General features: G+C 44.4%; 3 pseudogenes; 2 read left to right on the forward strand and 1 right to left on the reverse strand.

Annotated features, from left to right (window-relative positions):
• Nucleotides 1-19,684: 19,684 nt before the first annotated feature.
• On the reverse strand, nucleotides 19,685-19,804 carry LOC134971075 (5S ribosomal RNA; annotated as a pseudogene).
• Nucleotides 19,805-20,815: 1,011 nt separating this feature from the next.
• On the forward strand, nucleotides 20,816-20,935 carry LOC134971225 (5S ribosomal RNA; annotated as a pseudogene).
• A 160-nt stretch (nucleotides 20,936-21,095) lies between these two features.
• Nucleotides 21,096-21,215, forward strand: LOC134970442 (5S ribosomal RNA; annotated as a pseudogene).
• The last annotated feature ends 50,874 nt before the right edge of the window (nucleotides 21,216-72,089 follow it).

Below are 72,089 nucleotides of genomic sequence, written 5' to 3' on the forward strand. Positions count from 1 at the left end.
ACCCCTGAATTTTTACAGCATACAAGACAGGCCCAGTGTACATTTATTTTCACTGCATACAGGAGGACAGTGCCCCCTGTACAACACAGTGACAGCCAGGAAAGCAACACCCATGTACAGCTGCAGCAAACCTAACAGCACATGAAACACCAATGACAGCTAGGACAGCTACCCTAACATCACAGGGACACCATAGTGACAGGAACAGCACCCCTACAAAGCACACACTGACCCCACCCGATGCCATCACCCACAGAGAGAGACAGAGGTCTATCTCCCTCACTCTCCAAGTCTAGATTGTAAGTAGCGGTGATTCACGGCTGTTTATATGGAATCCAAAACCCGCGAGAATCTGACAGCGGGATGATGATGTTTTGCCTCGTTCTTAGATCCGAGACTGGTGGGAAGTCCTGAGACAGACTTGGATTCTGGCCCGGAACATGAAGTTTGGGGTAGAAATGAGCGGGTTCGGTTCCTCTGAATCCGAACCCGCCCAAACTTCAGGTTTTTTACACGGGTCCGAGCAGGCTCGGATCTTCCCGCCTTGCTCGGCTAACCCGAGCGCGCCCGAACGTCATCATCACGCTGTCGGATTCTCGCGAGGCTCGGATTCTATCGCGAGACTCGGATTCTATATAAGGAGCCGCGCGTCGCCGCCATTTTCACACGTGCATTGAGAGTCATAGGGAGAGGACGTGGCTGGCGTCCTCTCCGTTTAGAGAAGAGAGAGACACAGTATTTTCGGGGAGCATTATTAGGAGGAGTACTACTGTATACTACTATACTACTTGCTGAAGTGATATTTATAGATTAGATAGTGTGACTGTAAGTGTATTATCTGACTTGTGGGGGAGACACTGACAGTGGGGAGCAGTTAGAGTCTGAGAGCAGGACTCAGGAGTACATATAACATACAGTGCACACTTTTGCTGCCAGAGTCAGTGCCACACTGCCATTGTTGTGACCACACTGACCACCAGTATAATAATATATTTTGTGATTGTCTGCTTAGGCCTCGGAGTACTCGTTGCAAGTTGCAATGTGACCTGTCCTGAAGTGACCACCAGTTTAATAATCAATCACCACCAGTTTAATATATATATATATATATATATATATATATATATATAATTGTATATAATATATATATATATATATATATATATATATATATATATATATATATATATATATATATATAATATTGTATACCACCTACCCGTGGTTTTTTTTTTTCATTCTTCTTTATACATACTACTATAGTAGCTTACTGTAGCAGTCTGCGGTGCTGTGCTGACCTGACAGTGTCCAGCAGGTCCGTCATCAGTCATTACATAATAAATATATATAGTACCTGTCCGGCTGCAGTACTAGTGATATTATATTGATTTCATCTCATTATCAATAATTTATCATCCAGTCTAGACTCTATATTAGCAGCAGACACAGTACGTTAGTCCACGGCTGTAGCTACCTCTGTGTCGGCACTCGGCAGTCCATCCATAATTGTATACCACCTACCCGTGGTTTTTTTTTTTCTTTCTTCTTTGTACATACTACTATAGAGTATAGTAGCTTACTGTAGCAGTCTGCGGTGCTGCTGAGCTGACAGTGTCCAGCAGGTCCGTCATCAGTCATCATTACCTAATAAATATATTATCTGCTTGTCCGGCTGCAGTACTAGTGATATTATATATACATACATATATATATTGATTTCATCTCATTATCAATCATCCAGTCTATATTAGCAGCAGACACAGTACGTTAGTCCACGGCTGTAGCTACCTCTGTGTCGGCACTCAGCAGTCCATCCATAATTGTATACCACCTACCCGTGGTTTTTTTTTTCTTTCTTCTTTATACATACTACTATAGTATAGTAGCTTACTGTAGCAGTCTGCGGTGCTGCTGAGCTGACAGTGTCCAGCAGGTCCGTCATCAGTCATCATTACCTAATAAATATATTATCTACCTGTCCGGCTGCAGTACTAGTGATATTATATATACATACATACATATATATATTGATTTCATCTCATTATCAATCATCCAGTCTATATTAGCAGCAGACACAGTACGTTAGTCCACGGCTGTAGCTACCTCTGTGTCGGCACTCGGCAGTCCATCCATAATTGTATACCACCTACCCGTGGTTTTTTTTTTCCTTTCTTCTTTGTACATACTACTATAGAGTATAGTAGCTTACTGTAGCAGTCTGCGGTGCTGCTGAGCTGACAGTGTCCAGCAGGTCTGTCATCAGTCATCATTACCTAATAAATATATTATCTACCTGTCCGGCTGCAGTACTAGTGATATTATATATACATACATATATATATTGATTTCATCTCATTATCAATCATCCAGTCTATATTAGCAGCAGACACAGTACGTTAGTCCACGGCTGTAGCTACCTCTGTGTCGGCACTCAGCAGTCCATCCATAATTGTATACCACCTACCCGTGGTTTTTTTTTTTCCGTTCTTCTTTGTACATACTACTATAGAGTATAGTAGCTTACTGTAGCAGTCTGCGGTGCTGCTGAGCTGACAGTGTCCAGCAGGTCCGTCATCAGTCATCATTACCTAATAAATATATTATCTACCTGTCCGGCTGCAGTACTAGTGATATTATATATACATACATATATATATTGATTTCATCTCATTATCAATCATCCAGTCTATATTAGCAGCAGACACAGTACGTTAGTCCACGGCTGTAGCTACCTCTGTGTCGGCACTCAGCAGTCCATCCATAATTGTATACCACCTACCCGTGGTTTTTTTTTTCTTTCTTCTTTGTACATACTACTATAGTATAGTAGCTTACTGTAGCAGTCTGCGGTGCTGCTGAGCTGACAGTGTCCAGCAGGTCCGTCATCAGTCATCATTACCTAATAAATATATTATCTACCTGTCCGGCTGCAGTACTAGTGATATTATATATACATACATATATATATTGATTTCATCTCATTATCAATCATCCAGTCTATATTAGCAGCAGACACAGTACGTTAGTCCACGGCTGTAGCTACCTCTGTGTCGGCACTCGGCAGTCCATCCATAATTGTATACCACCTACCCGTGGTTTTTTTCTTTTCTTTCTTCTTTGTACATACTACTATAGAGTATAGTAGCTTACTGTAGCAGTCTGCGGTGCTGCTGAGCTGACAGTGTCCAGCAGGTCCGTCATCAGTCATCATTACCTAATAAATATATTATCTACCTCTCCGGCTGCAGTACTAGTGATATTATATATACATACATATATATATTGATTTCATCTCATTATCAATCATCCAGTCTATATTAGCAGCAGACACAGTACGTTAGTCCACGGCTGTAGCTACCTCTGTGTCGGCACTCGGCAGTCCATCCATAAGTATACTAGTATCCATCCATCTCCATTGTTTACCTGAGGTGCCTTTTAGTTGTGCCTATTAAAATATGGAGAACAAAAATGTTGAGGTTCCAAAATTAGGGAAAGATCAAGATCCACTTCCACCTCGTGCTGAAGCTGCTGCCACTAGTCATGGCCGAGACGATGAAATGCCAGCAACGTCGTCTGCCAAGGCCGATGCCCAATGTCATAGTACAGAGCATGTCAAATCCAAAACACCAAATATCAGTAAAAAAAGGACTCCAAAACCTAAAATAAAATTGTCGGAGGAGAAGCGTAAACTTGCCAATATGCCATTTACCACACGGAGTGGCAAGGAACGGCTGAGGCCTATGTTCATGGCTAGTGGTTCAGCTTCACATGAGGATGGAAGCACTCAGCCTCTCGCTAGAAAACTGAAAAGACTCAAGCTGGCAAAAGCACCGCAAAGAACTGTGCGTTCTTCGAAATCCCAAATCCACAAGGAGAGTCCAATTGTGTCGGTTGCGATGCCTGACCTTCCCAACACTGGACGTGAAGAGCATGCGCCTTCCACCATTTGCACGCCCCCTGCAAGTGCTGGAAGGAGCACCCGCAGTCCAGTTCCTGATAGTCAGATTGAAGATGTCAGTGTTGAAGTACACCAGGATGAGGAGGATATGGGTGTTGCTGGCGCTGGGGAGGAAATTGACCAGGAGGATTCTGATGGTGAGGTGGTTTGTTTAAGTCAGGCACCCGGGGAGACACCTGTTGTCCGTGGGAGGAATATGGCCACTGACATGCCTGGTGAAAATACCAAAAAAATCAGCTCTTCGGTGTGGAAGTATTTCAACAGAAATGCGGACAACAGGTGTCAAGCCGTGTGTTGCCTTTGTCAAGCTGTAATAAGTAGGGGTAAGGACGTTAACCACCTCGGAACATCCTCCCTTATACGTCACCTGCAGCGCATTCATAATAAGTCAGTGACAAGTTCAAAAACTTTGGGTGACAGCGGAAGCAGTCCACTGACCAGTAAATCCCTTCCTCTTGTAACCAAGCACACGCAAACCACCCCACCAACTCCCTCAGTGTCAATTTCCTCCTTCCCCAGGAATGCCAATAGTCCTGCAGGCCATGTCACTGGCAATTCTGACGATTCCTCTCCTGCCTGGGATTCCTCCGATGCATCCTTGCGTGTAACGCCTACTGCTGCTGGCGCTGCTGTTGTTGCTGCTGGGAGTCGATGGTCATCCCAGAGGGGAAGTCGTAAGACCACTTTTACTACTTCCACCAAGCAATTGACTGTCCAACAGTCCTTTGCGAGGAAGATGAAATATCACAGCAGTCATCCTACTGCAAAGCGGATAACTGAGGCCTTGGCATCCTGGGTGGTGAGAAACGTGGTTCCGGTATCCATCATTACTGCAGAGCCAACTAGAGACTTGTTGGAGGTACTGTGTCCCCGGTACCAAATACCATCTTGGTTCCATTTCTCTAGGCAGGCGATACCGAAAATGTACACAGACCTCAGAAAAAGAGTCACCAGTGTCCTAAAAAATGCAGCTGTACCCAATGTCCACTTAACCACGGACATGTGGACAAGTGGAGCAGGGCAGGGTCAGGACTATATGACTGTGACAGCCCACTGGGTAGATGTATGGACTCCCGCCGCAAGAACAGCAGCGGCGGCACCAGTAGCAGCATCTCGCAAACGCCAACTCTTTCCTAGGCAGGCTACGCTTTGTATCACCGGTTTCCAGAATACGCACACAGCTGAAAACCTCTTACGGCAACTGAGGAAGATCATCGCGGAATGGCTAACCCCAATTGGACTCTCCTGTGGATTTGTGGCATCGGACAACGCCAGCAATATTGTGTGTGCATTAAATATGGGCAAATTCCAGCACGTCCCATGTTTTGCACATACCTTGAATTTGGTGGTGCAGAATTATTTAAAAAACGACAGGGGCGTGCAAGAGATGCTGTCGGTGGCCAGAAGAATTGCGGGACACTTTCGGTGTACAGGCACCACGTACAGAAGACTGGAGCACCACCAAAAACTACTGAACCTGCCCTGCCATCATCTGAAGCAAGAAGTGGTAACGAGGTGGAATTCAACCCTCTATATGCTTCAGAGGTTGGAGGAGCAGCAAAAGGCCATTCAAGCCTATACAATTGAGCACGATATAGGAGGTGGAATGCACCTGTCTCAAGCGCAGTGGAGAATGATTTCAACGTTGTGCAAGGTTCTGATGCCCTTTGAACTTGCCACACGTGAAGTCAGTTCAGACACTGCCAGCCTGAGTCAGGTCATTCCCCTCATCAGGCTTTTGCAGATGAAGCTGGAGACATTGAAGGAGGAGCTAACACGGAGCGATTCCGCTAGGCATGTGGGACTTGTGGATGGAGCCCTTAATTCGATTAACAAGGATTCACGGGTGGTCAATCTGTTGAAATCAGAGCACTACATTTTGGCCACCGTGCTCGATCCTAGATTTAAAGCCTACCTTGGATCTCTCTTTCCGGCAGACACAAGTCTGCTGGGGTTGAAAGACCTGCTGGTGAGAAAATTGTCAAGTCAAGCGGAACGCGACCTGTCAACATCTCCTCCTTCACATTCTCCCGCAACTGGGGGTGCGAGGAAAAGGCTCAGAATTCCGAGCCCACCCGCTGGCGGTGATGCAGGGCAGTCTGGAGCGACTGCTGATGCTGACATCTGGTCCGGACTGAAGGACCTGACAACGATTACGGACATGTCGTCTACTGTCACTGCATATGATTCTCTCAACATTGAAAGAATGGTGGAGGATTATATGAGTGACCGCATCCAAGTAGGCACGTCACACAGTCCGTACTTATACTGGCAGGAAAAAGAGGCAATTTGGAGGCCCTTGCACAAACTGGCTTTATTCTACCTAAGTTGCCCTCCCACAAGTGTGTACTCCGAAAGAGTGTTTAGTGCCGCCGCTCACCTTGTCAGCAATCGGCGTACGAGGTTACATCCAGAAAATGTGGAGAAGATGATGTTCATTAAAATGAATTATAATCAATTCCTCCGTGGAGACATTGACCAGCAGCAATTGCCTCCACAAAGTACACAGGGAGCTGAGATGGTGGATTCCAGTGGGGACGAATTGATAATCTGTGAGGAGGGGGATGTACACGGTGATATATCGGAGGATGATGATGAGGTGGACATCTTGCCTCTGTAGAGCCAGTTTGTGCAAGGAGAGATTAATTGCTTCTTTTTTGGTGGGGGTCCAAACCAACCCGTCATTTCAGTCACAGTCGTGTGGCAGACCCTGTCACTGAAATGATGGGTTGGTTAAAGTGTGCATGTCCTGTTTATACAACATAAGGGTGGGTGGGAGGGCCCAAGGACAATTCCATCTTGCACCTCTTTTTTCTTTAATTTTTCTTTGCGTCATGTGCTGTTTGGGGAGGGTTTTTTGGAAGGGACATCCTGCGTGACACTGCAGTGCCACTCCTAGATGGGCCCGGTGTTTGTGTCGGCCACTAGGGTCGCTTATCTTACTCACACAGCTACCTCATTGCGCCTCTTTTTTTCTTTGCGTCATGTGCTGTTTGGGGAGGGTTTTTTGGAAAGGAACATCATGCGTGACACTGCAGTGCCACTCCTAGATGGGCCCGGTGTTTGTGTCGGCCACTAGGGTCGCTTATCTTACTCACACAGCTACCTCATTGCGCCTCTTTTTTTCTTTGCGTCATGTGCTGTTTGGGGAGGGTTTTTTGGAAGGGACATCCTGCGTGACACTGCAGTGACACTCCTAGATGGGCCCGGTGTTTGTGTCGGCCACTAGGGTCGCTTATCTTACTCACACAGCTACCTCATTGCGCCTCTTTTTTTCTTTGCGTCATGTGCTGTTTGGGGATGGTTTTTTGGAAGGGACATCCTGCGTGACACTGCAGTGACACTCCTAGATGGGCCCGGTGTTTGTGTCGGCCACTAGGGTCGCTTATCTTACTCACACAGCTACCTCATTGCGCCTCTTTTTTTCTTTGCGTCATGTGCTGTTTGGGGAGGGTTTTTTGGAAGGGATATCCTGCGTGACACTGCAGTGACACTCCTAGATGGGCCCGGTGTATGTGTCGGCCACTAGGGTCGCTTATCTTACTCACACAGCTACCTCATTGCGCCTCTTTTTTTCTTTGCATCATGTGCTGTTTGGGGAGGGTTTTTTGGAAGGGACATCCTGCGTGACACTGCAGTGACACTCCTAGATGGGCCCGGTGTTTGTGTCGGCCACTAGGGTCGCTTAGCTTAGTCATCCAGCGACCTAGGTGCAAATTTTAGGACTAAAAATAATATTGTGAGGTGTGAGGTATTCAGAATAGACTGAAAATGAGTGTAAATTATGGTTTTTGAGGTTAATAATACTTTGGGATCAAAATGACCCCCAAATTCTATGATTTAAGCTGTTTTTTAGTGTTTTTTGAAAAAAACACCCGAATCCAAAACACACCCGAATCCGACAAAAAAAATTCGGTGAGGTTTTGTCAAAACGCGGTCGAACCCAAAACACGGCCGCGGAACCGAACCCAAAACCAAAACACAAAACCCGAAAAATTTCCGGCGCTCATCTCTAGTTTGGGGGGGGGGGGGGTTCGGTTCTCTGAGAACCGAGCCCAGTCATCTCTAGTTTAAAGGGATAAGCCTGGGTATATAAAACAAGCCTGGGTATATAAAACAAGCCTGGGTATATATAACATGCCACTTATTCAGTAACCAAAGCACTAAGGTACACATTTTAATCCTGCTTCCTTTCTCCACCCCTTAGCTATGTGCAGGGGTGTAGCCAGTACTTTGCATCCCTATAGCAACATTTTGAATGGACCCTGTCCCAATGCTTCTAAAAAGACCTCTCACAGCAGTTGTTAATGTTTTGAACCATAGTAGTTCTCTAGTTCACATTAAGTTACACTGTAGAGCTGCCAGTACACATTATGCAACACAGTCCCTATAATTCACATTATGACATACAGTGTCCCAAGTGCATACTGTATTATGCCACATTACAGTGCCCCAGTTCATATTATGCCACACCATAATGCCTCCACTTCATATTATGCCACATTACTGTGCCCCCAGTTCATTAAATGTCACACCACAGTGCTTCCACTTCATATTATTACACATTACTGTGCCCCAGTTCACATTGTGCCACACCGGTGTGCCTTCACTTCATATTGTGCTAAGGTAACATTATAATGCCCTTCATTTTGTATTATACCACATTCTAATAAACAGATACAGGAGCTGTACTAGATATATTGTATGTACCACACAATGGCGGAAAATATATTGTATATAACACATATATAACTTTGACAGGGAAAGTGGGCCCCTCTCATCTCTGGGCACCATAGCTGCTGTACTCCCTGCACCTATGGTAGCTATGCCCTTGGCCATGTGTATATCTTAAGTCCCCAATAGTCCTTGAATCATTAAATTACTTTATAATTACTTTGCTTTTGACTAGAATAGATAAAATAACATCTAATTATCAGCCCTAACAGTGCCCAGTGGCGTAACTATCGTATGTGTGCAGAGGATGTGGCTGCCGCCTCTCCTGTACCCAGTCACACTGAAGCACTACAAGTGCTTCTCCTGTCCCTCTGCCTCCAGTAAGGGAGCGGAGAGCAGGATACTATCACAGCCTGGGATTCATCCCAGCGGCAGCAGCTGCCTGCTCTCTGAGCTCCTCCCAGTGCAGAGGGGGAACTTTCAATTAATGCACCTCCCTTGGTGTACTCTGGCCCGGTGACAGAAAGGGGGGGGGGGGGGGGAGGGAGACCCAAACCAAGCACTGAGCATCAAGAACACAAAATACAGTGTCAGATCATCTATTGATACTTTTTAAAGGTATCACTTGTCCGCCGATTAACTAAAATACTAACTAAGAAGCCGGCAGCACCAATAATAATAATAATATTAATTATCTATCTATCTATCTATCTATCTATCTATCTATCTATCCAGGGGCGTTTTAAGAGAGGAGAGGACCCGCGTGCAGCCTCCATTGTGCCAGAGTCTACTGCGCATGCGCGGGTCTCCGGGAACATGCCAGCTGCGCCTTGTTCCCGGGGACACCTTCAGAGCGCATGCACAAATCACTCAGAAAGGTATGCGGCGGCCATTTTCCTAGTGATTTGTGGCCGCACAGCGGTATATATATGCACAGTATACATATGTAGAGATAGATAGATAGATAGATAGATAGATAGATAGATAGATAGATAATAGGTCATTCCATGTGACTCGTTACATTTAATTTCTAGAAGTTTACATGAACTATACACAAAATTGAAGCTGAAATCTAACATTTTAAAATAGGACAATAATTGGGGTAGTTAGTCATAATTAATGCTTAGAAGTAGAAAAAAAATTACACTTTTAGTAGTTACATTTTATTGTTTATTAATATGTGTGACTCATGTAACAACAGAATGGAAATAGAAACTGAGGGGATTTATATATTTATTTAAACCAGCTCTCCTAATTATTTTTAAATGATTGTAAAGGCCCATACACACTTGACGATGCACACGTTGTTAACGACCGTCGTTAACGACTTCCCTTGAACTTCCCTTGAACAGCTGAGCAAACTACATGAGCATACACACTACCAACGACCAAAGACCAAAGACCATTCATCGTTGAAGCATCCAAGCTGAACAGTTTATTAAAATAATGAGCTGGGAACAGGGCTGGTGAACAATGGCTTGGTCGTTGGTCTTTCGTCGTTCACACCATACACATTCAACGACGTCTCTGGTCGGTAACGACCATAGTGGAAATTGAGCATACATGCTCCACAGATAAGCGAGGGTCGTTAACGTCCCGCGGGGCCGCGCATCGGTGGTCGTCGGATGCATACACACTTGACGATATAATGAGCGACGTCGTTGATGAGGGCTGAAATGAACGACGTCGTTCATTTTATCGTCAAGTGTGTATGGGCCTTTATACTATAAATGTTGACGATACTAAAATTAAGACTAAACACAAACAAAAACTGAGTGTTAACCAAACTATACTTAAAATCAATTTTGACATGTGACTTATGTTACATATGAATGTGACTCATGTTACATTTCTGTCCACAGCTGAAGGGCTTTGATACAAATTACTCAAACCTGTAGAATCCACGTGAATTAATCAATGTAGGCCTTATTAACTGTGAAGTTGTATCAAATATTTTTCTAGTGATGATAGACCTTTCCAGTTCCTGCCAGCCTGCTCCATCGTGCTCACTAAATATTCACCATCTCTGATGTCCTTCATCTCACCTCTTTCTATCATACACAACATACTGTAGAACCAGTTACCAATGCTAACTACATCATCTGAAGGCACTGTGATAGTTACATCAAGTTCACCAGTAGAAAGAAATGAAGTTGAAATTGTCTTGGCATCTGCTGTGATACAAAGCACATTTCATGTATTATATCCCATATTTCAGGGATTGACCTATATATATATATATATATATATATATATATATATATATATATATATTTACATAATAGAGTGATAGATTAAAAAAAACAAAAAAAAACTTTTTCACGCGCTTCAGAAGCTGCACCTCATGGTAGAACCCAAATGCAATTGTCCACACAGAAGTCCATATATAGTTTAGAAGACAAGTATCCGACTGTTCGAATGTATTCCTGCAGGACTTGAATGCATGTTTTTGTGAAGAACAAGTCATGTCTAATTTAATAAGCTTCTATGAGAAGGAGAGCAATAATATTGATCAAGGTAAAGCAGTGGATGTGGTCTTTTTGAACTTTGCTAAGGCCTTTGACAAAGTCCCACATACAGTAAGAGACTAATTTTCAAATTAAGAGAACTTGTGGTAGGAAACACCAAACTGGTTAAGGGGTTAGAGGCACTGAATTATGAGGAAAGACTTAAAAAGTTAGATTTGTTTACACTGGAAAAGAAGCGACTGAGAGGGGTCATTATTAATATTTATTAATACATTAAGGGACAATAAAAGGATTTATCAGAAAATCTGTTTATTAAAAAAAGGCTACACAGGACACGGGGACACCCCCTGAGGTTAGAAGAAAAAAAAGTTCATACACAACGGAGAAAAGGGTTCTTCACAGTAAAAGCAGTAAGGAGTTGGAATTCTCTGCAAGAGGGGTATGGGTCATTAGGTCGACAGTCATTAGGTTGACCACTATTGGTTGATTTGCATTAGGTCGACATGGTCATTAGGTCGACATGGAAAAAGGTTGACATGAGTTTTTTTTACTTTTTTTAGTGTCATTTTCTTCGTAAAGTGACGGGGAACCCCAATTAGTGCACCGTGTCCCCTCGCATGGCTCGCTTCGCTCACCATGCTTTGGGCAAGGTATCTCGCTCTGCTGCCGCTGCATTTGGCACAGGTTACTATTCCCAATCGTAGTCCGCGTGGATAATAAAGTATGAAAAAAATATAAAAAAATGTGAAAAACTTATGTCGACCTAGTGACCATTTCGACCTAATGCTTGTCATGCAATAGTGGTCGACCTAATGACCGTATCTCCTGCCAGAGAAGGTAGTAATGGTAGACAAAATCAATAAGTTTAAAAATGGACTAGATAAATTCCTAATTGAAAGAAATATCCAAGGATACAATATTTAAATGTTACACAATTTTATAGTACAGGTTGAACTCGATGAACATTTTTGTCTTTTTTTTCAACCTCAACAACTATGTAACTATGCAATGGAACCCCAGCCTGGGACTGTTGTTAGATGGAACTTAAGTCACTGCTTGATTATACTTAGCTGAGTATTTTCACTGGTAGATTCCCTCACACCAGAGCAGACACCCAAAACACGGCACCAAAGGCCTTTAATTAATAGAATATCTGACGTGTATTCATAACATTCAGTAAAAAATATATACAATCTTACATCATAAAAAAATAGGATTTTAATTACCTACCGGTAAATCCTTTTCTCGTAGTCCATAGAGGATGCTGGGGTTCACATTAGTACCATGGGGTATAGAGGGGTCCACTAGGAGCCACTGGCACTTTAAGAGTTTGAGAGTGTGGGCTGGCTCCTCCCTCTATGCCCCTCTACCAGACTCAGTCTACAAACTGTGCCCAAGGAGACGGACAACTTCAAAAGAAGGATTTTACACAGATAGTGTCGAGATTCACACCATCTCACAAATACAAGGCAAATCAAGCTAACTAGCTTGAAACATCAGCAATGGCTGAACAATATTACTTAACCAAGTAACAAAACAGTACTAAACCAAGAACTAAGAAGTACTGAACAAAGTAACCACTGCAGGATCATGAAGCGCTGGGCAGCCGCCCAGCATCCTCTACGGACTACGAGAAAAGGATTTACTGGTAGGTAATTAAAATCTATTTTCTCTTACGTCCTAGAGGATGCTGGGGTCCACTTTAGTACCATGTGGATGTACCAAAGCTCCCAGAACGGGAGGGAGAGCGCGGACGCTCCTGCAGAACTGATTGTCCAAACTTCAGGTCCTCAGCGGCTAAGGTATCGAATTTATAGAACCTTGCAAACATGTTCGACCGCTCGGCAAAGCTGTAAAGCCGAGACACCCCGGGCAGCTACCCAGGAAGAACCCACCTTATGAGTAGAGTCGGCCTTAACAGACGTAGGATGCTGCAATCCTGGCGTAGAAAACGTATGCTGGATAGTGAACCTGATCCAGCAAGAGATCATCTGCTTAGAAGCAGGACACCCAAGTTTCTTGGGATCATACAGGACAGAGTCCGATTTTCTGTGACGAGTAGTCCTCTTCACATAGATTTACAGAGCCCTTACAACATCCAAGGACTTTGATGAAATTGAGGATTCAGTAGCAACTGGCACCACAATAGGTTGGTCGATATGAAATGCTGACACAACCTTTGGAAGGAACTGCTGACGTGTCCGGAGCTCAGCTGTAACTTCATGGAAGATCAAGTAGGGGCTCTTACAAGACAAAGCCCCCAGCTCCGACATGTCTAGAAGAAGCTAAGGCCAACAAAGTGACAGCCTTCCCTGTAGAGGCTCGAACCAATCCGATTGGAGAAACTGCAGCACCATGTTAAGATCCCATGGTGCTATAGGCGGCACAAAGGGAGGTTGGATGTGCAGAACCCCTTTCAAAAAGGTCTGAACCTCCGTGAGGGAAGCCAACTGTTTCTAGAAGAAAATGGATAGGGCCAAAATCTGAACCTTTACGGATCCCAACCTCAGCACCATATCCACACCTGCTTACAGGAAGAGGAGAAACCGTCCCAGTTGAAACGCCACAGCTTGTGGGTCCCTCGACCTGGAACAATACCGCCAAAACTTCTTGCTGAGACGAGAGGCCATCATGTCTATTTGCGGTACACCCCAAAGATCTGTTACCTCCGTGAACATCTCCTGTATGGAGTCCCCACTTTCCTGGATGGAGATCATGTCTGCTGAGGAAGACTGCTTCCCAGTTGTTTACTCCCGGAATGAAGATTGCTGACAGTGCCCATGCGTCTTTTTCTGCCCAGAGGATGATTCTTGTTACCTCTGACATTGCAGCTCTGCTCTTCGTTCAGCCCTGTCAGTTTATGTAAGCCACTGTTGTTACATTGTCCGACTGCACTTGAATGGCTTGATTTCGCAGAAGATGGGCTGCTTGGAGAAGACTGTTGTAGGTGGCTCTTAGTTCCCGAATGTTTATTGGTATGCTGGATTCCAGGCTTGACCACCTTCCTTGGAAGGTTTCCCCCTGAGTGACTGCGCCCCAGTCCCGGAGACTTGCACCCGCGGTTAGAAGGATCCAGTCCTGAATCCCGAACATGCGACCCTCCAGAAGTTGAGGTAGTTGTAGCCACCAGAGGAGTGAAATCCTGGCTTTTGTCAACAGACGTATTCTCTGGTGCATGTGTAGATGAGATCCCGACCACTTGTCCAGGAGATCCAGTTGGAAGGGCCGAGCATGAAAACTTCCGTACTGTAGAGCCTCGTAAGAGGCCACCATCTTCCCCAGAAGGCGAATGCACTGAAGAACGAAACCCGGGCTGCCTTCAGGACTTCCCAGACCATTGTTTGTATCATCAACGCTTTTCCCCCCAGGAAGAAACGCCCTCTGCCCTTCTGTGTGGTCAGCTCCAAATGTGATTTTGGAAAATTCAGGAGAAAAATGGCCTGCAACAACCTCTCATTGGACGATGCCTTTATCAGCAGATCACCCAGATATGGGATTATGTTCACCCCCTGTTTGCGGAGGAGAACCATCATCTCTGCCATCACCTTGGTGAACACCCTTGGTGCTGTGGAGAGGCCGAATGGTAGTGCCTGGAATTGATAGTGAGTGCAAATCTGAGATAAGCTTGGTGAGGCAGCCAAATCGGAATGCGGAGGTACGCATCCTTGATATCCAGGGATACCAGAAACTCTCCCTCCTCCAGATATGAAATCACTGCTCTGAGAGACTCCATTTTGAATTTGAACACCCTCAGGTAAGGGTTTAACGAGTTCAAGTTCAAAATTGGTCTGACTGAACCATCCGGTTTCGGTACCATGAAAAGAGTTTGAATAATAACCCTTGTTTGCATATGAGGTTGAACTGGGACAATGACCTCTTATTTTTCCAATTTTAGGATGGCTTCCTGTAGGATAGTCCTGTCTGTCAGCAAAGCTGGCAAGCCTGATTTGAAGAATCGGTGAGGCGGGAGTTCTTAAAACTCCAGTCTGTACCCCTGGGACACAATATCCTGTACCCAGGGATCCAGGCCGGATGACACACAGACGTGGCTGAAACGTCTGAGTCTTGCACCCACCAGCCTTCCTCCAGGCTTTGAGGTCCTCCGTCATGCTGAGTATTTTGAGGAACCAGAAGCAGGTCTCTGGTCCTGGGAGCCTGCGGGTGCAGGCTATTTGGATTTTGCCCGACCACCTCTAAAGAAAGTGGTAGAAGGCTTGGGCTTTTTTGTCTTAGCGGTCCAAAAGGACTGCTGCACAGCTGAAGAAAACGGTTTCTTCGTAGAAGGAGTAGCAGAGGGAAGGAAAGGTGACTTACCCACGGTTGCCGTGGAAATCCACGCATCCAACGCTTCCCCAAATAGAGCCTGACCTGTGTAGGGTAGGGTCTCCACACTTCTAGATTCCGCGTCTGCAGACCATTGGCATAGCCAGAGTCCCCTACGAGCTGATACCGACATGGAGGATATCCGTGCAGTCAGTTTACCCAGTTCTTTCATGGATTCCACCATAAACCCAGCAGAATCCTGTATATTACGTAAAAACAATTCAATGTCACTTCTATCCATTGCATCCAAATCCTCTAGTAATGTGCCCGACTACTTTACTATGGCTTTAGAAATTCATGCACAGGCAATGGTGGGCCTTAAGGCCACTCTTGAAGCAGTGTATATGGATTTGAGCGTAGTGTCAATTTTACGGTCAGCCGGTTCTTTCAACGCGGTAGAACCAGGGACAAGTAAAACAACTTTTTTAGACAGTCTGGAGAGCGTTAACAACTGGTGGGTTTTCCCATTTTTTCCTATCTTCCTCAGGGAAGGGAAAAGCAACCAGAACTCTTTTTGGGATCTGGAATTTTTTCTTTGGGTTTTCAACAGGATTTTTCAAATATAGCGTTTAATTCTTTAAACGCGGGAAAAGTTAGCAGGGCTTTCTTATTATCAGTGAAGTAAGCCTCCTCAACCTGCTCAGGTGTAGTGTCATTAATGTTTAACATCTCTTGGCCTCAATCATGAGCTGCACCCCCTTTGCAAGGGATGCTGCCCCCCCCAGCACATCCCCATCACTGTCTGAAGTAACAGAATCGGTATCCATGTCATCTTGCATAATTTGGGCAAGGGCACGTTTCTGTGGGAACATGCAGGAATAGGGACAGAGCCTACCAAAATGCCATAGACTCTTCAACACATGAGTTTGTCTCAGTATTAGCTTCAACAACCTCCTGAGAAGAAACATCTCCTGCAGCATATGACACAGAGTCCCTAGACATGGCTATGTGAGATAGTAAACACTCCCCCCCCACACACACACAGGGAAATGTCAGACACAGTTTCCCCCCAAGTATGCCACAAAGAGACACAGAGATTGGAGCCAACCCACACACACAGTGCTTTTTAAGGTAGAACTAATAAAACTACCAGGGCTGTCTGTGTACCTTGATAGACTACACAAACTTTACACAGCTTCCCCCTCCCTTCGACAACCCCCTGGTACCATACAAGATAGCTGGAGTTGACTTGGAGGGACAGCTCTTCCTGTCAGTGCTTCCGCAGGCAGGAAGTTGTTGATGAACACTGCTGGGTCTGCTCTGAGGAGAAGCTCTGCCCCCTTTAATGGCACTGCTTCCCGCTCTCCTGTAGTTTATACTGGCCTGAGGAATTGTGCTGGCAGCAATCCTGGGACCCTACCAGGCTTGCTGGACAGTGTAGGGTGTAGGCGCTGGCTAGGGCGCCCCTCACAATGCCTCACCATGTAGTGCAGTTAGTACTGTGCTCCCTACCCTGTTGCCGCCATCTTCACAACTGCTCCCCGCTTGCCAGGGGGGGTGGTGACTGACTCTCCACTGAAGTCTTCTGGCTCAGTAAGGGGGTGGCAGCATGCTGCTGGGGTGAATGATCCACTGTAGCAGCAAACATTCGATCCCCATAGGAGCTCAGTGTCCTGTCAGCTGAGATAGTGGGTCAGACCCCTCAGGGCAGACACTACTACCCCCTTTAGTCCCTCGAAGCAGGGAGGCTGTTGCCAGCAGCCTCCCTGTGCCTAAACTCTAAATAAAAACAAAAAAACTAAGAACGCCTATGGAGCTCCCCTAGCTGTGACCAGCTCCTCCGGGCACATTTTCTAAACTGAGTCTGGGAGGAGGGGCATAGAGGGAGGAGCTTGCCCACACTCTCAAACTCTTAAAGTGCCAGTGGCTCCTAGTGGACACGTCTATACCCCATGGTACTAATCTTGACCCCAGCATCCTCTAGGACGTAAGAGAAAGAGGTGTTTTGCATGAAACCAATGCTACACAAGGTCAGGTGTAATCAAGTGCCACCAACCACCCTAGGATGTGAGCTCAGTGGTAGAAGCTCCCAATGCAGACAATGGGTCCAATCACCTTTAAAACCCTATTCATTTTGTAATCTACATAGGACTTCTTTAGTGGTAAAATCTTTAAAGAAAAATTAGATAAAAGGGTCTCATAAGACTTCAGACATTATGCTGTTATATGGTGGAGGGGAAAATAATTTTGCTCACCATGCTGCGGGCAAGGTTACTAATCCCAATCCTAGTCCACATGGATAGTAAAGTATGAAAAGGTTGATTAAAATGCTTTAAAATACCAAAAAGCTGTTTCGACCATATGTGCGTTGACTATTTATACCTGTTGACCTTTTCTACCTGTCGACCATAAGCACTGTCAACCTTTTACATGTCGACCTAATGACAAACGACATTTTCATGGTCGACCTATAATCCGGATACAGATGATTTTATATAAATATATATATATATATATATATAGAAGATGGAAGGCGGCACTCAGGAGACTTACTTGAAAGTAGAAAACGTTTTCTACTTTCAAGTAAGTCTCCTGAGTGCCGCCTTCCATCTTCTATATGCAGAGCGATTTTGCTTAAGGAGGGCACCGGAGCCAATTCCCTGCGGGACAGAGGAGTGCCAGACCAAGGACAGTGCTATATATATATATATATATATATATATATATAATATAATATATAATATATATTGGTGGTGTGCAGACCGGCACTTCAAACTTCCAGAAGTTAGCTGCTCCGGTGCCTCCAGGCTATAGTTTAGTACAGTGTATAAAGGATACTGCAGCACTCAGAGTCTAGGCAAAACAATTTTGTTTTGCCAAGACTCTGAGTGCCGCAGTATCCTTTATACTATATATATATATATATATATATATATATATATATATATATATAATAGTATCTCTGTGGGTCACACTTATTTCATAAACTAATTTAATTGAAATATTTTTACCGGATACTTATAAAGAGAGGATGACCTTACATATATAAACACCCATATTTAAAACACATACATCTTTTTATTGTTAAAAATTCAAATTCACATTTACATTAAATGGAAATGATAATGAACATTTCTTTTACTTTGAAAATACAATTGTTTGTTTCAACTTTTTAAAAATGATAATAAAGAGCTTTCACCAAACACGTTTCATCTTATAGCGACTGCTTCAGGGGTGTTCTTTGGGGTGTTATCAAAAATAAAAAAATAATAAAAGAGATATATATATATATATATATATATATGCAAAGGTTCCCTGGGTGGACATGTAGCAGTTCCCCCAATAGCAAACAGGAACCAGGCGGCACTCATTGGATTTGAAAAAATGCTAGTGTATTAAAGGTGAACAAAGCATGATATTCCAACCATACACAATTTGAGGAAGGCACCTTGGTTATATTGATTTATTTGGAGTGCCTATTATATTCCTACATATATATATATAAAATAAAAATGAAGTGACAGCACTCTATGTCCTATAACAAAAATTGCTGGTGCAAGGTCCTGGTAATTGATACAAACACTCACTTTTTCCACAGTTGAAAAAAGAATTAGACCAGCACTCACGTTTAGTTGGTGAAAGAAAAAAAGGGTTTTATTCCTGATAAGCCATCTGGATGTACCCTACTGCTACAGTTCGCCCGACAGCCGTTTCAACGCTCAATGGTCTTCATCAGGGGCAGCTGTCACTCAGTCCGGAGTTGCTTAAATAGCAAGGAAGGCGCCAGAAATTTTGAACAGGAAGCCTGGAGGCAGCGCGTCATAGCTACTGTCCGATTCGCTCCTTCCTGCACGTGGGCTGTGTTGCTATGATACACAAACCCGGCTCTCTCCTTAGCAACCCGCTCCGGTAGTGTGACAATCGTGTAGTACGGGCTGATCTTTATTAATGTGCAGCGGCAAACAGGTGAAGTTGCTGCTGTCTATGTTCCCCGCCAGGGGCACACATGTAGAGTAGTTGACCCCACAGTGCGCCGACAGCATGGAAACACTGACAGCCCAAATTCATGTAAATCGTGAAACAAAATATAACATATAATGCAAGTGAACCAAACTGTACTTTCATGCACAGCAAGGGTATCCTACCACTCAGGGAAAATTAATATCTAAATGTAGCACATCATCAGATTGGTGTAATATAGCCATAATTAATAACATCATAAATAATAGGTACCAATCAGGAGGGACGTGGAAGGCAGATGCGAGCACCATGTGATGTAAAGGACAGAAGGAGGATGCCAAATCGTCACCTATAGGATCAATTGGTACAATACCCAGTATTCCCATGTCATCACCAAGCATGGTACTAGCTGGGCCCAACACTGCTTAATTGCCAAGATCAGACGGGATTGGATGGTTTCCAGTGTGGTATGATTGTATCAAACAGATGTGTCCATATGTATATACCTCCCGTAGTGTCCATATCTCGTTTCACAGCCAAATCACATCATGGTCCTGTATATTGGTGTGCATGGAAGGCCACCACTGTTGATACCAACAACTAGGCTATAGCAAGAAAAGGAGAAGCACAAACCGACTTATTTGATACAACACCCAGTATTCCCACATTGTCTCCAAGTGTGGTACTAACTAGGCCCATCACTGCTTAATTGCCTGAAAGATTTGCTTGTTGTAACAGATTTCTCCAATAGAAAAAAGATCACACCCTCTCACTGGTTGACCATCAAAACAGGGGTTCATAAATGCACAGGTTGTCCAAACTGTCCATTCTTGCTACTTGGCAATCGGTTTATTAACCCTCAGGACAACAAGACTTATACCATTAAACAGAGACTTGACTGCAACAGTAAATTTGTAGTCTATGTACTGAAATGTCCATGCAATTTGCTTTATGTTGGAAAGACCAGCAGGATGCTGAAGGAGCGCTTAAGCCAGCATCGTTCAACAATCAAAAAGAGCATTACCCAGGGTGAGACTTCAAGTGACTTTTCAAATTTACCTGTGGCAAGACATTTTATGGAGGCAAAACACACCATCAATCAACTTAAGTGTTGCATCTTGGATCAAATCCCACCACTACAAAGGGGCGGTGACCGCAATAAAATCTTACTACAAAGAGAACACCAATGGATTGATAGATTACAAACACTGGCCCCTAATGGGCTCAATGAAGAATTTCGTCTAGGATGCTTCCTTTAACTCTGCACAATATCCCACAGAGTCTGACTTTTTGGTTTACTTTTCTGAGACACCGCCGTGTGTCATGTTTATGGCTTCTGATTGGATATGTCTAACCATATGTCACCTGCTAATGCTTGATTGTTTTGTCCATCTGAGCAATATATGTTTCTCACGTACAGGGCCCATTGGGCTCTTTTAGTTTGCATATTGGACATGCTTAACAGCTCATTGCTTTTGCACACCTTGGAGATTGATACTATCATACCACACTGGATCCCATCCGATCCCGTCTGATCTTGGCAATTAAGCAGTGATGGGCCTAGTTAGTACCACACTTGGAGACAATGTGGGAATACTGGGTGTTGTATCAAATAAGTCGGTGTGTGCTTCTCCTTTTCTTGCTATAGCCTAGTTGTTGGTATCAACAGTGGTGGCCTTCCATGCACACCAATATACAGGACCATGATGTGATTTGGCTGTGAAACGAGATATGGACACTAAGGGAGGTATATACATATGGACACATCTGTTTGATACAATCATACCACACTGGAAACCATCCAATCCCGTCTGATCTTGGCAATTAAGCAGTGTTGGGCCCAGCTAGTACCATGCTTGGTGACGACATGGGAATACTGGGTATTGTACCAATTGATCCTATAGGTGACGATTTGGCATCCTCGTTCTGTCCTTTACATCACATGGTGCTCGCATCTGCCTTCCACGTCCCTCCTGATTGGTACCTATTATTTATGATGTTATTAATTATGGCTATATTACACCAATCTGATGATGTGCTACATTTAGATATTAATTTTCCATGAGTGGTAGGATACCCTTGCTGTGCATGAAAGTACAGTTTGGTTCACTTGCATTATATGTTATATTTTGTTTATAAAGAAGAGTTACGTTTAATAATCTCCTTTGGCACACTAGCACCAAAAGGGTTAAACATTGATAATGAAATAAGGTCTATCATCTGCAAGTAGAACCAATCATTTAGTATACAGATATCCAATACCCAGAAAAAGTACACAGGGAACATAGGATTATAAACCACTCCAAAGTAGGAAAGTTATATATATCCCAAATATTTCATAACAATACCAAAGAATCCACTTTACCATAATTGTTGACACACAAGAAACATCTTGAATTTTTTAAAAGCTCCGTGATCAGATAGCATACTAACAAGCCACATACCATTGCCACATAAAAAAAAAAAGGAACTTCATTTGCATTGCCATGTTTTCAGACTTTCCCTGTTTCTGAAACTCACAAATGGGACAGATTGCAGGAACATGTGATCTGCCCCCTGCAATACTAACAACCTCAACCACCAATCAAAAAACAAAAACACAAAAAACAAAAGGGAACTTCATTTGCATTGCCGTGTTTTCAGACTTTCCCTGTTTCTGAAACTCACAAATGGGACAGATTGCAGGAACATGTGATCTGCCCCCTGCAATACTGACAACCTCAACCACCAATCAAAAAAACAAAACAAAAGGGAACTTCATTTGCATTGCCATGTTTTCATACTTTCCCTACTTCTGAAACTTACAAATGGGACAGATTGCAGGAACATGTGATCTGCCCCCTGCAATACTGACAACCTCAACCACCAATCAAATCAGTGGAACAAAGGAGGAACTGATGCTGGTCCCGCCTGCAAGCCAATTTAACATCCAATACTGACAATCTCAACCACCAATCAAATCAGTGGAACAAAGGAGGAACTGATGCTGGTCCCGCCCGCAAGCCATTTTAACATCCACCACTATCAGAACACTGCAAAGACTCCCAGAGGAAGACCGATCCGGTTGAAACGCGCTGGAGGAGACGACTAAGAGACATCAAACCATTGGAGGACAGGAGAGTGCTGTGAGACCCACGGACCTACGGCGCAGACATAGGTAAGCAGTACAGACGGACGGGCAGCAGGAGGACCACACAGGTGAGTACTCCGTTGTGGGGAGGTGCAATACTGCCACAGGCTCTGTTTAGATCCTGCGGCTGAGCTCCCCCCCACGTGAACACGACCAACCCAGCGAGCGGCGCAGGCACACGGGGAGATCCCTAACAGGACGAACCGGAGAGCGGGTGCGCAAGCTGAGGGACGAGTCTGTCCGGAGCTGCCAGGAGGTTCCCGCTGCCCCCCGCACCTGTACATCTTACAAGTACGGCCGCAACGATAGTGCACGAATACCTGACTTCCACACACAGAGGTACGGGACGCCGTCCTCTGCAACTATATGAATCTAATTACTAAAGACAGATTTTTAAAGCCCACACAGTCCGGTCAGGACTAGAGACATTTCCACTGGAAAATCTATATTTGACTTTTAAAGCAACACAGCCAGATTTAATCATTACATTTATATATTTTTTTCCAGCCCATTGGCCTTTGTGTCAGAACACACACGCCAAGAACCTAAAGGATTTAATCACCAATTTGAGTGAGTAAAGGACTGAGTTAAACAGGTGCTCCCCGTGGAGCACACATTGTGATTACCACCTTTTTCATGTTCAACAATATTTATCTGCACTGTTTCATTATATTGAGTGTCATATTTGATACATGTGAAAGTAAAACACACCTTTATATAAGTATCCATTTGCATAATTTCACGAATACTCAAACTGTAGGGGATGAGCGCAGTCAGGTGAAAACCAGATATCCATATTGAACCAAAGGGCAAGGACACCCTTTTGACTAGCAGCACACCCCATACAGTAAAACCACCCCAGTGCGCAGATTACCTCCCTTTTTGTTAATTGTCTAGCCTGTCCATAATCTGCAGCAAGGGTCACTACATTCACGTTCATGGGCATCATTTACAATCGAACAGATAGGGAAAACAGAGCCAAGGATTTATTTGCACAATTCAGTAGTGCCACCAATGAGGTACCCAACACCACTAACTTCTTTAACAAATTTACCCTATTAGAAAAGCATATTACGAAAGAAAATAAACTATGGTGGGACATACAGACATTAGCATGGTACAAAAGCAACAATATTATACCAAAAGGGCTTAAAATCAAGAAGGCTTCAGCCCTACACAATCCTGGCATCACATTTACTAAACAATGGAACAACATACTTGATGAGTGCTCTCATCAATTAGTTAAATTACTACTAGATACACATACGGAGGAGTTAGCCAAACTAGAACACAACATTCAACAATTAAGTTTGGAACTAGAACCATTTGAACAAAAACAAGAATTCCGCACTTTAACAGAAATCACACTACAAAGGATTAGACAAGGAGAAGAGAAGATCATCACCATTAAAAAGAATAAAATACTCAGAGATAAATTTGGAATACATCAGAAAAACAAATCCAAACAGAAAGCAACTCATGATTCACACAGAAACGCTAATCAGAACAAAAGTCTGCCCAAAGCGAGAACAAAAGCACTACCAGCTATACCTAGAACACCCATATACAAAAGGTTAAAATTAACATACCAACAGTACATGACAAAGTTACATTCGAGAAATTTAGAAACAGGCAAACCCATTACCCAATCAAGCTATCATGACACATCCTTTGAAACATCTACGATAACTGATAACGATACATCCTTTTCTATCTATGACATTAATGACGAATTCTCCCATGATTTAGCCAGAAAATCATTAGAACAGGGCTGGCTTAATTAGCGTTACTCAATACAACACCAGGAGTACTGGGGTCACAGACGGAATATCTCACGGCCACCGGTGAGAGCACCATATTCATTGAAGAAGCCAAAACTGACACCAATCCAACATGTGGAGACTCCAACAGTTTTTTAGAATCAACGACAGACCTCATCCACCAGATAGGGTCTGTCAAGACAAAGAACCAGCAGACAAAGAGAAAACTTTCAGAACCCGACGAGGATGCAGGGGGGGACAAAAAAGCAAAACACTGAACCCTAAAGTGACACAAACCGAAGGACAGGGCATATTCAACTTGAGCAGCCATGTACTTAACAAACATCAAGTTAGTGCCCTAGATAAGGGACTCAAATTTGCACCTACAGCACCGTTAAACAAATTCGAAACTTATCTGGACATACAAAAATTTACACGTAAGCTTACACTAAAGAAATACTTTCAGAAGACCCCGCTACCACAACATAAACCAGACAAAGATGACCCTTTTTCTCACACTTCTCTCAAACCCAAGTCACAGTTTTATCCCAATTACATGATGGGAAACCATATAGCGACATTCACCGATATGGTAGAGAAAGACGTCATGAGACTAGACGAGAGACCTAATAGACTTTGGAAACACAACATGACCAATAAGGAACAAAGAGCACTGACAGAACTCAGCAAAAATACTAACTTGGTAATTAAACCGGCTGACAAAGGGGGAGGGGTAGTACTTCTTAACAAGGATGACTATATGAAGGAAGCCAACAACATACTGAGCGACACGAGCACCTACAGAAAACTACAAGGAGACCCCACCCATACATTCAAACAGCAACTACAGACCCTACTTAGAGAAGGGTTGGACAAAGGGATCCTCTCGACACAGGAACACACATATCTCAACATACAACATCCAATCATACCAGTATTCTACTACCTACCAAAAGTGCACAAAAACCAACAAAACCACCAGGCAGACCGATCATATCCGGAATAGATTCAATCAGCTCAAATCTCTCACAGTATATTGATGTCTTTCTACAGCCATACGTTAAAACTCAGAAATCCTATCTTAGAGACACTACTGACATCCTTAGAAAGTTAGAATCAATCACATGGAAAGAGGACTACTGGTTAGTCACAAGCGATGTCACTTCTTTATATTCCATCATAGATCATGCACAGGGAATAGACAGCACATGTCATTACCTCGAACAAGACCCCAACATGTTATCAGACCAACGAGAATTCATTTTGGGGGGCATAGAGTATATTCTCACCCACAATTACCTATGGTTTAACAACAACTATTACCTACAGACCACCGGGACCGCTATGGGGACGAGGTTCGCGCCAAGTTACGCAAATCTGTTCATGAGCAAGTGGGAAGACGATACAATCTGGTCTGATGTGGAGCTTGGTGCGAACCTCGTCCTCTGGACCAGATTCATAGATGATATATTCTTCATCTGGAAGGGAGATGAAGAATCACTCAAAAGTTTCAATACACACCTCAATCAGAACGATCGGAATCTCAAACTCACCACCACATATAGCAAGGAAAAAGTACAATTTTTAGATCTCAACATTTTCATAGATGAAGATCGAATACACACAAACACTTACAATAAAACTGTCGACGTGAACAGTTATATACTAGCCACCAGTGGGCATCATCCGACATGGCTCAATGGCATACCAATGGGACAATTTAAAAGACTTCGTAGAAACTGTTCCAAAATGAGTGATTATGAAACACAGGGGAAGGTTTTGAGTGACAGATTTAAGGAAAAAAACTACCACACCGAGACAGTACAAGTAGCCTTCGAAACAGCAAAAAAGATAGAGAGGCCCGCACTCCTTAACTACAAAGAGAAGCCAAAACAGATGACACAAATCGAAGAACCACTGTTCATAACACAATATTCAGACCAAGCCCATCAGATCAAAAAGATCATCACAAAACACTGGCAGATATTATTGCAAGATGACAATTTAGCTAAAGTTCTACCCCCTAACCCCAAAGTCATCTATCGAAAGGCTCCTGACATAAAGAAAAAACTAACACACAGCCACATACCGCCACCAAATCAGATACAAACCACAATAGATGGGTCACAGAACAAAGGAGGTTTTTACCATTGTGGGACCTGCTCAGGTTGCCATATGGTAAAAGCAAGAAGCACATTACCCACTATCATGAAACAATCTGCAACTAACTCATACAGTTACAAAATCAAAGACAGAATCACATGCCACAGCAAAGGCATCATATACTTACTAGAATGTCCATGTAAGTTACAGTATATAGGGAGAACCGTCCGACCACTGAAAATCAGAATCAGTGAACACATTCGCAATATTAAACGAAAAACAGAAGATCATCCGCTCTCATTACACTTTAGAGACCATCATGAATCAAATCCCGCATTACTAAAGTTTACGGGGCTGAAAGAAGTCAAGAAGAACTGGAGGGGAGGGGATTACATACAAAAAATAAATAAAGAAGAGTTACGTTTAATAATCTCCTTTGGCACACTAGCACCAAAAGGGTTAAACATTGATAATGAAATAAGGTCTATCATCTGCAAGTAGAACCAATCATTTAGTATACAGATATCCAATACCCAGAAAAAGTACACAGGGAACATAGGATTATAAACCACTCCAAAGTAGGAAAGTTATATATATATCCCAAATATTTCATAACAATACCAAAGAATCCACTTTACCATAATTGTTGACACACAAGAAACATCTTGAATTTTTTAAAAGCTCCGTGATCAGATAGCATACTAACAAGCCACATACCATTGCCACATAAAAAAAAAGGAACTTCATTTGCATTGCCATGTTTTCAGACTTTCCCTGTTTCTGAAACTCACAAATGGGACAGATTGCAGGAACATGTGATCTGCCCCCTGCAATACTAACAACCTCAACCACCAATCAAAAAACAAAAACACAAAAAACAAAAGGGAACTTCATTTGCATTGCCATGTTTTCAGACTTTCCCTGTTTCTGAAACTCACAAATGGGACAGATTGCAGGAACATGTGATCTGCCCCCTGCAACACTAACAACCTCAACCACCAATCAAAAAAACAAAACAAAAGGGAACTTCATTTGCATTGCCATGTTTTCAGACTTTCCCTGTTTCTGAAACTCACAAATGGGACAGATTGCAGGAACATGTGATCTGCCCCCTGCAATACTAACAACCTCAACCACCAATCAAAAAAAAAAAAAAAGAATTTCATTTGCATTGCCATGTTTTCATACTTTCCCTATTTCTGAAACTTACAAATGGGACAGATTGCAGGAACATGTGATCTGCCCCCTGCAATACTGACAACCTCAACCACCAATCAAATCAGTGGAACAAAGGAGGAACTGATGCTGGTCCCGCCTGCAAGCCAATTTAACATCCAATACTGACAATCTCAACCACCAATCAAATCAGTGGAACAAAGGAGGAACTGATGCTGGTCCCGCCCGCAAGCCATTTTAACATCCACCACTATCAGAACACTGCAAAGACTCCCAGAGGAAGACCGATCCGGTTGAAACGCGTTGGAGGAGACGACTAAGAGACATCAAACCATTGGAGGACAGGAGAGTGCTGTGAGACCCACGGACCTACGGCGCAGACATAGGTAAGCAGTACAGACGGACGGGCAGCAGGAGGACCACACAGGTGAGTACTCCGTTGTGGGGAGGTGCAATACTGCCACAGGCTCTGTTTAGATCCTGCGGCTGAGCTCCCCCCCACGTGAACACGACCAACCCAGCGAGCGGCGCAGGCACACGGGGAGATCCCTAACAGGACGAACCGGAGAGCGGGTGCGCAAGCTGAGGGACGAGTCTGTCCGGAGCTGCCAGGAGGTTCCCGCTGCCCCCCGCACCTGTACATCTTACAAGTACGGCCGCAACGATAGTGCACGAATACCTGACTTCCACACGCAGAGGTACGGGACGCCGTCCTCTGCAACTATATGAATCTAATTACTAAAGACAGATTTTTAAAGCCAACACAGTCCGGTCAGGACTAGAGACATTTCCACTGGAAAATCTATATTTGACTTTTAAAGCAACACAGCCAGATTTAATCATTACATCAGAGGTTCTCAAACTCGGTCCTCAGGACCCCACACAGTGCATGTTTTGCAGGTAACCCAGAAGGTGCACAGGTGTATTAATTACTCACTGACACATTGTAAAAGGTCCACAGGTGGAGCTAATTATTTTACTTGCGATTCTGTGAGGAGACCTGCAAAACATGCACTGTGTGGGGTCCTGAGGACCGAGTTTGAGAACCTATGCATTACATTTATATATTTTTTTCCAGCCCATTGGCCTTTGTGTCAGAACACACACGCCAAGAACCTAAAGGATTTAATCACCAATTTGAGTGATTAAAGGACTGAGTTAAACAGGTGCTCCCCGTGGAGCACACATTGTGATTACCACCTTTTTCATGTTCAACAATATTTATCTGCACTGTTTCATTATATTGAGTGTCATATTTGATACATGTGAAAGTAAAACACACCTTTATATAAGTATCCATTTGCATAATTTCACGAATACTCAAACTGTAGGGGATGAGCGCAGTCAGGTGAAAACCAGATATCCATATTGAACCAAAGGGCAAGGACACCCTTTTGACTAGCAGCACACCCCATACAGTAAAACCTCCCCAGTGCGCAGATTACCTCCCTTTTTGTTAATTCCCTATTTGAGACCATCCTACATAAAGATATGAATATATATATATCATTAAGATTTAATTCATATTTTCAATAATATAATCAGCTAATAAAAATTGAAAAATACTTACTGGTAATTCATATTATTCTCCACAGTGAGTATTTATAAGTTGCTTATCAAGCCTCATTACATTTTTTCTAATAGAAACAATGTGTTACTACATATCCCCATTTAAACCACAATAGAATAAGGCTAGATTTTTATCATAGTTTATCCGCAGCAATCCTATATGTCTGTATACATAGGTATCCACATATGGACTGAATGTTAACAAGCCTTTTTTAATCTCCCTAATAAAGACAATATGTTACTAAATAACTTATTTTTAACCATAATAGGGTAAGGTCAAAAATAGCCATCATAGCTTACCAGCAGTAGTCCTATATGTCTGTATGCATAGGGATCCAAAAGTGGAATGAAAGCGGAGCTCACAATCTCCCTATTTAAGCTCCCCAACCGGTTACCTCACTTCCTGTCTCCTTTTGTTAATTGCTTAATTGATGTAATTAATAAATATATTTATTTCATAATTTAAACTAAAATAAAAAAACTTTTGTTTTATAATATCTCTTTATTAGTAGTTTCCAATGCAAACAACAATATTATCAAGCAGAAATAACCAGAAAACCAATCTTAAAACCTAAAAAGGGGTTTAATTGGCATCTCAGGAGCGGAGAACCGCTTCCTGTATGTACTCAAAGCCTCAATGTGATGGGCGTGATGTCATCACGCACGTCCCGTCACCTAGCAACATTTAGAGTACTCATTAGCCTCCTTCTATCCCACGTGTCTCAGGAGCGGAGAACCGCTTCCTGTATGTATTCAGAGCCTCCTTGTGATGGGCTCGACGTCATCACACACATCCCATCACCTAGCAACAATAGTTAGCCTTCAACCCGATCATACAGATTAAGTGCTACTCAGAGCGCTTCCTATATGTGTTCACCGCCTCTCCACAGAGTGCACGACATCATTGCACATGCTCTGGCCATCACTATGAGTAGCCCTATTTCCTTTATTACACACCTCGTTATCAATATGCGCTCCACAGAGCGCATTCCACTTCCTAGTTAAGTCTTAAATATAATGAGTGATCACAGTCACATTGAATTTATCAGGGTCACATTATAATCCATAATAGCTATATTCCACTATAATAATATTCAATATATTAGAGGATTAATATAGTATTTAATAGTGCTCATTATCAAAATACCACAGTCATATATAAATGGGGGCTATAACTAGGAGTACCTAAGCCCCATTTACCTAATTTTTTCTCAATAACTCAATCAAGCATCATAATATATTAATTAAATCATATTAACGTGATGTGGACACCATAGTATATTCAATTACTTACATTAACCCTGTAAATTTTAAACTTGGTATTTTATTAATTTAATACAGATAATAATAATAATAATAATAATAATAATAAATTAATTAACAACTAATTTAGTTGCCATACATTGTTTTATTACTGCTCGTTGTGATCAATTTATTTTATTAATAATATTCTAATTGTGTTTGGTGATAGTGTTTATTATGTAATATACTCCCCTTATGTGTTTAAGGTCTACTAATTATGCTCACTAATAGGGTTTTTCCCCCCTCCTATTTCCTTCTTCCCTAAGGATTTATTACTTAATTTATCAATAATATATCTAATTGGTACTCACCATAAGTATTATGTTTATATAGCAAAACGTGTAATATTAAGATATTTAATTAGGTATCACTTGTACTGTAGTGCTTGCTATCTTATAATATCTTACCCCTCATAGTTTGTAATATATATAAGTATAGATCAATTAACTATTATTGCCCCCTTAAAACCTTAATAGATTTTTACTGGAGCCCTTCAAATGACACAAATTTTCCACTTAAACCAAACTGATATATATTATATTATATTATATTATATATTATATTATATAATATTATATTATTATATTATATTCTAAGGGACAGCTGAGTGCCGGGTCGTTTTGCACTCAGCTGTCCCTTAGAATATAATGCTCACGGTGCCCTCCCACAAGGCCACGGCCCAGCAATAGAAGCAACAAAACGGGCGGCACTCGGAGTCTTATTCTTAATAATCAAAGTGCAGTGACTTTAATTGTCAGCATAAACTTCAACGTTTCGGGGTCGCAGCCCCGTCGTCAGGATAAGTGACATACATATAATACAGTGTTTAAATACCTTAGAGTGTAGGGTGACTCCTCCCGTCAGTGTGCAGCACGCTGCCCGGATCCCGGCCGCATCGCCCAGTCCCTCCGGAAATGACACAACGCGCCGGTCCGCCCAGCTCGGCGCGTTGACACTGTAAACAGGGTTGCCATGGTTACTCACAGCGTGAATAAAGAGGAAGTATTTACACCTTCCATACATAATAACAGAATCAGTAAATGATGTACTGTAGAAAACACTCGTGCTAGCAAATAATCAATACAGAGCAATAAAAAGTGAACTAAAACATACAAGTAAACGAAAAACATAATCATTTAAAGAGACATTAAAATATTTCATAGCAAATCTTGTAACCCAGCTTCCTTCATATAATATAAATTATCCATGGAATCATTATAACCAAATACAACTCAAGGATTATATGGTGCTGTTAATAAAATACCTCCTGTTTATATTATCAACTCTGTAAGATATGTAATGTATAAGAAAAAGGGGGTACTGGCAGTGTTAAGATCATAGCTAAATTCATCATAAGAAGCAACGAAGATTCAGGAACTCATTAAGACCTTTAGGGAAAACAGTATTTAGTCTATGGATCCATCTGGATTCTAATTGCAGCAACTTCTTGGATCTGTCCCCCCCTCTTAAAGATTTGGGAACATGATCTATAATTTTATATCTTAACGTGGCCATGCTATGTTTGGCATTAGCAAAGTGCCTGGCCACGGGTTGCTCACTGTCCCCTTTCTTAATTGCTTCTCGTATGGCATATCTGTGCTGTGCCATTCGTGTTTTGAAGGCACAGTCTGTTGTGCCCACATATGCTAATCCGCATGGACATGTTAACAGGTATATCACAAATTTTGAGTCACACGTTAAAGAATGTAAGATTGTGTATATTTTGCCAGTATGTGGATGTCTAAAATTGTCTCCCTGTGTAAGATAGCTGCATGTCGTGCAGCCACTACACCGGTAACACCCTAGCTTCTTACTTAGGAAATGAGTTTTTGGTTTCTCAAAGTCAGAGATATCGGTTTTAACTACATAATCTCTGATACTCCTATTTCTGGTGTGACTAACTAGTAATTTGGAGTTATGGACCTCACCTAGATCTCTACCGGAAGACACTATAGGCCATAAATTGTTTTACTCTTTTAGATAGGTGTGTACTACTGGAGTTATATTGTGTAACCCATGGGAATCTGCCATCCAGAGTTTTCTTCTCTTTGGGCTTAAGCAATTCTTCCCGTGATAATCTGAGGGCTCTATCTTGTGCTTTTTGAGCTCCCATAATGGGTAACCCCTATCTAGAAATTTTTTTGTCATGTTGGTCAATTCCGCATCCCTACCTACCGGGTCATTGTTTATACGTATATACTGTCACGAACCGGTCTCTTACCTCTGCGGGTTCTGGGGTTCATCCGTTGCCAGTGCGGTTGCTCGCGGTGCTGTGCGCCCGTGTGGGGACACGGCGTGATCAATGGCACAGGTAATGCAGAGTCTGGGAACTGTGAGTGCGGGGACCAAATGGCCTAAGGCACTGCGGTGTGTCTGCTGTATAGGAGGTGGCCATGTTGGAGACCAAATAGCTAATACAGAGCACTTGTGAAAACACCTGTGGGCAGGTGTAAGCCAATCCCGTGCTTGTGCTGCCTTTAAGTAGGCTGGGATTATGTTACTCTGGGCCAGTGCTTTGTTGTATCAAAGCTGTGCTCTAGCTCTGAGCTCTCTCCGTGCATTCCTGTGTGATTCCCGTGGTCCAGATATCGCCTCCGTTCCCAGAGGTCCGTCTGCAGCCTTCACTGCTGAAAGATCCACCGGCTCTCTGCTGTGCTGTCAGTTAATTGCACTCCTATTGGAAATAGTTGGATTCCCAGTGTCCTGCATGAGGTTACCTTGTCAGTCTGCCTATCCTTCAAAGTCTGGAGGATTCTGTTTCTCTCAGCTGTTCGTTTGTTCAACTCTGCATTTAACCCATTCATCACCTTGTCTTCTACTACAGTTTCACAGTGATCTCCGGAACCCGCAAGTAACCCAATTCAGTACTTTTATTTGCTATGTTGTCATTACAAGGATAATTCATCACAATCTCTCAGTTAACTCTCAAAGCTCCATTGCCAATTCTTACAGTTAATTCTCCATGTCTGCATTAACCAGTTAAACACAATCTGCAGTTCAGCATCAAAGCTTGCTTATATTTGCTATGTTGTCATAACAAGGATAATTCTTCAGTCTCTCAGTTAACTCTCAAAACTCCATTGCAAATCCTTACAGTTATCTCTTCATGTCTGCATTATCCAGTTAATAACATTCTGCAGTTCAGCATCAAAGCTTGTTTATATTTGCTATGTTGTCATAACAAGGATAATTCTTCACAGTCTCTCAGTTAACTCTCAAAACTCCATTGCAAATCCTTACAGTTATCTCTTCATGTCTGCATTATCCAGTTAATCATATTCTGCAGTTCAGCATCAAAGCTCGTTTATATTTGGACAATCCAACATTTATTCATCAGCTTGTTTTGCATATGTTTCCATGAACATTTCTTTTATGTATTTTTGAGTTTTCTCTTGCATATTATTCCTGCAATACTTCAGTATAATATGATGATTAACAACTTGTCAGTTAACTCTTTACTGAATTGTTATTTTGAATAAATATATGAATCGGAACTTTCTTCGTCCTCCCTGCTTTCTTCATAGCCCAGCACCTACACCTGTGGTTGGTCCCGGGTTAACGGATTCACAAAAACACCCGGACCTGACAGTAAGCACTGGCCACATGGATCCGTCAAGTGACCAATTCGCAGGAGGCGGTGCTACGTCAGATATCCTTTCCCGTCTGGAAAACCAGGAGTCTATACAGACACAAATAGTGCAGTTTATGCAAACTATGGCAGACCGTTTAGAGACTCTTCATACGGCTATTAAAACGTTCCAAGTCCAGATTCCAACCCCAGATGTCCCAGTTACCACTACAGCTTCTCCTGTGACGCTGCCTACGTCCCGCTTGCAATTACCCTCTCCGAGTAAGTTTGACGGAACTCCAAAACTTTGCAGAGGATTCCTGAATCAATGCGAGATCCAGTTTGAACTGATGTCTGCCAGTTTCCCATCAGCTCGTTCTAAGGTTGCATATATTATTGCCCTCCTCTCCGGTCAGGCTCTGGAGTGGGCATCACCATTATGGGAGAGAGGTGATCCTATCCTCTCTAATTACAAAGAGTTCGTATCTTCGTTCCGGAGAATCTTTGACGAACCAGGCAGGACCACCTCAGCATCCTTGGAGATTCTCCGTCTACGTCAAGGTTTACGTCCTGTCAGTCAATATATTATTCAGTTTCGCACGTTGTCTTCAGAGTTAAACTGGAATGAGGAGGCCCTGATCGCCGCGTTTTGGAATGGACTTTCAGAAAGAATCAAGGATGAATTAACTATCCGGGATGTGCCAATTAAACTGGATGAATTGATTTCTCTCTGTAACAAACTTGATCTACGTTACAGGGAGCGATGTTTAGAGAAATCCAGGGCAGAGCGATCCAGTCCACGTGATCATCCTAGACCTCGACAAGATTCTTCATCACAGTCTCCAGTAATGACTGAAGAACCTATGCAGATTGGGCACTCTCGCCTCACAGAGGAGGAACGACTTCGTCGTCGACAGGGTAACCTCTGCATGTACTGTGGGTCCTCCGAACATTTAGTTAAATTCTGCAAACTCCAACCGGGAAACTCTCGCCTCCTAGCTTATTCAAGAGAGGTTAAGCTAGGAGTTACTTTAGAATCACGTTCTGGGAAAGAGCCAACCTTGTCTATTCAATTAGAAGTTCCAAGTTCTACAGTGAAAGTTTCAGCCCTCCTAGATTCCGGGGCAGCCAAGAACTTCATCTCCTCAGCCTTTGTCATACGGTCTAAAGTTCAAACCATGCCCCTGGAAGCAGCAGTTGCTGTTACAGCAGTGGATGGAAGTCGAATTCCAGATGGTATAATTACTCATCGAACCGTATGTCTCAAGATGAAAGTTGGTGAGCTCCATTCCGAATACCTCTCCTTCTACGTGATTCCCAAAGCCTCTCAAGATGTGATACTTGGTTTACCTTGGCTGCAGAAACATAATCCTCAACTTAATTGGCAAACCATGGAAGTCCTTTCATGGGGTAAATCTTGTACCAAGGACTGTGTAGCTACAATTGTACCTCTTCGGTCAATTAGCCTTTCCGATCTACCTCCGGTGTATCAATCCCTTGCGGATGTTTCCAGTAAGCAAGCAGCAGACTCTCTACCTCCTTATCGTGAATGGGACTGCCCAGTCGTCCTGGTTCCGGGCAAGACCCCTCCTAGGGGACAAATTCATCCGCTATCCATCCCAGAGACGCGAGCTATCCGGGATTGGTCCACTCCTACAACTCTCAAGGGGATTCAGCGATTTCTTGGCTTTGCTAATTTCTATAGGAGATTCATTAAGAATTATTCTACGTTAGCTGCTCCTATCACAGCCCTAACTCGCAAGGGAGCAAATCCTACGAACTGGTCTTCTGAAGCAATCAAAGCCTTCTCTGATTTAAAGCAAGCCTTTGTGTCAGCCCCCATTCTTCGACAGCCTGATTTGAATCGTCCCTTTCTACTAGAGGTGCATGCATCTACAGAAGCAGTAGGAGCTGTGTTGTCACAAGTCTTTGAAGATAAAAAGGTCCATCCCTGCGGATATTTCTCCCGTAAGTTCCTCCCGGCAGAACGTAATTATGCAATCGGTGAGCAAGAGTTACTTGCCATCAAGTTGGCATTTGAGGAGTGGAGATACCTTCTAGAAGGAGCTCAACATTGCATTACAGTTTATACTGATCATAAGAATCTTCTGTATCTGCAGTCAGCTCAGTGTTTGAATCCACGACAAGCTCGATGGGCGCTTTTCTTCTCACGATTTGATTTCAAACTCACCTATCGTCCAGGGTCTCAGAACAAAAAGGCAGATGCCCTTTCCCGGTCCTTTGCTTCTTCTGAATTAAATGATGCAACCACGAATCAAGCCATTGTGAATCCTACGTCCTTCTTAATGACTCGAACCTCTCCAGTTCCTCCGCCTGGCAAGACCTTTGTCGCCACAAGTCTTCGAAAACGGCTGCTTACCTGGGCTCACTCGTCTTCCTTCATGGGTCATCCTGGGGTTCTAAAGACTCTCAAATTTATTCAACAGTCTTATTGGTGGCCACGTCTCAAAGCCGATGTCCAAGAGTTTATAGCAGCATGTCCTAAATGTGCCCAACATAAGAGTCCAAGAAGTTCTCCACCAGAGTTTCATCCATTGCCAGCCCTAGAGGTTCCAGCAGCAGATCAAGAGCTTCAACGTCTATCTAGCATCTGGAGTTGTGTACGTAAGTCCTTGGTCAAAACTTCCGCTCGTTATAAATCTTTTGCAGATAGAAAACGTAAAGCTGTACCGAGTTACAAAGTGGGAGACCAAGTTTGGATTTCTACGCGCAATCTCAAGTTCAAAGTTCCTTCTAAGAAATTTGCTCCCAAGTTTATTGGTCCATTTCCCATTGTTAAGGTACTCAACCCTGTGTCATACAAAGTCAAGTTGCCACCGTCTTTGAGAATTCCTAACGCCTTTCATACATCTTTACTGAAGCCTTTGATTCTCAATAAGTTCCGTACTACCCAGTCCAAATCTCCTAAAGTTCACTCTTTGCAGAATGAGGAATTTGAAGTTAAAGAGATTGTGGACTCACGTTCCCGATATGGACGTTTACAGTTTCTGGTCGACTGGAAGGGTTACGGTCCAGAGGAAAGATCCTGGGTTTTCTCTGAAGATGTTCATGCTCCAAGACTGGTACAGAAATACTTCTCCAAAAACCCTGATAAGGTTCAAAGGTGTTCGGAGACCACCCTTAGAGGAGGGGGTACTGTCACGAACCGGTCTCTTACCTCTGCGGGTTCTGGGGTTCATCCGTTGCCAGTGCGGTTGCTCGCGGTGCTGTGCGCCCGTGTGGGGACACGGCGTGATCAATGGCACAGGTAATGCAGAGTCTGGGAACTGTGAGTGCGGGGACCAAATGGCCTAAGGCACTGCGGTGTGTCTGCTGTATAGGAGGTGGCCATGTTGGAGACCAAATAGCTAATACAGAGCACTTGTGAAAACACCTGTGGGCAGGTGTAAGCCAATCCCGTGCTTGTGCTGCCTTTAAGTAGGCTGGGATTATGTTACTCTGGGCCAGTGCTTTGTTGTATCAAAGCTGTGCTCTAGCTCTGAGCTCTCTCCGTGCATTCCTGTGTGATTCCCGTGGTCCAGATATCGCCTCCGTTCCCAGAGGTCCGTCTGCAGCCTTCACTGCTGAAAGATCCACCGGCTCTCTGCTGTGCTGTCAGTTAATTGCACTCCTATTGGAAATAGTTGGATTCCCAGTGTCCTGCATGAGGTTACCTTGTCAGTCTGCCTATCCTTCAAAGTCTGGAGGATTCTGTTTCTCTCAGCTGTTCGTTTGTTCAACTCTGCATTTAACCCATTCATCACCTTGTCTTCTACTACAGTTTCACAGTGATCTCCGGAACCCGCAAGTAACCCAATTCAGTACTTTTATTTGCTATGTTGTCATTACAAGGATAATTCATCACAATCTCTCAGTTAACTCTCAAAGCTCCATTGCCAATTCTTACAGTTAATTCTCCATGTCTGCATTAACCAGTTAAACACAATCTGCAGTTCAGCATCAAAGCTTGTTTATATTTGCTATGTTGTCATAACAAGGATAATTCTTCAGTCTCTCAGTTAACTCTCAAAACTCCATTGCAAATCCTTACAGTTATCTCTTCATGTCTGCATTATCCAGTTAATAACATTCTGCAGTTCAGCATCAAAGCTTGTTTATATTTGCTATGTTGTCATAACAAGGATAATTCTTCACAGTCTCTCAGTTAACTCTCAAAACTCCATTGCAAATCCTTACAGTTATCTCTTCATGTCTGCATTATCCAGTTAATCATATTCTGCAGTTCAGCATCAAAGCTCGTTTATATTTGGACAATCCAACATTTATTCATCAGCTTGTTTTGCATATGTTTCCATGAACATTTCTTTTATGTATTTTTGAGTTTTCTCTTGCATATTATTCCTGCAATACTTCAGTATAATATGATGATTAACAACTTGTCAGTTAACTCTTTACTGAATTGTTATTTTGAATAAATATATGAATCGGAACTTTCTTCGTCCTCCCTGCTTTCTTCATAGCCCAGCACCTACACCTGTGGTTGGTCCCGGGTTAACGGATTCACAAAAACACCCGGACCTGACATATACGTATTATATGTATGTCACTTATCCTGACGACGGGGCTGCGACCCCGAAACGTTGAAGTTTATGCTGACAATTAAAGTCACTGCACTTTGATTATTAAGAATAAGACTCCGAGTGCCGCCCGTTTTGTTGCTTCTTATATATATATATATATATATATATAAAACCAACCAACTGTCTTTATTATAGAAATGAAACAATTTCCACTGAATTATTCAATTAACACCTAATTTGTACTTAAACTACCCAGATACATATAGAACCAATCAGAAACAACAATATATCAATATCACAAAAACGAAACAATATCTATTCCCTCATTCTTTCCAAATGGGATAAATGTATTTAAGGTAAAAATCCAATAAGATTCTCTTTTGGATAATTGTAACTCTCTGTTACCCCCTCTTTCATTTTCTGTGATATGTTCCAATATAGTAAATTTTAGGCTTTTGGTATCGGAATTATGAGCCTCTGAGAAATGTCTGGGTACACTATGTGTACTTACTTTGTTTCTAATGTTTCTCAGGTGCTCTTGAATCTGTACCTTAATCATACGTTTGGTTTTACCTATATAGGCTTTCCCACATCCACAGGTGATTCTGTAGATAACAAAAGTGGAATTGCAGGTATAAACCCCTTTCAAACTAAATTATTTTTTGTTTAGTTCATCGTAAATTACTGGCGATTTTTCTATAAATTTACAACAAATGCATCTGGTACACGGATAACAGCCTGATTGTTTTAAAAAATTCCCTGGTTTGTGGTTGATTCTATCTAACAGTCTTAAATTACTTGGAGCTATCATATCTTTCAAATTTGTTGCTTTTCTAAATATGAGGGTAGGTTTCTGGGTGAGGTGGGGACCCAAGATTGGATCTCTTTGTAAAATAGGCCAATTGTTTTCAATGATTCTTTTGATCTGTATATGTTTTTTATTGAATTGGGTAATGAACGGCTTTTTTTTTGTAATTCCTTGATCTTTATTGATATTTGGTTTCAATAATTCTGTTCTATTTCTTCTAAATGCTTCAATTCTAGCCTCTTCTATTTTTTCTTTACAGTAGCCTCTTTCGAGGAATCTTACTGCTAATTTATCTGATTGTTCCCAGTAGCTCTTATCCTCACTGCAGTTCCTTCTAATGCTGAGGAATTGTCCAAATGGAACATTGTTTCCAGATGGGGAGGTGACAGCTGTCAGTGGGAATGAAACTATTCATATCGGTGTCCTTAAAAAAAGTAGGAGGTTTCTATTTTCCCTGAAATTGAACCCTTCAATATCAAATCTAAATAATCAATTTTTTCAATATCTGTTTTGTAAGTAAACTTTAAATTATAATTATTGGTGTTGATATAATCTATGAATCTATCAATACTAATCTGGTCTCCTATCCAAATAATGATTAAGTCATCAATATATCTTTTGTATAATGCAATATGATTTATCTCCCAATCCATATCATAAATGAAGTTCTGTTCCCAGTCTCCCATGAGTATATTTGCATATGCGGGTGCAAATTTGGTTCACATGGCTGTACCTTGGCATTGTAAATAAAATTCACTTTCAAATTTAATTATGATTTAATATAAATGAAATACTGTCAAGTATGAACTGATGTTCTTTAATTGATATTTCCCTATCCTCTAATAATTTTTTTTCCACTGCTTACAAACCCTTCTGATGTGAGATTGAAGAATATAATGATTGGGCATCTATTGTTAATCATTTATAGTTTGAATTCCATGTGGTTTCATTTAAAATGTTAAGGATATTCATAGAGTCCTTAACATAAGATTTAAGATTCTTTACATATTTTTAGATCGATATAATGTGATAAATTTGCTAAGTAATCCATTCCAGATATAATAGGCCTTCCAGGGGGACAGTTTTTATCTTTGTGTACTTTAGGTGTATGATATAAAGTGGCTATTCGTGGATGTTTCATATATAAATACTCAAATTCTTTTTCATTAATTAAACCATCTGTTTTTGCTGTATTTAGTATTTGAAATTATTCTGTCTGATATTCTATTGTAGGATCTACCTCTAATTTTTATAAGTATTATTATCATTCAGGATTTTGTATGCCTCAATGAGGTATTGATCTCTTTTCTGAATTACAACTGCCCCCCCTTTATCAGCCTGCTTTATCACAATTGTGTTGTCAGTTTTTAATTGTTTTATTGCTTGTTTCTCTACCGGTTCAAGATTGCAATCTTTGTATTTTTTCGTAATTATCTTTAATTTTTTGAACTCTTCCTTAACACAATCATAAAAAATATCTATATGACTCCCTTTGCACTCAATTGGATAGTATTTGGATGGAAGTGAAACTAATGTTTTTTTTGGAGGTTCATAGGCCAATTTTGGCACAGGGTTTTTAAAAAAATGTCTTTGTAAAGTCAAGTTACGGACATATTTGTTTAAATCAATGAACAGATTAAACCAATTTGTATGTAAATCTGGGGCAAATTTTATGCCCTTTTCTAGTATCTTGCTTTGTGGTTCGGATAATTTATTGTTGGATAAATTGACTCCTGTCAGTTTTCCTCTAAGGGGTTGGGCGGGTTTTTCCTTTTTTTTTTGGTGATCCTCCCACTACCCCTCTTTCCTCTTCTCCAATGTTTAGCCTTCTTTTTAAACCCTGTGGAGAATACATTCTGTAGTGGAGTTCTTCCTTCCTTTGGGTATAAGGGAGCTGTGTGCTCCTTTTCCCATCTAAAAAATGTCTCCTAGTAGATGGTGGGGAGGATGAGAGGGGTTCATAATGGTTTCTAATTGGGACAGGATTATAATGTTTCTTGTGATTCTGTTGAAAAGCAAATCTTGCAGGCCCTTTTTTATTTCTATTTACTTCGTGCCATCTTTCATTACTTTGATAGTTACTTTCTGATCTTTTTCTATTTCTTTGATAGACAAAATTATTTCTTGATCTATCTCTATTATATCTTCCTTGATAGTAATGTTCACTTCTTGATCTATCTCTAATATATTCTCTTTGATGCCTAAAATTGTACCTATGATTTAGGTGATTCTGTTGGTCTCTATCTGTTTCCATCCAGTTATGTATTTTATTATTCTCATAGTCTTTTTTATCCCTAAAGAACTTCTTTTGTTTTCTTATAATTAAATCATTTTCTAACTTATCTAGCCTTTCTTGTGCAAATTCAACCTCTTTTTTATAATTATCATTATTTTAAAATTTTAATAAACTTGATTCATAGGTGTGTATATCCTCCTCTATCTTTTTTAGTTCTCTTTTTCATTCTGTAATTAATAAATCTACCAATTTCAAAGAGCCTTCTTCTAAGATTTTGTTCCAATTTGTCATAAAATCAACATTAGAGTTTCCAAAGGTGGGATTCTTTTGGAGTCTCAGTCCCCTATGGACTCTACCGACTTCCAAATATTTTTCTAATGTTACAATATCATACCAGCTTTTTAGTTCACGTGCTGATAGTTTCTCTATACCTCTAATAAGGTCATAAAAGTCATCCTCCTCTTTATTAATATCCATTTCAACTACATTTCCTCTTTAAAGATGCTTTTACTATTTTTTGTCCATTCAGACCTATCTCTAAGTATAGGCATTTTTGGGCAGCAAAAAGGATATATCGACAACAAATGTATACAATAGTAGAGTTCCTTAATGCGCTCTTGATCTAAAACTACTGTTTTGTTTACTTTATATCAATTAGTATGTTCTAAATCAATTTGTTTAACACTGCTTTATTTCAATAGGCAAGTTTCAACACAGAGAAGATCCCTTGTTGATAGAGACCAATATAAAATAGAAATAAAAAAGGTATCTCTGTGGAGCACACTTATTTCATAAACTAATTTAATCGAAATATTTTTACCAGATACTTATAAAGAGAGGATGACCTTACACATATAAACATCCATATTTAAAACACATACATATTTTTATTAAGACAGTATAATTCAAATTCACATTTACATTAAAAAGAAATGATAATGAACATTTCTTTCACATTGAAAATACAATTGTTTGTTTCAACTTTTTAAAAATGATAATAAAGAGCTTTCAGCCAACGCATTTCGTCTTATAGCGACTTCTTCAGGGATGTTCTTTGGGGTGTAATCAAAAATAAAAAAATAATAAAAGATATATATATATATAAGTAAAATGGAACAATAGTATAGAGCGGAATATGCACATTAAAGACAGTCATAATGTCTATGTTTGAACAAGCTAGTATTGTATATATCATCAGTAATTTTATGAGTTACAAAAAACTTCTCTCATATTTACTTCTTTAGACAATTATTCATATTTCACTTAATTATAACATCGCATGAAAAATATTATAATACTGGTTGTCTAATGAATGACTCCATAGTGAATTGATCAGTTGATATAATAGTACTTACTTCTGAATAACAACTCTTTGTTTATTTTGAAAAGCTGTATCATTCATAAAGAATAAGGACCTTAATTGAACCAATTAATGTGCCTATTTAAGAAAGACCAAATTTAAGTAATTATAATAAAACTAATTTTTCCCACTTTTTCATTATAGTAATTCTTTAATCGAATATACTTACTAAAAGTTATTATAGAATAAATTTGAAAACTTGAGGAAAGAAGCTCCCACAATTTGGCAACACTTAGTGGGGTTCCCTATTTGAGACCATCCTACATAAAGATATATATATATATATATATATATATATATATATTTGAGATTTAATTCAGATTTTCAATAATATAATCAGCTAATAAAAAAATGTAAAAATATTTACTGGTAATATATATATATATATATATATATATATATATATATATATATGTTCAATAGAAATAAAGTCTCTGCGCCTTCAGTGCTTTGGTGTGAAAACTTCCATTTGTGTATAACCAAAAAATATATATGCAAACCGGAAGTATGATCAAATTGTGCCTGTAGTGGTATCTTTAATTGGTCATCTTCCCTTGTCCTCTTACTCCATGTATAAACGCCCTCAGCGAGGTGTTAAACCACAATTTACATAGGCAGAGAGGGAAGATGTGTCAGCAAAATGCTCTTATTATTATAAAGTGACTTGTGACATATTTGTGCCAATATATAAAATATTTTTTATATAAAGTGCTCTGTGCCTATAGTGTTTCTATAAACCACTATATTTTATGTGATTTCTAATATAAATAATTAGAATCACACCCAAGTGGCTAAAAAATAAAAATAAAAAAAAAATAATAAAAGGAAGGTAATAACTCACTCCTTTTAAGGATGCTGCTCCTATGAGGTGATCCTTGACAAAGTCTAGTACCTCTATAAAGAAAGTTTTTTTCTCATGGAAAAAAACAAAAAGAAAAAAAGGAGCTAATAGTGTGATATAGTTTTTCACAATTTTAATCACACACATACATAAACAATGGAATCGTACAATTTAAAAATCAATAATAAGCTTATCTGTTGTACAGGTCGTTGGAGAGGTAGTGGAAGCTGGCCCAACGCGTTTCGTCCCTTTAACAGCTTTTCTGGGACTTCCTCAGGGGTTATAGTGCATCTCCCTCACACACAGGCGCCGCTCCGACAGTATAGCGACTCACTTCCGACACCGGTGCGTTTCCTCACAGCTGGTCAGCAGATGCAGAACTAAAACCCGGCAGACAGCTTTGTGTGTGTAATGTATACAAAGTCAGCTTTGTATATATGGTGACCAGCTGGAAACGCTGGAAGGATTGTTTGCACGTGGAGGGGGGTGAGTACTGGGAATGTTATTTAAACACTGGTTTATGCACTGTCACTTTATCCTGAAGAAGGGGAACTGGTCCCCGAAACGTTGATTGCACTTTTTTTCAATACACATTGATTGTACAGCCTCAGAGTGCCGCCTCTTTCTTCAACCGCTATATATATAGTATGCTATGGTGCCCGGCACTCCTGGTCCTATAGGCTTACTAGCCAGGGTGCCCTCCGTACCAATTTTGGTATAGCAGACAAACACGGCGTCACTCCAGGTCTTGTTTTGTGTTAATAACAAAAAATGTATTAAGCAGAATCACATGTACAATGTTTCAGGGCCCGCAGCCCCTTTTCCAATCGCACCTTGACAAAGGGGCTGCGGGCCCCGAAACGTTGGACATGTGATTCTGCTTAATAGATTTTTTGTTATTATCACAAAGCAAGACCTGGAGTGACGCTGTGTTTGTTATATATATATATATATATATATTTATTAATAAAATGTTCCTTAATGCGCTCTTATTATAAGGTCAAATAGCCTTGAAGCCAATTTCTTGTTGAATACCGTTCTCTTTAGGCAGCTTCCACAAAGGAAAGACCCCTTGCCGATAAGGGTCATATAGAGGTAGATACAAAGAGATATCCTTGTGGAGCGCTCTTATTTGAAGGATTATCCAATTTATTTTTGAAATATAAACCGAGGATGACCTTATCAGTACCTCATATATATATATATATATATATATATACACCCGAATGCTAAAAACACATCTTTTTATTAAAATATAAATTATATAATAATTTTTTTTTCTGTAATCGTTTTTTTACAAAACAATATTGGTCACTAAATAAACATTTGTTTGTTCATTTTTTTTGTTCATACAATAAAAACATTAAAATATGTTTGTTTCGTCTTATAGCGACTTCTTCAGGGGTGTTCTCATATATGAAATGTACCTGTGTGAGGTGTGTGCCATGTCATATTCTGTGCATGTAGCGATTGTGTATCTGGTAAGAGGGGAACGAGTTATTTTGCAAGAGGAGAATATGATTGCATTTTTGTTTATATAAAAGGTATGGATTTCTTGCATATTGAGTTGACTGACAGTTGCACGCACTGCAAGAAGTATATTTCCTGCTATAAAATACATAAGTGCTGTTTACTAATGTATATTTGTTCTTATGATAACTTACAAATGACTGTGCTCTTTCGCATGTACTGTATGTGTACAAATTTATTTTTAAGATATGCTGAGGCATCTTATTCCTTATGTGGGAGAAACATATTGTTTAATATACTGCATTCTTATGGGATTTATTTACCTTTGTTCTAAATAGGAAATGCTGATATTAGGTATGGGGAGTGGCGGATCTAGACTTTTTTTAGGGGAGGCAGTTAACTGCTTAGTCCCGACTCCTCCCCTCTCCAGTCCCGACTCCTCCCCTCTCTGTAATCCGCTCACGACTTGGGAACAAACTTGACCTCTGAGTTAAGACCAATTGTTATTACACGCCAGCGTGATATTTATCAGCAAAATGTAGCCCTGGAACCATCAGTGAATGAATGTGCCCACGCTAGGTCACAATCAGTGCAGTAGCTGCATATAAGTAACTACATATCTGTATTACCAGCCTCAGCACTGTGCAGCTAAGGTGCTAACTTAGATTCCCCATGGTTCTGGGTCTATATAGATGCTATTAAGGAAAAAAACTGCTGTATTATTTCTTTGGAATGTGTAACATTTATATGACTACAGCACCTTAGCTGCACTGCTGTAATGTACTGCTAGACCATATTGTACTAAAACTATTAAATACTTAGGACGGGATGTACTAAGCGGAAAATGCGGTAAACTCCCTGTTTACCGCATTTTCCTGATGTACTAACCCCCGGCTGGCAGGACAGCGCCGCGGCGGGGTACGCCAGCTTTAGCTGGCGTACGTCCATAGAAGCCTATGGGCTTATCTCCGCGGCGCTGTATGAGGGATCCGATCGGATTCCTCCCAGCATGCCCTGCGGCCGCCCCCGTCACCCCGCGCATGCGCAGACTGACTCCTGGGGCCGAATCCCGGAAGTTAGGCTGAGGCTGCGTATCGCGGAGGACAGCTCTTATCGAAAGAGCTGTCCTCCGCAATGCTGATCGCATATGTTAGTACATATGCGATCAGCATCGTGGAGCAGGGCGGCGATGTACATTAGTACATCCCACCCTTAGAAGGGACTGGTCAGAGTAAGGGCTGTAGCGTGACCAATAACATTAACCTGGCCTCTATTCCAAACAATGTAGAGCACCAAGCAGGAACTCATTACACACAACCAAAGCTACACAGTGCACAGGTAAGGGATGTTTGGGGGCAGAGGGCACATTGAGATTCCCCAATATTCTGTTTATAAAGTAGAGCTAAGAAAACAGACAGTAAAGTGCAGAATACACACACACACACACACACACACACACACACACACACACACACACACACACAGTCATGCACTCATACACACGTACCCCACACACATACACACACATGTACCCTGTCTCACTGACCTCTCAAATTTCTCCGCTAGCTTCGGGTCCTTCTGCGCACGGGACAGCGACCCACGCTGCTGTCTTTCTGCCGACTTCATGCTGAGCGCGTGTGGGGGCGGCAGTGATTGTGCAGACACTGTTACACAATGTGGCCCTGACCCGCCACTGATTGAAACAGCTTCCCAGCAAGCACTGCATGGAGGTGGATCTACCGCTTGTTGGTATTCCTATGGTGTGATTAGTCAGTGTCCTCTGATCCCACCTGCTTCCGGCAGCTGCAACGGCAACAGCATCATACATACAGGAGGTCCGGGACTGCTCTGTCTGCTCACACTCACAGGATAGTATCTCTAGGCCTGGCTGAATGTGGCCGTTGCGGCCAGTTCCCGGCCAGTGCCCACAGCTCCCCTCGGCTCATCCTCTGCTGCCTGCAGCAACAGCAAGGGCTTGGGACAGTGTGTTACGGGGGGCGATTGCCCTGATCGCCGCCCTCTAATTTCGCCACTGGGTCTAGAGCAGTTACCACTTTACATCCTTTAAAAGCACTGTAAAGGTGTAAAAATTATTGTTGAAAATGAAGGGATCACAAACATTTCTTTCTCAATCATTTAACTGTTTGCATCATGTCCCTCCTGTTTTATAATAAATTCTAATGCCCAAAACAGGTGGGTGGTCTTCAATTGCTGGGCATTAAAACATATTGTTATGCCATATTTCTTAACTGAGTTCTTGAATAGACCAGAAATAGTGACATAAAGCAGTGAATTGCAATAGAAGGCTGCTACATGAAACAACACCCTGAAATAGTGCCATGGATGCCCTCTCTCCACCCCATCCTAAGATATCCCCCAAATTCTCTCTTTGGAAGGCCCTAAGACATTTCCCTTTTATTTCATCTGCCTTTGGTCCTCTCATCTCTTTTTTGGCTAACACTAGGTTCCCATAAGGTATCAATTTCTCTCACTTTTGTAGTTGGACCTCTCTGGGTCAATTTAGATTTGGTCAGCTGGTGAAGGATACAGGTATTAAACAATTTTTAGAGATTCAAGAAAAATGGGACACCCCTCATTCTGATTTTTGGAATTTCCTACAAATTCACCAATTTTTAACTTCAGCAAATGGGACAGACTTGGCAAGAGGGATCTTACCTCTTTCGAGAAACTCTGCATCTCACCCCAATCTCCCTCCCACATGGTATCTGCTTTTTACCAGTTACTATTAGTTAATCAGACTACGCCCATTCTGACATATTCTAAGGCCTGGTGAATAAGACTTGGGCCTCTTTTTATCTGACCGGGAAGACTTTTTTTCTTAAGGCCTACTCTAGCTCTATTTGTATTACTGTAAAAGAAACACAGTACAAGATCTTGATGAGATGGTACAGGCACCCCGATTTGCTTCATGCTATGTCGCGCTCCACCCCTGGTTCCTGTTTGAGATGTTCCACTGCTCTGGAATCTCTGTGTCATGTCTGGTGGGATTGCCCTCATTTATTAAATTTATGTGTGATACCCACACTGGGGTATCTTTGCTGCCTATCACTGCAGCTATAATGGCACCCAGTACTGCCTGAGAGACTTTTGCATGGCAGACACCTTTAGGGTTAAAACCCCTTATGTTGTGACTGTGATAGCTTAGGGCGCTAGGACCCTGACCCGTGGTACCTGTCCCAGTAGCGCGGGAAGCCGGACAGCCGCGTGAATGGAGCGGGAGACGCGGCAAGAAGAAGAGGAGGGGGCATTTAAAAGGAGGGGAGGAGCAGCGCACGTGTGGTGAGCTGACCCCGTGCTTGAGAGAGGACCGGGACCCGCCAGCCGTCACCAGTCTGTCAGCCGCAGATGGAGAGAGACGGGACACGCTAGCTACAGTCCACCTGCCAGCGCACCGAGGAAGCCTGTGATCCGATCGCTGCCAGCCCCTGTCACCCCCAGGCGTGCCGCAGCCGGGTCGGACGGAGCCGCAGGAGAAGAGGAGGAGAGCGGAGTGCGGCAGGAGAGAAGAGAGCCGTGCCGTGGAGGAGTACAGAGACACCGCTGCGGAGAGGGGAAGGGACGCGGCTGCACTGAGGGAAGTGCCGCGATTGTGCTGTGAGCCACCGGGGAAAGCACCGCTGATCATCGCTACCGGGCACAGCACGGGTGGAAGAGGTGTGATCCCCGTGCCAGACAGGAAGCCGCCAGTCGCAACCCGCCCAGCAGCCGCATAGAGGGGAAGAGTCGGGGACCTGATCGCTACCATCCACCTGCCAGCCGCGCCGAGGGAGTCGGGGCCCGACCGCGGCCAACTGCCTGTTAGCTGCGCGGAAGAGAGGCCCATCCAGAATTCAGCAGCCAGCAGCAAGATCGAAAGGTACCGCATATCCACCCTGCACCCCTTGCCAGCCCGCACTACTGGGGAAACCATTCCAGCCAGTGTCACCCTGTCAGCGACCACAAACTGTTGTCACTTACCAAATCCCTGTTCCACAGTATTAAGCACACAGGGTATTGTCTGGACGAAACTCAGGGATGAAGCATAAGTTAGTACTCCAGGTAGCCACGTGTTACTGAAGTGGCGAAGACATTTCGTCCTCTACTGTAACCTGCATTGCTCTTACTCAGGTGCTTGAAATAGTATATTTCTTCATACCCTGTTGAACTCTACTGGTTATACCCCACAACACTGGATTCAGGTTCACCACAGGAAAGGAGATCCAAAATAAATGCACATTGTTGCCAATGCACTCTCACCATATTGGCCCCTTTGCAGTTGGGTCCTTTACATCCTGTGACTTTTGTAATCCGCCCAAGATTACTTATAGACTTCTCCGGATTGTGTATCACGTTAAAGACTTTCGTTTATTTAAGTTCCTACCACCATCTAGTGGCGCGTTAGTATACCTATTGTACAATGATATGTGATAACGTTTATACCTATTATGCCAATGATATGTGATCATGCTTATGCATAGTATACAAATGTTATGTGATGTGCCGCAGTGTGCTTTCTGAAGTACAACTGACTTGCTAGGCGACACGCGCAGTCGTTAAAAGGTGATTTTCCTTTTTGGTTAAATAAACGTGCTGTCACCATCCGTTTGCATTTCCTTGATCAGTGGGGTCCTCCTTGGGGTGATTATTCTTCTGCCACACGCTCCTGAGGAAGAAGTTGTGAGAGGTCCTGAATCCGCCAACATCGCCTGGAAGCGCAGGTACGACACTACAACTTCACTCACACACAGGGGTTCTATCACAACTTGGCATCTACGAACAGGATTACAGATACCCTTGTGAACGGCGAGATGTCACAGTCGCAAGACGCACCAGATACGGGAGACCACCGCAGTCTGTGGATTCTACCTCGAGCCACAGAAGAGCACTTGATGCACCCAACGCAGCACCTCAAGTGGCAGTAATACCGATGGTACCAATGCCGACAGCACCAATGCCAATGGCACCGATCACCATGCCGTATTACTTCGGGGCCCCCTAACTTCCCACATGCTCGGGTGACAACCGCGTATGGGGGACCAGTACATTCAGGGAATTCAAGGAAAAGTTACACTCCATGTTCCAGTTATACACGCTGAGCGAAGAACAACGGGCAGAGATTGTCATCGGCCAGTTAAAAGGGTCCGCGCTACAGGAGGCACGATCATGGTCGGACGCAGACCGAAAGACGGCAGAAGGAATCCTAAAAAAACTGGCCAGCATCTATAACTCCCAGTCCATCGCAGAACTGAAGGGGTGATTATATGCCCGAAAACAACAACCGCAAGAATCCCTGCGAGACTTTGCTCTGGGATTACAAGAGGCAATGCAGGCAATCCAAGCTAGAGCTCCGAGGGAAAAGGAACATGTTGACGAAACGTTGACGGACCTGTTTATTGAAGGGGCCAAGAGTGAAACAACAAGGGCCCAGCTGAGAATGTGGAGAAAACAGAAACCCAATTACACATTCCCCGAATTTAAAGAAACCTCCATGGACATACTGGGGTTGAATCAGAACACAGACGCAGAATATGGGGCGACCTCAGAACTCACCGAGGATGAAGAGGGCGACGAGGCACAACTGTATTTGATGCCCGAACCTAGCCAGCCTAAATGAATCGCCACTCAGCAAGTCCAAGCCAGCCAAGACCCGATCGGAGCTCTCACTAGTGCCGTAACAGAGATGATGAAAGAAATACAAGATATTCGCTTGGAACAGGCCGAAAATAAGCGCAGAGGCTGGCGTTGTGATTCAGGTGGATGAAACAGACGACAATGGAACGTCCCGCGAGGCTCAGGACGATGCCCCACCGATCAGTTCGATACACAGGGGAGATCCATCTGTCGACGCTGCAAGTTAAGTGGGCATATTGAGTGCGAATGTGAAGTCGAGCCTTTAAACTACGCGACCACGAGGCGAGGGACCGTCCCTCGGGAGGAACCCCGTAAATAGGTCCATCGGCGCCAGAATGGTGGCCACAATACATGGGCAAGTGTCCCCACTTGAAGATCAGGGTCAACGGAGTAGAAATGGCAGCCCTCCTAGATACCGGATCCCAAGTGACGACTATTCAGCTCACCGAGTTCCAAAAACACTGGAAAGAGAGCGAGATCGTTACACCACCTACCACCTGGCTCAGCCTGCTGGCCAGCAATGGCCAACCAATTTAGCGTGGTGTTGGTCGACTACCAAGACATGTTGGGAGTGACCGTGCCCGGAACTCAACAAAGAACCATAACCAGCCAATCCAGCCTAATCACCACAGACACCCCTTGGTGGAACGAGATTCAAGTCGGAGATGCGGACACACCAGAAGATCAACGAGAGGGTGTTATCCAAGTCATATGTAGGAATGCCGGGGCTTTCAGCCAGCATCCAGCTGACTTTGGTAGAGCAGAGGGGGTGCAGCACCACATTCAAAGAGAGACACAGGCCGCTCCCACCGGCCATGTACCAACCGGTACAAACCATGATCAGCGAGATGCAAGAGGCCGGCGTGATCAAGGAGAGCCACAGTCCGTGGGCCGCCCCGCTGGTCATTGTCAAGAAGAAGCACGGCAGCCTTCGTTTCTGCATCGACTACAGGAGGTTGAATGCAGTCACCCACAAAGACGCATATCCATTACCACGAATTGAAGAGTCCCTGACTACCCTGAAGACCGCTGTCTATTTCTCGACCTTGGATTTGACCAGCGGGTACTGGCAGATCCCGATGGCCCCAGAAGATCGGGAGAAAACGGCTTTTACCACCCCGATGGGCCTCTTCGAATTTGATAGGATGCCGTTCGGACTCTGCAATGCCCCTGCCACCTTCCAGAGGGTCATGGAACACTGCTTGGGCAACTTCGATATAGTCCTACTGTATCTCAATGACGTGATCATCTTCTCGAAAACGTACGAGGGCCATCTGAAACACTTGGAGGAAGTGTTCGGACAACTGACTCGCTGTGGCCTGAAGTTGAAGCCGTCCAAATGCCACCTCTTGAAGCTGAAAGTGCAATACCTTGGACACATTGTGAGCGTTGAGGGGGTGAAGCCAGACCCAGAGAAGATTTGCATGGTGCATGATTGACAAGTACCAAAGACCGTCAAAGACGCGCGCAGCTTCCTGGGGTTCGTTGGCTACTACCGATGCTTTATTGAGAACTTTGCTAAAGTAGCCTCCCCTCTGCATGAGCTCCTGCGTGGAAAATCGGGCCAAGAGAGGCGACGTACGACAGTTGTCGCATGGACTGAAGACCACCAAGCATCTTTCGAACAGCTCAAGTGGTCACTTGCCGAGGCACCCCTCCTGGCCTACCCTAACTACGAGAAGCGCTTCCAGGTCTATACTGATGCCAGCCACCGCGGCCTGGGAGCTGTACTATCGCAAGTACAGGATGGCCATGAAAGCGTAATTGCCTACGCCAGTCGGGGCCTCAGGAAAACAGAACGCAATAACGAAAACTACAGCACGTTCAAATTAGAACTGCTCGCCCTGATCTGGGCCGTGACAGAGAAGTTCAAAAATTACTTGGCTGCCACCCCTTACGCGATTGTCACTGACAACAACCTCTTGGCCCACCTATCCACAGTCCGGCTGGGCGCAATGGAGCAGAGATGGTTGTCACGCCTGGCCAACTTCCGCTACACGGTGGCATATCACAGTGGGAAATCCAATGGCAACGCGGATGCCCTGTCCTGTATGCCCACAACGGATGTCGAGGAGGAAGAACGAGATTGGGCTGAAGACGTCGAGACTCCGGTCTTCAAGGCCCCTAAAGCACAAAGGCGTACGGTCACCTCGGACCCTGTTGTTGTGACCACAGACCCCTCGCCTGAACCAAGTCTACAAGACAAGAGAGTATTCGATTGGGAGTCCATCCAGGAAGAATGTTTGGTGACTCGGAACCTTAAAGACCTTCTCCGCCGGAAGGGTCGGCTGACCAGAGTAGAGAGAACTAACACAGATCAAAAGTTAATCAAACTATTGAGACACTGTGACACTGTGATTGCCTGAGTCTCCGACAAGGACTTGTCATTCGCACAATTCTTGACCCTGGGACCCATCAGCCCATTCATTAGATCATGGTACCAAAGGAACAAGCTCGCTTCTTACTCACTCACCGCTTACCACAACCAGTCCGGCCACTTCGGTACGCAGAAAACGGAGGCCACTCTGAGGAGACGGTACTTCTGGATTGGAATACGGGCTGATGTGGAAAGATGGTGCCGCAACTGTGTGACTTGCAACCTGAAATGCCCGGCTGAAGCCAACCAGAAAGATCCCCTTCACCCGATTCTTAGCAGCCGCCCGTCTGAATTGGTGGTATTAGATCACGTAAAGCTCAAACCAAGCTCCACTGATGTCCAATATGCCCTCACTGTCACAACTGAGGGTTTTGGCTGACAGGAGAAAGCCTCAGTTGTAGGGGCTGAGAGGAACTTAAACCGGGGAGGTTTAATCAGACCCCTGGACATGTAAATGTTAAAAGGAAACCCGAAGGTGTGACCATGACAACCAGGTAAAAATCAAAATAAAAGTTTATTAACAAACTCCGTGTAAACAAACAGCATTCAAGGTAAATAATGGCAATGATAAATAATATAATTCCTGGAGCACTCTGACCATGAAATGGTTACACAGGACACTGGTAGGTAAGAACAGCTGTTACAGTCCTTAGATGGAATAACCTTACCAGGCCTGGCTGTAGTAGTGAAGATATCCAAGGAACATGCCAGTAGATGGAACAGATGAAGTTGGTAACTTGAATCAGCTGTTGTAATTGCTGGATGGAACCAGCCAGGTGGTAAGACACGGAGTGGATGCGGAATGGAATCAGTCAGATGATAAAGTCACTGAATGAATGCTGGGTGGAACCAGCCAGGTGATGAAACACGGAGTGAATGTAGTAAGATGCTAGGGAGCGTGGAAACAGAAGAGTTGAAGGATGATTACCGGTGGTAGTGGATACTGCTGGAAGCAGATGAAATAGCTGGAAGCTGGAAACTGGATCAGCCACGGAGGACTGCAGAGTCAGGCTGCACCGCAGGATGGTAGGCAGGTGCGGGTCTCTTTAGTGGATGCTGGAGACAGGAGCTGGAACCTGGAAACACAACCACAGGAGAGAGACTGGAACAAGGTATGACAAACAAAGCACTGACGATTTCCTGGCCCAGGCACAGGATACTTATACCTGCAGCAATGCAGGCATTGGCTGGGCAATTATGCAGATTTCCAGAGGCAGTGGATTGGTGGAACTGAGACATGTGATTGGATCCAACATGGCTGCGCCCATGTTAGAACTTGGAGGGAAAGCTGGTTTGGAAACCATGTGGAAACATAACAGTAATGGCGGCGCCGGCCGCAGAGGACAGGAGACGCCATGCAGTATTCAAACATGGCGCCGCTGCGACAGCGTCTCAGCGTGACAGGAGGGATATGCAGAATGTGGACACAGATGAGATCCGGCCTTGGAACGCTGAGCCAGCCTCAGGAGACATCTGAAAGGCAAGTAATGGCGTCCAGATACCCGGATCGTGACACTCACGATCATGGACCACTATAGCCGCTTCCTGGTCATAATCCCCGCATGCGACCTAACCGCAAAGACGACAGCCGAACTGTTCCTGAAGCATTTCGTCCGGCCTTACGGATACCCTGATCGGGTCCTGACAGATCAGGGTTCTGCCTTTGAGTCTCAATTGTTCCATCAACTATGCTCCATTTACGGGTGCCGGAAATTGAGGACCACGGCCTATCACCCGCAGGGAAATGGTCTCTGTGAGAGGGCCAATCATACCGTTATAGGGATGCTCCAAAGCCTCTCGCCAGAAGCCAGGGCCCGGTGGCCCACTCTCCTACCGGAAATGACGTACCTATACAACAACACGGAACATTGTTCCATAGGATTCACGCCCTTCTATCTGATGTTTGGGAGACAAGGCAGACTCCCCAAGCACCTGGAGTTGACCCCAGAGATAGACGAACCCAATACTCTGCAAATTGACTGGGTGCAAGAGCACCAGCACCGCATCGAGACCGCCAGACAAGTTGTAGGAAAGCGACTGGAAGTCGTACATGCCCGGCAAGAGAGAAACTACAATGCTAACGCACGGCCGGTGCCTCTACAGTTAGGCGACCATGTGTGGAGAAAGAAAAACCGCCGAACCAGTAAACTCGACACCATGGCCAATATTTACTAAGAATTCGAGTTTGTCCGATTTGTGTTTTTTTTTCTAAGTCCCAATCCGGGAATTCACTAAGCACCAATCTCGGCAGTGTCTGGTCTATTCGTAATGGTTTGAATTACAACGTTCCGAAATACAAATGAATAGACCATCGGTCAAACGCGGCTGTTATTTCATACAATACGGGAATTCACTATTCATTCGTATTTGGGTGTTAGTCTCTGAGTGCTCAAATGCGGTCGTATTTTTTTGCGATTCGTTAAAAAAAGCGGCAAAAAAATAGACCTGCTTTTTCAGTCGTGTTTACATGTGTAAACACTGAAAAACTCACACCTGAATTAGGATGCCTATAAAAGGATGTTAGGCCCATATCAATACACCTACACTCAGAAATGGCAGCAGGACTGTGGGCCAGTGATCTTTTGTGTGCTGTGGGATTCCTCAGACTCAGACATCAGCCTGTAAGTACCCAGGGCCAAGAAACTGAACATGGTCAGCAGGTTGTACAGGTTCCGCGGAGGCTGCGCAGGCCTCGTTTTTTTATGGGGCATTTAAACTTGAACGCATTGTCCGATGATAAGGTCATACAGATGTTCCGTCTAAATCGTAACAACATTTTCCGTCTGTATGACCTTGTCAAACTGGGCCTAGACCCTGAGACAGCACGCTCTCGCCCTGTCTCAGGCCTGCACAAACTCCTGGCTGTGTTGCACTTTCTGGCTACTGGCAGCTTTGAGGCTGTGTCTGGGGATGTCATAGGAATCTCACAGCCCTCATTTTCCAGAATCTTAACACAGGTGATGTATACCTAACGACCTCTTCTGTTTTGTGTTTGTTTTAATTTCTCGGTGGCCAGTTCTGTCCTAAAATCTCATGTTTATTGTTCTTTAAAATGTTCACACAGGTGTTGGCTGTTTTGCAGCCCCACATCGAGGCCTCAATCTGCTTCCCTACCCAGGAGTCTCAGTGGCATGCCGTCAGGGTAGATTTCTATGAGCTGGATGGCATGCCCAATGTGCTTGGAGCCATAGATTGCACACACATTCAGCTGAGACCACCTAGGGGCAGGCAGCACATATATACAAACCGCCATTTCGAACACTCCACAAATGTGCAGGTGGTTTGTGATGCAAATCTCAAAATAATGGAGTGTTGTTGCTGGTTACCCTGGGGGCTGCCATGACTCCTTCATCCTCAGTCAGTCATCCCTCTTTGATAAGTTTGAGGACGGACAAATGCCAGATGGATGGCTGCTGGGTATGTAATTTGATATGTGTAGGCCTGCGTATACTTAGTCCAAATACAAGTGCAGATGTATTAACCTGTAGAAGGCATAAGGAAGTGAGAAACCAGTGATCTGTGCAAGGTGATAAAGGCACCAGCCAATCTCCTCCAATATGTAAATTAACATTTAGGAACAGATTGTCTGCTGCCTTTATTACCTTGCACATATCACTGCTTTTTCACTTCCTTATGCCTTCTACAGGTTAATACATCTGCCCCACAGTGTGTTACTTATGTGTTGCTGTATCTTAACATGAATCACGTTACTATATCTGTCTTTTAGGTGATGGAGGATATGGCTGTTTCTCTTGGCTTCTAACTCCATTGTCCCGACCTGATACCCCTGCTGAACACAATTACAATAATGCACATAAGTCCACGCGGAATGTGATAGAAAGATGTTTTGGTGTGCTGAAATCTAGGTTTCGGTGTCTGGATAAGTCTGGAGGCCTTTTGTTGTATAGTCCCTCCAAGGTGACTCAAATTGTGTTCTGCTGCTGCTTTCTTCATAACATGTGTTTGCAACAACATCTGCCACATGTTGAGGAGGAGGAGGAGGGGGAGGAGGAGGAAGAAAGCAGCCAGCAAGCAGAGGAATTAGAGACATCTGGTGATACTTGGAGTACTGATGTAGGGAGGCAGGTTAGGCAACAGATCATCAATCGCTATTTCTAAGGTAAGCTTGGTTTGCTTATTTCATTTGTTGTGTATTCATAAATAGATGTTTTGCCTTTTTTTACCAAAATCCATTACTCAGAATGTGTCTGTCTCCTTGACACATACAAACATACCCTTGCTATATGAAAAACAAATGTCGCATGTGTATTGTGTGTATTTTTAATCTCAAAACAACAGATTATGAGTGGCATGCATTAAGTCTGGATAAGTGATCGAAAAACTTGCAGTGCTAATTTCTTACAAGCCTACATCATCCATTTAGTATTTCACTTTATCATTGTGTGTAACGTCCTAATGCACAGGTTCACAAACTCGGCCCTCAGGGCCACACACAGTGCATGTTTTTAGCGTAACCCAGTAGAAGCACAGGTGTATGAATTACTCCGACATATGTTAAAAGGTTCACAGGTGGAGCTAATTATGTCACTTGTGATTCTGTGAGTAGACCTGCAAAACATGCACTGTGTGGGTTCCTGAGGGCCGAGTTTGAGAACCTGTGTTCCCAAAAAACACTCCTCAACATATAATATGTTAGCCTTGAGGAATACATGTGTCCCTATGTGTGATGCACCATCATATTTAAGACTCACAAATTTACTGTAATCAGGAAAAATGTATTTCCAAATGTTTGATGCTGTTAACTTGATGATGTGTAAGTAAATACACAGTTTGCCACACATATACATTATTATACACAGTTTTTGTTTTTTGTTGAAAAAGTACATATTTGTTTGCTTCAGCATCATGTGTAAAAACATGCTTAATAAATTTTTACACACACAAACATGTCCCAACAATACTGACATTCATTTGGACAATGTTTTTCAAACAAAACAAAGGCAACATATTACAAGCTTTTTACGCAACTCAATTGTGTTCTTCTTGTAATGTTGTATAGATAAGATAGCTAAGATATGTATCACTAACATTGTAATTTGGATTGTCTGCAGGCAAAGAGAATGATTGGAATCTAGAAAGAGTAATGATTAGAAAAAAAATCAAGTGGTCAGTTTAGTTCCTGCTAAAGACATTCTGCCTGGCTGGCAATTATTGTATCTGCAGGCAAAGAGAATGATTGGAATCTAGAAAGAGTAATGATTAGAAAAAAATCAAGTGGTCAGTTTACTTCCTGCTAAAGACATTCTGCCTGGCTGGCAATTATTGTATCTGCAGGCAAAGAGAATGATTGGAATCTAGAAAGAGTAACGATTAGAAAAAAATCAAGTGGTCAGTTTACTTCCTGCTAACATGTATATGTGGCTCCATCAACATTTCCCTCCTCCAATACAAAAAAAAATGTTAATGAATAAATGTGCGTACAAAATTTTTTTTTTCGGCCCACTTATAATTAATGATGTTGAAAAAAGGGTCAAGGAGCTAAGTGTTATATTTTTTTAGCAACAAAAACACTTGCAAACTATTTTGAGTTACTTATCACAAATGTCTAACTTGTTTTTTTTCACGTTTTTTTGGGTGGCTGCTTGTCCTGCCCTTTGCCTTTAGCACGGTCATGTTATCGTGCTCTGGTGGACCATCTTGGTGGTGATGAGACTGACGTGATATTTGGAGTAGTCGTACCAGAACTGCTGCTTGTTTGCTATTGGTGCATGCATCTGAGTGTTTCATTCAGGTTAGTGAGGGTGGCATTGAGTTCACGTGTAGCAGCATTTTGATTTTCTACTATTCGGAATAAACTTTCATTAATCTTTTGATTGTTTTGAAAAATGCTCATATAACTTTGCTGTTGTCTGTGCTGTTCTTCCATTATGCACTGTAAGTTGCCCATGACCTGTGTAATGTCTGTACGCATGAGTTCCATGGTATTGCCTATTCTGGTTGTTTGTTCATTTTGTCTACTCAGATTTCTTGATATTCTTCTGAGGTGAGATGGTAGGCTTGCAAACATTTGTGTCTGCTTACGCAGGCAATCTTCATTAGTGGCCTGCTGTCTAGCCCAAATAGTCCAAAACACCTGATCAGGGCCTTGTGTTCCTGGTGTTGTTGAGCTGTGTTGTGGTGGTGGTGTGCTTTGCTGTGGTGGTGTACTCACAGGTGCTGGGGGGCTCATTCCTTGCATTAATGGCTGCATTTCTAAGATGTTTGTCTCCTCCGTGTCACTGTGTTGGTGTTGTTGCAGAGGGATGCTGTTCCCAGGACTCGAAGCTGAAATGTTAAACATATCTCCGTTAGCTATCCATATGTTTGAGAAATGTAAACAAATCACTACACATGGAACACATGTCATTCACTGTTGCTTTCAACTATTCTTGCTAGCAACATCATCACTCATAGCTTAAATACATACATATGCCTGTTTGAAGCAAATGTGTCTGGTTACTTAATTGTGAAAACAAACACTATAGTTTTATTGTAGCTGACACATACGCCACCATAAAAACACATTGGAATACATAATGTGTTACCTTATAGCTTTGTTCTAACAAACATAGTAATGTTTTTATATGTATTTTGCAATGTTACCTCAAGCACACATGTGATTTTTGGAAAAACAACCTTACTTTTTGCAAACAAACCAATATGCTTTTTTGTTGCAGCATCTTATACCCAATGTCATACTGTATGGCTCAAGTGGACATACATATCTTTACTGGATGTGGACAAGGCCATTTAGTTTGGATTCCATTTCCACTTTTACTTACTGCGGTAAGTATTTTAGTTTTGGATGTGTTTTGACTTAATGCGGTTATGACTGATTTTGATTATGTTGTGACATTTTACAATTTTTTTTCAGTTTGATACTCACAATCAAGATGAGGGGAGTGTGGATGACGTCTTGGAGGTGTGTCCAAAATTTGGAGTGGGGGTACAGAACATACGGACAATAATCTTCGTGGCGGGGTAGCCTGCTGTGTTTGTGGCGGGACATACGACCTTGCTTTCTTTTCGGCCACGTGATTTTTGTGGTGATGTCTTACAGAAGTGCCACTTCTGCTGCTCCATACTTCTTTTGATGGACCTTTTAATGAAAGTGCAATTATGTTATGCCCATTCCTTTACAAGCATACCCTATACTACAATGGACACTTTACCTGCTTCCGCAGCATCATCATCATCAGATGTGATAGGAGTTACTGGCCGACGAGTAGTACTGCTTTTTTCAGACACTGTATAAAATGAATGATATTAAAAAAATCATGCTATTGTGTATACATCCACCCATTATGCTTATAAACATTTATTCTTTTAGAAATGCTTGGTTTTTATTTAAAACAAACATAAGGACCAGAAAAAAATAAAAATAAAAACAACAATGACCAAAACACATATGCACTATGGCAACATCAACACAGGAAAACATGTACAGGACACTGACATAGGCCACAAGTTCAAGGAAAGCTTTTAAAATAAAAAAAACCCACACAACTTCATTTTGTATTGGAAGGAAAAATATTACAGATGCAATATCTAATTTGCTCTGTGATGTGGCACTCCAAAGACACATTACCACTATATGAGCAAATACAAAATGCAGCAATTTATAAAAAAAAAAAATTACACTGCAGTGTGGTGTCACGGTACAAATACAAGCAATAAAAAAAAATATATTGTTTTTTAAATTTTATAATTAACATTATCTAAAGATTACATTACACATGTAAGTGGTTTCCAAACCACTTTCCAGTACTCCAGCCTCTAACATGACAACCACTTTTTTTTTTAAAATTCCACATGGATCACTTAAATATAAAACATAGTCACAATTTTTTTTTAAAAACGCCCAAAAGGAAAACATTATTGCAGGACAATTCAGAGACACACCAAGTCCAAACTACACATGAAAAATATCTGTCTGAAAAACACATGACATACAATAAAGTAAGATGTTACATTGGCTTTTATATAAAACATTAACCAAAACAATGTATTTGTAGACACACACTTGAAGATGGGAGTAATATGCAATGTCACATGACACACATTACAAAAAAAAACATAAAAATAAATAAATAAATAAATGCAAATACACATGCTCACCATTCTTCCTGGGCCTATCTGAATCCCGGACATGGGTTGCAGAGACAACTTCTGGAGGTATTACACTCCGCATGGGCTCCTCATACTCCAGATAACTTGCAATATAGGGCTGCCCACCACCGGTTTTCCGAGCCGACTTGGCCTCCTTGGCCATTTTGGACTTGACACGTCGCTTTATGTCATAGTACCGTTTGCGGCACGTGTCCTCCGTCCGCTTGACCACCCCCTCACTATTGACAGCAGCAACTACTTTCGCCCACAACACCGTCTTCCTCCGTGTTGGCACCTTGGCGTATTCAGGGCCAAATAGCTGCCTCTGATACTTCATCAGCTCACGCACCAATGCCACATTTTCTACAAAACTAAACTTAACATCCCGCCCAGTCTTAGTAGTGGTGCATGGCTGCGGAGCACTCTGACTGTCACTATCACTTGAGGCTGCTGCAGCAACCTCACCCACCTCCTCCACCTCACTAACCTCACTAACACTCACCTCCTCCACCTGACCAACCTCCTCCCCCTCACTCACACCCTCCACCTCTGAGTCACACATAATTGTGTGTCTAAACAGTTAACACAGAAAAAAAAAGACAAACAACACACTCCTCCACTACCACTACACAACTCTCACACACACACACACACACACACACACACACACTGACAAGAGACTATAAAGAAAAATAACTTGGACTAAAAATGAGACAAAACCACAAAATACAAGACAACAAGAATGACAAGATGACTTTCAAACACAATACCACACTCAGAAATCGCTACCACCACTCCTCTTCAAACCACAAATTCACCTACCTCCACAGCACAACCTCCCTCCTCCTCACCACTAACTAAACCCACGAGGTGCGGACGGTTTGGGGCGTATTTATATGGTTACGCACAGACACTCCTACCATCTGAAACACAACCAATCATGAACGGGGATGAAAATCGAAACTGAAAGTGAAAATGCGGCCGCGGGAAAAAAAAAAACCCTGCCGCGTTTAACTTAGGAAAAAACCCAGCAAATACAACAAAAATACGTACGCAAACGACAATGACGGCCGTAAATGTGCCAAAAAAACCCGACTGGCATCGACATCGGAAAACACGAAAACCATAAAGTCGACTGCTTCGTAACTTTGCGTATATGGATTAAAAAAGTTGCATGAAAATGCACCCGATACAAAACAAGTTTAAACACTACACAAACCGACTCAAACACGAATATTAGTAAATATTGGCCCATGTGGGAGGCTGTGTCTTACACCATCACAAGAGTCCCGTCTGATGACCTGTATACATACCAGATCGAGGGAGAAGATGGTCGACTCAGTGCTGTACCTCATGACCAACTGAAGTTGTGCACTTCCGAAGCACCTGTACTGCAGAGGGAGAGGAGTCCTGTGGCGGAGGGATGGGAGCCCCAGGGAGGTATACCACTTGATGACCCCATTAAGTTGTTAAAGTTTATGGGCAGCGCCATTCCTTTCCCCATTCCCCGGAGCACAGCTCTAGAGTCGTCAGATGAGGAACTCACTAGTAACAGGCAGTGTTTTTCTTCAGGTGTCTCTGATATTGAAAGCGCATCTAATGTAATCGGTGTCAGGAGGTCAGAACGCAGCACTAAAGGCGTTCTGCCCTTGCGCTACCGAGAATAGAATATATGATGTACTACATGTAGATATGTTTCTGCCTAAGTTGTTAGTCTTTTAAGAACAACTTTCAATAGTTAAAGGTAGTTACTCAGGACTGTTGAGTCACCTCATGAGACCCTGCGTGAGGACACGCACAATTCCACCAGGGGAACATGTGATACCCACGCTTGGATATCTTTACTGCCTATCGGTGCAGCTATAATGGCAGCCAGTACTGCCTGAGAGACTTTTGCATGGCAGACACCTTTAGGGTTAAAACCCCTTATGTTGTGCCTGTGATAGCTTAGGGCACTAGGACCCCGGACCCATGGTACCTGTCCAGGTAGCGTGGGAAGCTGTACAGCCGCCTGATTGGAGCGGGAGACGCAACAAGAAGAAGAGGAGGGGGCATTTAAAAGGAGGGGAGGAGCAGCGCACGTGTGGTGAGCTGACCCCGCGCTTGAGAGAGGACCAGGACCCGCCAGCCGTCACCCGTCTGTCAGCCGCAGATGGAGAGAGACGGGACCTGCCAGCGCACTGAGGAAGCCTGTGACCCGATCGCTGCCAGCCCCTGTCACCCCCAGGTGTGCCGCAGCCGGGTCGGACGGAGCCGCAGGAGAAGAGGAGGGGAGCGGAGTGCGGCAGGAGAGAAGAGAGCCGTGCCATGGAGGAGTACAGAGACGCCACTGTGGAGAGCAGAGGGGACACGGCTGCACTGAGGGAAGTGCCGCGATCGCGCTGTGAGCCACCGGGGAAAGCACTGCTGATCATCGCCGCCGGGCACAGCACGGGTGGAGGAGGTGTGATCCCCGTGCCAGACAGGAAGCCGCCAGTCGCAACCCGCCCAGCAGCCGCATAGAGGGGAAGAGCCGGGGACCTGATCGCTACCATCTGCCCGCCAGCCGCGCCGAGGGAGTCTGGGCCCGACCGCGGCCAACTGCCTGTTAGCTGCATGGAAGGGAGGCCCATCCAGAATTCAGCAGCCAGCAGCAAGGAGTCGTGACCGGCAGGAGCTGGCAACTGCAGCCGATCGAAAGGTACCGCATATCCACTCTGCACCCCTTGCCAGCCCGCACCATTGGGGAAACCATTCCAGCCAGGGCCACCCTGTCAGCGACCACAAACTGTTGTCACTTACCAAATCCCTGTCCCACAGTATTAAGCACACAGGGTATTGTCTGGACGAAACTCAGGGATGAAGCATAAATTAGTACTCTGGGTAGCCACGTGTTACTGAAGTGGCGAAGACATTTCGTCCTCTACTGTAACCTGCATTGCTCTTACTCAGGTGCTTGAAATAGTATATTTCTTCATACCCTGTTGAACTCTACTGGTTATACCCCACAACACTGGATTCAGGTTCACCACAGGAAAGGAGATCCAAAATAAATGCACATTGTTGCCTATGCACTCTCACCATATTGGCCCCTTTGCAGTTGGGTCCTTTATATCCTGTGACTTTTGTAATCCGCCCAAGATTACTTATAGACTTCTCCGGATTGTGTATCACGTTAAAGACTTTCGTTTATTTAAGTTCCTACCACCATCTAGTGGCGCGTTAGTATACCTATTGTGCAATGATATGTGATAACGTTTATACCTATTATGCCAATGATATGTGATCACGCTTATGCATAGTATACAAATGTTATGTGATGTGCCGCAGTGTGCTTTCTGAAGTACAATTGACTTGCTAGGCGACACGCGCAGTCGTTAAAAGGTGATTTTCCTTTTTGGTTAAATAAACGTGCTGTCACCATCCGTTTGCATTTCCTTGATCAGTGGGGTCCTCCTTGGGGTGATTATTCTTCTGCCACACGCTCCTGAGGAAGAAGTTGTGAGAGGTCCTGAATCCGCCAACATCGTCTGGAAGCGCAGGTACGACACTACAACTTCACTCACACACAGGGGTTCTATCACATATGGACTGATGTTATTGCCACCTTGCAGCAAATTTTAGATACTGAAGTACCTAAAGACCCTGGGTTATGGTTGTCAGCCACGCTTCGATACCGGTGCACAAATATAAAAAATATTTACTCTGGTATCTTGGTAATGGCAGCTTGCTCAGTTATCCTGGTATTGTGGAACTCTCCTAATCCTCTCACATGCATGGAATGGCTCAATAAGACTGGTTATTTTATGTCAATGGAGGACATCTTGGTCACTTCAACAGGCAAACCTTCTGATTTAGCTAGCACCTGGTTCCCTTGTTTGGAATAGAAGTCCTCAGCTAACAATAAGACTTACATGACTGCGATCCCACAAGACAAGTGATCTGAGTTCCTAATTCTTTTGATTCAATCCATTCTTCTCCCCTATATTCATGGACCACAGACTTTTTCTTTCATTTTTTTTTTTTTTTTAACTTCTTTGGCGTCTGATCCATCCCTTACCGATTTTCTACAATTTCCCTCTCCTTCCCTTTCTACTTCCTAACTTGTATTTTTTCTTTTTCTTAGTTACGGTTATTCTTTATAAGATTAATTAAGAATTTTAAGTTACTAGCTGAAGTACCCGGCGTTGCCCGGGTTTACCTTATTAATACCACTTTCAGACAGAAAAATCTCAAAATCCTGGGTTTTACGCACATTTGTCAAACTGGGTTGGTCCTGGATTAACGTTCCTAACCTACTTTCACACAGCACATTTAACCCAGATTATTCCCGGGTCGACCCCTTTCACACAGAACCTGGGTCATCCCTGCAATCATTGGCATTTCTATAATGGGTGCAATGTGTGCAGTGCACACGGGCCCCTGGGTCCAGGCGGGGTCGCACTGCACACATATTATAATACCTTTCCGGAGTCCAGCACCAAACGCTGCTCTCGTGGTGAGCAGCGCAGCTAAAATGTCCGCAGCGCGTGCGCAATAGCTAGATTGGTCTCTGGAACATGGCGGGCGCCATGTTTCTGGAGACCTCCGCATGCGCAGTAGACTCCGGCATATTGTCTGACACTACCATGCACAGGAGGGGGCCCATCCAGAGGTGCACACGGGCCCCCTCCTCTGTTAAAGTGCCCCTGCCATTGGCATTTCTATCATGGGTTCAATATGTGCGGTGCACATGGGCCCCTGCACACTGTACCTATGTTGTTTTAATATTTACCTTTCCAGAGTCCCACAATGGGCACTGCAGCTGCCACAACAGTGGCAGAAATCACACACAAAATGCCCGCCGTACATGTGCAGTAGAAAATTTGTCTCTGGACCTTGGCAGCCGCCATGCACAGTAGACTCCAGCACAATCCCAGAGTCTACAGCACCGTGCAAAGGAGGGGGCCCACCCTTAGTCTGTGCACGGGCCCCCGCTTCTCTTAAAACACCACTGTCGCTAATACTAGACCCTGGTATTTGTGCAGGTGGAGAGCCCTGATTTTGGGCAGTATTACAAAATACGTCCATACTGAGATTTGCCAGCATGACAAATCGATCGTTGTGGACCACAGACTGCAGGCATGGAGAAGCTTTCTGAGTGGCTGTGGAAGCTTTTCAGCCAGATCAGCAGATGGCACACTTTCGGATGTTGCATGCTACATTTAACTAGCTGCTGGAACGTCTCACCCCAGTACTTACCAACTACCACAAGACCATTGAGCAGTGCAGGATACTGGCGATTGTGTTGTGGTGGTATGCAACCCCGCGGGAATACAGCACCATCTCCTGCTTCTTTGGTGTAGGCATATCAATGGTGTGTGTGCTAGTGCGTGAAGTGACCCAGGCATTGCTGGAAACCCTCTAAAATGACTTCATCTCCTTACCACAGGGTGACTTGCTGGATAATACCGTAAAAGTTTTCCTGCTATGTGGACATCCCCAGTTTGGTGGAGCCAGAGATAGGATCCACATACCCATTAGTGCCTCGAGAGACAACCCAGCAGATTACAACAGAAAAGGATGGCAGTATATCATTCTGCAGGCTGTAGTGGACCATAAGTCTTGGTAAGTAGTATGCTGTGTTTTAATGTGAGTAATATGCTGGGTCCATGAGTTATATGCTGTCTTAAACACAGCTAATAAGTATGCTTTTCAGTTTCACAGATGTCTTTATTGGCTGGCCTGTTTGCATTCACGACTCCCAGGCCGGAGGCGCCCCGTCCGCCCGGCGAGTACAGTGGAGCGCGGAAGGGGGCCTGGTCCGCCCGGGGGCCGACGTGGACTCCCTGGCCGGGCTTAATAGTCGGGGGCGGGTGCACCGGGAGGGGAGGAGGGGCCAGACGATCCCCTTCCTCCGCTGGACTTAAGCTTCGGTCTGTCCGGGGCACGTGGACTCGATGGGAGGGGTAGGCCCTACTTCTCCCTCCCTAGCGAGCCAAGTCCCGGCCGGGGACTTGGGCGGAGGCGCCCCGTTCAAACGGAGAGCCAGCGAGAGTGCAGCGGACCGCGGCGGCTTGCTTCCCTGGTCCGCTCCGGGGCCGGCGGGGACACCCTTCCCCAGGCTGCCTGGGCGGGGAGTGGGACCAATATTTATTCCCAACTCAACTCGACACTTACTGTATAATTTTTTTTCACTGTTTCTTTATTTTTCTTTGAAGTGCTGCAGTTACAGCATGCGGCCAGCGGGTGGCACAGACTCCCTCTCCAGCGAGCCAAGTCCCGGCCGGGGACTTGGCTGGAGGCACCCCGTTCAAACAGAGAGCCAGCGCGAGTGCAGTGGACCGCGGCGGCTTGCTTCCCTGGTCCGCTCCGGGGCCAGCGGGGACACTCTTCCCTGGGCTGCCCGGGCGGGGAGAGTGGGACCAATATTTATTCCCAACTCAACTCGACACTTACTGTATAATTTTTTTTCACTGTTTCTTTATTTTTCTTCGAATTGCTGCAGTTACATCATGTGGCCAGCGGGTGGCACCGCTGTGGGGATCCAGGCACGGGCCCCCGTGTCCCGCTTCCTTTCGCCCCGGGGGATTTTCCCCCCCAAGAGAACACTTGAAATCTCCCCGCAGTGGCATCGGGCGGCCAGCGGGGGGCACCGCTGCATGGATACGGGCCCCGGTCTCCGTCATACGAGGTCGTGGGCCCTCTGTCCGTCTTGCGTCCACCTGGGGTATTTATTCCCCCCCCCCCCCGAAACAACGCGTGAAATCTCCCCGCAGTGGCATCAGGCGGCCAGCGGGGGGCATCGCAGCAGCGGCCCAGGACAGGCCGAGCGCCTCCCCCCATGTCTGCCCGGCCGTGGGCGCGTCACGCTCCACCGTTTCCCCAGCGGCACGGTCTGAGCCGGCTTCGGCCACCGGGGGGGCGCCGGCGGGTGGTGCCGGGACGCCCCCGCCACCCGGCGCCTCCCCCCACATGCGTCCTTTCCTCGGGCGACCCCAGGTCCGGGAACGCGGCCGCCTCCCGTGCGGAAGTTTTGCGGATGAGTGCGGACCGGAGCACCCGCGGCCAGCCGGCGCTTCCAGGGGTTCGGGGTGGAGAGGAGGAATCCTAGGTCAAGCGCGCCCTCGGTCACCCGTGTCGCTACCCGCCACAGCACACCTCCGGCGGATCTCTAGGAGCAAGCGGAGGGCAGGGACCGTGAAGCCTGGTTCCCTGGAGCTTTTGCGAAAGGACCCATGACAGAAGATGAGCGGAGCTCAGAGATCAGCATGGGCAGGGCCTTTTTGCATCCGATTCTGCCTAGGCAGGGCTCCAGGAACCGGGGTCCAACAAGCCAAATTCTTTGGAGCTCCTGCGAAAGGGCTCGTGACAGGAGAGCTGCGGAGCTCGGAGAACTGCAGGGGTAGGGCCATCTCCCCTATGAGGCCGATAAAGGGTCCGCGATGGGCGTCCGTTGGAGCCCGCCGTACGGCCCGGGCCCGTCTCCTTCTCCCCTGGCGGCAGCGCCCCCCAGCGGTCCAAATCGGGTACTGCAATTTGTGGAAGTCTCGCCGATGAGTGCGGACCTGTGTTCCTCAGGCTGGGAGGCACTTCCAAGACCTCGGGGAAAAATTGGAGAGCGCACCGCAAAAGCGTCGCGCACGCCTCCTGTCCCACTACATCCGAGAGAACTCATCAGCGAGATTTACAGGTGGTGGATGGATTACGGTATGGAAACAGTGAACCAAATGAAAATTACTCTTTTCTTTCTGCAACCCGATCGATGTGGCACCCTGCGCCCCGGCGGGGAGGGACGATCGCTCGGCCGGAACCCATGGGTCTCGGCTGGCTTCAGGCGAACCGACCCTCCCTCTGCCCATGGCGCACCTGGAACCCCTCCGCTGTTGAGGGTGTTCGGTCCCCAGGTGTCCGCCCGAGCGCTCTCGGCCGGAGCCGGGCAGGCTTGCACCCGACTCCATGCGGCATGGTCTGCTCCGTTTGTCAGCACCCGCAGGTGCCTGATGCTGCCAGGGGTGCTGGGTAAGTGTCCCCCATGCTTGCCCCCGGGCACCCCGGCGGAGCACATGATTTCCCAGGAACCGAACGAGTGTCGCATCGAGATCCGAGGACACGGTTAGCCACGACGGCCGCTCCTCGCCGCCCCAGGAGAGGGCCCTGCTCCGGCGAGGCGGCCGCATGGAAGGGTTCGCCCGCTGGGTCCCCCCGCCGTGGACGGGAGGGCCAGACGGGGCGGAGGTCAGAGCGAGAGAGAGGAGTAGAGTCTCGCAGCAGGGCGAGAGAGAAGCACAAACTCGGATCGAGGCTGGCAGGAGACCGTCCAGGAGACAGGGAGAGCGGGAGGCGCTTTTCGGAAGAAGCCGGCGGAAGCCGCGGACGCCCGGGCGCCAGGCGGCGGCATCCTGGAAGGGCGACGGAGCCCCGTGAGATGGAACCTCTTTACACCCTTTCACCCCTCCGGGGCAAAATGAAACCCGTCAGGCGTAGATCGGGATGAGGTGGGGCTGGGGGCAGCTGCTGTCGTCCCAGCGAAAAAAACCACCTCCCAGGACGGCTTGCACCGGTTTCCTAGCGTACAGGTTGTTGGGTGAGGCGAAAACAGGCGAAATCGAGCGCGGCGATGTCCCCCTCCCCGGGGTGTCCGCCCGATGGCACGGGGCGGACGGGCCCCGCCGTCCACTTTGACTCCGAGCTTCCCAATCTGCCCGACCGGGACGGCCGTCCTCCTCCTCCCATCCCTCTTTCCGAGCGCCCGCTCGACTCGAGACCCGCCCCGCCGCGCGCCGGTGGTCGGAGGCCGGTCCGGCGGCCCCACTCAGACGCGCTCCGGCCAATACCGAGAGCTTCCTGGTTGATCCTGCCAGTAGCATATGCTTGTCTCAAAGATGAAGCCATGCACATGTAAGTACACACAGCCGGTACAGTGAAACTGCGAATGGCTCATTAAATCAGTTATGGTTCCTTTGATCGCTCGACCCCGTTACTTGGATAACTGTGGTAATTCTAGAGCTAATACATGCCGACGAGCGCGGACCCCCAGGGATGCGTGCATTTATCAGTCCAAGACCAATCCGGGGATTCCCGGCGGGTCGGCCCCGGCCTCCCGCCGCCCCCGGCCTCTCTGGCGACTCTAGATAACTTCAGGCCGATCGCACGTCCCCGTGACGCGGACGATGCATTCGGATGTCTGCCCTATCAACTTTCGATGGTACTTTCTGCGCCTACCATGGTGACCACGGGTAACGGAGAATCAGGGTTCGATTCCGGAGAGGGAGCCTGAGAAATGGCTACCACATCCAAGAAAGGCAGCAGGCGCGCAAATTACCCACTCCCGACTCGGGAAGGTAGTGACGAAAAATAACAATACAGGACTCTTTCGAGGCCCTGTAATTGAAATGAGTACACTTTAAGGGGGTCATTCCGAGTTGTTCGCTCGCAAGCTGCTTTTAGCAGCTTTGCACACGCTAAGCCGCCGCCTACTGGGAGTGAATCTTAGCTTATCAAAATTGCGAACGAAAGATTAGCAGAATTGCGAATAGACACTTCTTAGCAGTTTCTGAGTAGCTTCAGACTTACTCTGCATCTGCGATCAGTTCAGTGCTTGTCGTTCCTGGTTTGACGTCACAAACACACCCAGCGTTCGCCCAGACACTCCTCCGTTTCTCCAGCCACTCCCGCGTTTTTCACAGAAACGGCAGCGGTTTTTCACACACACCCATAAAACGGCCAGTTTCCGCCCAGAAACACCCACTTCCTGTCAATCACACTCCGATCAGCAGAACGAAGAAAAAACCTCGTAATGCCGTGAGTAAAATACCTAACTGCATAGCAAATTTACTTGGCGCAGTCGCACTGCGGACATTGCGCATGCGCATTAGAGACTAATCGCTCCGTTGCGAGAAAAAAATAACGAGCGAACAACTCGGAATGACCCCCTATATCCTTAAAACGAGGACCCATTGGAGGGCAAGTCTGGTGCCAGCAGCGACGGTGAGAGGAGTGAAGTTGCTGAGCTCCAGAGAACCGTGTCTAGGCCGAAGCCAGGACCTTTCCTGGGGGATCTTCTCCAGAATCATGGAGCCTCCTGGGGCTGCTTCCCAGGAGAGTCCCCTGCCTGCAGTTGGCCCTCCCCCTGATCCACCTGGGGGCCGTAGGTGGGAATATGGAGGTGGCGGATACAAGCTGGAGAGCCTCGGGGGGTGGCCCAAGCGGGGTACCCCCCAAAAAAGAGGAGAAGCCACATGGTGTGGCCCCATCCCAAGCGGCAAGTTTGGTGGATGAAGAAAGTTCGGGTGAAGGTACCCCTAGCCAAGGGGGTGAAATTGGCCTGTTTCTGCCTAGCGGACGCAAGTTAATAACGCCGAGCAGGCTGAACCCCAGTGTGGTTCTGGTCCCCTGCGCAGTTGGGGTGACCAAAAGACCAGAAGAACTGCGGGTCCCGGCGGCCGCTGTGAGCCAGCAGCCATGCGGAAAATTGCCTGTATGCGGTGAGAAGCTGGAGTCTGCACAGCAAAAAGTTTATGAGTGTGGAACTACAGGTCCCAGCAGCTAATGTGGGGCTATGTGCCAATAATATAACATCTGATTTGCAGCCAAGTGGGAAAATGGCTTTGCATGGCATGTGCAGTTTAAAATAAGAATTTACTTACCGATAATTCTATTTCTCATAGTCCGTAGTGGATGCTGGGGACTCCGAAAGGACCATGGGGAATAGCGGCTCCGCAGGAGACTGGGCACAAAGTAAAAGCTTTAGGACTAGCTGGTGTGCACTGGCTCCTCCCCCTATGACCCTCCTCCAAGCCTCAGTTAGGATACTGTGACCGGACG

Source organism: Pseudophryne corroboree, chromosome 11 (assembly GCF_028390025.1).
Source record: "Pseudophryne corroboree isolate aPseCor3 chromosome 11, aPseCor3.hap2, whole genome shotgun sequence".
NCBI classification, from domain to species: Eukaryota; Metazoa; Chordata; class Amphibia; order Anura; family Myobatrachidae; genus Pseudophryne; species Pseudophryne corroboree.